Below are 72,089 nucleotides of genomic sequence, written 5' to 3' on the forward strand. Positions count from 1 at the left end.
TGTGCCCTGGGCCAGCAGGGATTGTGCTGCTGGAGCCCACCCTCAATTTCTTCTGTCAGGCAGCTTTAGGACATGGAGGAGCCAGAGCAGACCCTCAGCTTTCTGGATTCATCCAGAAGAATCCTGTGTGTGAAGCAGCCTGGGAACAGGGTTTCCATGCCAGGGTGGTCAATTCAGAGCTCTTTTCTCCCCCATGGGCTGAGGGTGTGGCACTTGCCCTTGGCAAGGGCCCTGCAGGTGCCAAAGGGGCCGTTTTCAATCTGCTGAGAACAGTCGGAACTGAGAGCCTGTCCTAAACCTGCTTTTCCTGCAAATGTACTCAAGGAATTCTCTTTTTTTGCAGTCTCAGCCCCTGTGTGTGTGCAGGTGTACTGAGTGAAGGATGGAACGGGTCTATTTGGGGGAGATGTTCTCCTTCTCTAGTGGTTTTTGGTTTTGTTTTTGTTGTTCTTGTTGGATTTGTTTGTTTTCTTGGATGGGTTTGATTATTGTGGTTTATAATTTTAAATTTTGTTTTAATTTTTTAATCATCTCCTCCTGGCAGCTGTGGGCAGAGCTCTGTAGCTGTGTGTGACACTTGTGTGTGGCACAGTGAAGGTGTCCAGGGGGGCCTTGCCCGAGCTGTGTGCAGAGGAATCCCCATCAGGCCAGGCTGGGGGTGCTCCGTGGCCGGTGCCTTGCGTTGACTGGAAGCTGCCATGGAGCGTCTCCAGGGATGGAAGGTTGGGGCTGCCAGGGCTGTGGTGTCACAGACAGGGGAACGCTGGGGCTGCCACAGCTGCCGTGTCCCAGAGAGGGGAATGTTGGGGTGCCCTGCTCCTGGCCCGGCCCCAACAGCTCTGCCTGCTCCTCTCAAGGACACAAAGGCTGAGGCAAAGGGTGAGAATTGTGGGAGGGGCTGAGCTGGGAGGGACCCGGTGGGATCATGGAGTCCAGGGCCCTGCCCTGCACAGACAGCCCAACAAGGGGAGGCTGTGCATCCCTGGGAGAGGTGTCCAAAGGCTCCTGGAGCTGTGTCAGCCTTGCAGCTGGGAGCATTTTCTGGGGATCCTGGTCAGTGATGGAGGATCATTCGGTAGGGGTAAGGAAGGAAGGGTGGAAGGAAGGGTAGAAGGGTGGAAGGGTGGAAGGGAGGAAGGGTGGAAGGAAGGGAGGGTGGAAGGAAGGAAGGAAGGGAGGGTGGAAGGAAGGAAGGAAGGAAGGAAGGAAGGAAGGAAGGAAGGAAGGAAGGAAGGAAGGAAGGAAGGAAGGAAGGAAGGAAGGAAGGAAGGAAGGAAGGAAGGAAGGAAGGAAGGAAGGAAGGAAGGAAGGAAGGAAGGAAGGAAGGAAGGAAGGAAGGAAGGAAGGAAGGAAGGGTTATGAATGTTGTTCTGTTTATCCAATTTATCAAACAACAAGATTAAATTTAGCTGCAAATTTTTGCTAGTAATGTTTATAAATTTATACAATCAAAGTATTTGAGATGAATACAATCAAAGTATAGAATACATATATTTCCGGATATGTAAAATTTAAGAGTAAGTAATTTAGTATAATTGAGGTTCGTATAAAGCATAAGCAAAACTGACCAGGGGTACAGGGAGGGGCTCACCCTTCCTCTCGTACCAAAGCATCCAGGCTAACAATCCCACTTATATACTGCAGGCTACAGAAGTTTCTAGAAAACTCCTCCTAGTTTCTATTCCTAAAAATCTACATCACTGTGTTGTTTGGTGCATGCTCTACTAATGGTTAGGGGTCTCTCTTCCTTTTGAGGGTCTTGTTTCCGATGAAGTCTCATCGTCTTCATCAGTGTCTGCTGTGTAACCTTGTAGCACAAGCACTCTAAGCTTGGGTTATATAACTAAGCATAAGTTCCCACAATAAAATTAAGTTCCATGCATGGAATCATCCCAATTTGACCTATTTCAAGGTCGAAACTTTCTTTCTAGATGCTGCTTATCAGACCTACGTCCTTCTGTTATTCCCTTCCAACATCCTTGTTCGACTCCCAACATCTGGAAGATGTCCTTTGCCCTGTCTCACTCATCTCCCCCCTCACTCTGTAACAATTGTCTTCTATTGATCTAAATACAATTTTGTTAATATAGTTACAATTTAATTACCACAAATCACATTTATCACAATTCCCCCATTTCTCTTTTTGATCATATTGATTCGTGCTCTAAAAAGCTGTTGCTTGGTATTCTCTATGTTCCTTCATACTAGCCTCCAATTTTTCTAACATTTCTCATGCTGCATTCAGCTTTTCACACTCCTTATCAAATTTTATTAACATTTAACGTGCCAGGGTATTCTCTTTGCATTAAGTCACCATTTTCTCGATCTCTCTCCCTCGAGTGTGAGTGGATTGTGCTTTTAGTACCATCAAGAAATTCAATTTCCTTTTTGCTGTTGATTCTGGATCCATGGGCATGGCTGTAAGTTGCATTCAATGAATTACTGAGTAGATTAGTCTAATTAGACAGGGTATCATGCAAGGCAGAAACAATAGTCCTAAACCAGAACATAATAGCATGAATCCCAATTTTTTCCACCACACACCTCCAAAGAGTTTATCCCACCAATCAGCTTTCAGGATAGAATTCCGTTTTTGAACTGGTACATGTGCCAATCTTTTCATTTCATCAGCAAGTTTTGTGATGGCTTCCCTGTGATCATCTATTTCCACACAGCACTCAGATTCATTAAACCTCCCACAAACTCCTCCTTCTTCTGCCAGCAGATAATCTAGGGCAATTCTCTTTTGATGTTCAAATGCTCTCATTTGTGGATGCTGTTTGGCCAACAACTTTAAAGCTTCTGCTGTGTGGTTTGAGACGACTTCCACTACTGCCTGGAGCCTTATCAACCAATTTAATAGGTAAATTGGAGTTCTATATCCCCAAGACCCATCCTGAGCCCAAGTAGCAGGTTCATAATGTGCTAATTCTTTCTGCAGGCCATTCTTCATCTTTCCATTTTTGGTTTCCTCCCGCCATCAGAAAGTCGAGATTTAATTCTCTTTTTTCTCTTTCTAAGGTTTCATAAAGTGGTGTTCCTAGTATATTGCCCTTAGACCTTGGTCTGACAAAGAAGGAGGGTCGTATAATTCCTAAGGTACAAGTTCCTTCCCATTTTTGGGGTAGTTCACTGTATGCTCATTGCCCACAAATCCAATATATTCCATCAGGGGCTTTCCATCTGTTTTCTGTGTTTTCTGGTTGTTCCCAATAAGATTTTAAATCTTTTATGGATTGGTAGGGGTTAGCTCCAGGACTGTTATGCCAGCACAAATCAGTTTGGTTATTCCACTCACAATCCATTTCTTTTGCTATTCCCCAATATCCAGTAGGACTCTTGGGTTGCCAGGTCTTTGTGTTATTGTCTGAATTTACTACTAAAGTAGATAGGCAAGGAGTATATCCCACCACTTCAGTGTATTTTCTCCCTTCCCGAGTTATACAAACTGTTCCAATGATTTGATGACTCAGGACCCAGCCTTCAGGCCGTTTTAGGGTCTTAGAAATTTGAGTATGATTCCATTTTAAAAATTGTTCTGGAGCTAAACCCTCACCTCTCCATGGCCATCTTTCAGCCATTCTAAGTCCTCCACAAAGAAAACATTTAGATAATCCCAATTCTGTGGCAATTTCTTGCATTAGATCTACAAACAAATTTTTGTTTGAAGTTGGCAAATCCCAGTTGCTATAGTGCTGTTTTAATTGTTTATACAGCTCATCCAGTTCCTCTAATTCTTGCCTTCTGATTATTTCCCTATCCTTCATTGTTTCTTTTTGTTTTCCAATTAGTTTTTTCTTTGGCCCTTTTCCTTTTTCATCCTTTTCAAAACACAAAAAATGTTCATATCTAGGACAGAGTTGATTATCATTAGGGTAAGGAGCTCGCCCCCTGAATCCCAAATTCTTTCTTACCCAATACAATTTTGAACTTTTCACACAAATTTCTAAGAAGCTGTTATGATCATAACAAGCTGCACTAATATGTGGGTGTGCCACAAAAACTGATTCCATCTTATCCTTGACCTACATGGAATGATTGCATTTGTCACAGGGATCAGGAAGGGTTCGTTTCTTTACTGCTGGCTTTTGTGCTGCTTGTTGTCCTGTAATTTGTTCCGGCATGGCTTGTTCTCTTCTGCTCCATGCTGTCTTATGGATTAAACCAGTTGCCAGGGGTATTATTGTAAGCACCATGAAAAGAATCCTCAGGAATTTTAACTTTCTACCTGTCTCAAGGCCCCTTGGGTTGCAGCCAAGGGCCGAGATGTCAATCTTCCCGGTAGCAAAGTTTTTATCCTGGGATTTGTTTCTCTTTGGTACCCTTGGCCTCATAAGGTTCGCACGATCTATTTTAACTTTTTCTGTTCCAAAGATGGCACAAAATATTTATAGTTCTGCAGCACTGCCTTATCTCTTTCCCTAGATTGATTAGCTATTTTTCCCAATCTACTAAAGCTCTGGAGATATGCCAGCCACAACAAAAATTACGCTATTTCAGTTAAATAGTTCCTCTTTTTGGTCTTCTAAACCTTCTTTTCCACCAATAAATATTCTCACGATGCCATTTTGCTGGTGAGACGTATTTACTATGTGGCACATAGACTTCTTCTCCACAGCAACTGTCAGTTATGATACTCTGGTTTATAATATTTTGGATTGCTTGTTCTTTAGCCTACACAGAAGTTAATATGGCAAGGAGTAGTTGGTCCTGATTCTCTATTAGTTGAATTGTGGCATAAAAGGTCCTGTTTTCATGTCTTAATGGTTTCCCATAGAAGTCACTAAAAAATCTTTCTGTTGTTAGCTGATCATGCATACGCCCTGAACAACTGAAACAAAGCAATTGTCTCTCTTTTTGTTTTGCCCTAGCTACTCTCCACCATGAATTAAAACAGCAAGTGCAAAGAATACGAATCCATGGGCAGCATTCTAAGCCATGAATACAACATTGCCAATATTCCAATTGTTTTTGGGCCTCCTCAATAATAGGTGTTACCAGTCTCTTTCTCTTGAGTTGCAGTTCTTCAAATAAATTGGTTAATGTTGGCGGTCGGAAAGTCCGGAGAAACTTTTCAATTTGTCTGGGATTTTCCCACTGATCAAGGAGGCATCTGATTCTTTTCCATCGGCGCTGTTCAGCTTCTGAACTTAATGGGGTTGCAGTTGGCAGCGAATCCAGGATGTCTAGACTTTAACAATATAATGTCTCAAAGCAATTTTAATTGATATTCTAAGCAATAACAACATACAATAATATCTTTCTCTTATATATATATATCTCTATCACACGTTCCCTTTTGGTCCCCAAATACAATGACTTTATGCCAGTTTCTTATCAATACTGCTTTGTGGTGTCAAGTTTTCTTTTCCGCCTAATCATGAAGTTATTACAATTAATCAGTTTTCAAATTCCCTTTTTAATTTGATTTTTAGGTCTCCTGGTGCTGAAATAATTTTCCATCCTTTGTTTTGTATTGGTCCTTTTACTCTTGAAGCATGAGTCCAGCCTTTTTCTGCCGTTCGGACTGCTGCTTCTGTGGTTAAAAGAACCAGAAATGGTCCCTCCCATCGAGGTTCTAAACTTTCTCCTTTCCAGCATTTTATCAATACATATTGTCCTGGTCTGATGGAATGTATTGGAAAATCGAGAGGAGTGGTTTGAGCTAAAATGCCTTTCTCTCTTAATTCCCTCAAATTGTTTGTGATGGTTGTAAGATACCCCTGAATGGTTTTGTCCCCAACCAGGGAGGGATCCATTGTCATGCCTTGGGGGTAAGGCAATCCATATAACATCTCATATGGTGAGATCCCAGTTTCAGAGTGGGGCTTGGTTCTTATATTTAACAGAGCTAAAGGAAGGCATCTGGTCCATGGTAATTTAGTTTCTATCACTTATTTAGTTTGTTGTTGTTTAATAGTTTGGTTCATTCTTTCAACACGTCCAGAGCTTTCAGGATGCCATGGGGTATGGTATTCCCAGGCAATTCCTAATGCTTGGCTTAAATTGTTAATTATTCTCGAGGTAAAATGAGTGCCCTGATCTGAATCAATAACTTGTACTATTCCAAATCGTGGAATAATATGCTCCAATAAAATTTTAGCTACTGTTTGAGCTGTGGCTCTAGCCGCAGGGAATGCTTCTACCCACTGAGTCAACTGATCTACTATAACCAGCAGATATTTCCACCTGCCTACTTTAGGTAATTCAGTAAAGTGAACTTGGATCTTTTTGAATGGCTGATAGGCTGTCTGAGGGCCTCCAGAGGGAGGACTCCTCAACATCTTTTTGTTCATCTTCTGACGTGTGACACATCCTTGAGTAATTTGTTTCCCAATTTCGAATATTCCCATACACCCTTAAAATTTTAAAAAGTGGTCACAATGTGCTCTTGTGCCCCAGTGAATTCTTCAATGTAAGTTGTCCAGGATCTGTCGGGCTATAGGTTTTGGGACTACTTTTCTACCATCAGGTAGAATCCATTCTCCTTCCTTCAGGGTTGGCCCTAGTTTCTTTATAGCTTCTGCCTCTGTTAAAGAAAAGTATGGTGTTTCAGTTTGTATTTCTGTCTCTTTAAAAGTCATAATTACACTGTTGTTTTCCCTTAGGGCAGCCCTTTTTGCTTCATCATGAGCCAAATTGTTTCCTCTTGTTTTAATGTCTCTCCCCCTCTGGTGTCCTTTTACATGTACTACTGCTATCTTTTTTGGACCTTTTAAAGCCTCAAGTATTTCGCTGACTAATCTTTGGTGTATTAATCCTTTCCCTTGAGTGTTTACAAATCCCCTTTCTTTCCAGATTTTTCCAAAGGTATGCACAATCCCAAAAGCATACTTTGAATCCGTGTATATGGTTCCCTCTTGATCCTTTAATAACAACAATGCACGGAGTAATGCATAAAGTCCACAGGCTTGTGCTGACCAGGACAAGCTAAGGGGACCAGATTCTTTTACTTCTATTTTTTTTCCACTAATTATAGCATACCCAGATTTTCTTTTCCCTTTTACACTTGAGATGATCCATCAATAAATAATTTTTCTCCTGTTCGCAGTTCCTGTTCCCTTAAATCTGGACGTATTTTTGTTTGTAATTCTATGACTTCTATTCAATCATGTATTAATTTTTCCCCTGGGTCCCCGTACAGAAACTGGGCTGGGCTTTGTACATTCGTCACTCTTAATTCTAATTCTGGAGAGGTTATTAAGATAGCCTCATACTTTAATATTCGACTGTCTGTTAACCATTTTTCAGCCTTTTGAGCAAGAATTCCTTTAATGTTATGGGGAGTGTATACTTCCAGTGGTGCCCCAAAAGTTATTTTTCGGGCTTCTTCTACTAACAATGTAGTTGCTACGAGAGCTTGTAAACATGTTGGCCAGCCCTTGCTAACTGGATCAAGTAACTTGGAATAATATCCCACTGGCTTTCTGCTTCCTGCCCAATCCTGAGTCAATACTCCATAAGCTGTTTGATAGATTGTATTAACAAATAATTGAAATGGCCTGTCTAAATCAGGAAGGCTTAAGACAGGAGCATGCAGAAGGGCCTCTTTAACTTGCTCAAAATTTTCTTGATCCTTTTCATTCCATTTCAAGTGATTTGTAGTCAATTTTTCATATAAGAATTTTACTTTCCCACTAAATCCCTCTATCCACTGCCTACAATAACCCAGAAGACCCCAAAACTCTCTTATTTCTCTTTTAGACTTCAGGGGTCCCATATTCAATATTCCTGAAACCCTTTTCAGGGGGTCTAGATTTTTCTTCCCTTACTGATCCAGTGACCTAAATAACGTACTTCTGACTCCACAAATTGTAACTTTGACCTGGATATTTCTAACCCATTTTCTCCCAGAAAATTTAAAAGATTTATAGTACCCTTCCTAGATTCTTCTTCAGTTTCTCCTGCTAATAACAAATCATCTACATACTGTAACAACTTAATCCCTTTTGGTAACTCAAAGGACTTCAAGAGATCTTCTAATGCTCCCCAAAAAGGTTTGGTGACTCAGTGAAACCTTGGGGTGTTACCGTCCACCTAAGCTGTTCTCTTCTGCCTGTGTCTGGGTCCTCCCACTCAAAGGCAAAATAGTCCCAGCTACTCTCATCCAGAGGGCAAGTCCAAAAAGCATCTTTTAAATCCACTGCACTATACCAAGTATAATGAGGGGCCAATTGGCTTAGTAAAGTCCATGGATTGGCCACCACTGGAAAACGAGTAATGGTGCTTTGATTGACTGCCCTGAGATCCTGAACTGGTCGGTAACTGCCATCAGGCTTCTTTACCGGCACAATGGGGCTGTTATGTGCTGACATGCAAGGAATACAGAGCCCAGCCAGAAATCCCCCCTGAGCCAGCAGCTCTGCAGTGGTGGCCACCAGGCTGGCTTGCCCAGGAGGCTTCTGGCCATGGCCTGCAGGGAGCTGCTGCTGCCAAGGTGCCTTTGGTGCCTCAGGCTCTCCCTGGCACAGGTCCCACCACGGCTCTCTGCTCTTGTGCCCGAGCCCTTCCCTGTGCTGGGGCTGGCCTGGGGCTTTTCCTGCAGCGGGACCTGGGCTGGCCATGGCACAGGAAAGGCAATTCCTGCTGGAGCAGGAGGCTCTGCCTGGAATGGGCTCAAACAACTCCAGCAAGGCCCTGATTGCAAAGCCCCAGGGGGAAATGAAGAGGGAGAATCACGATGCTTTTGGGGTGAATAATGCTGAAACAAGCCTATCTCCTCCGTCCCAAAGTTCAACATCCTGAGAGGGAGCTGGAGCTGTGGCAGAGCTGGTAAAATCCCCAGAGAAAGGAGCAACCAAGTGACACCACTGAGAACTTGTGCAGAGCTGCTGAGCTGGCACAGCCTGGGCACATCTGACTGACAGGGCAGCACTTCAGACTGGAAAAGCCCCATCCCAAATTTTAGTGGCAGCATCTCCTGACATTTCCCTTCTTGGGTGGGTGCAGAGATTCCATCCCTGCAGTGGAGATACCCCTCAGGGTCACTGCTTGAGGCTGAGCTAAAGGACCCTGAGCCCAGGGTCATTGGTCTGGGGGAGTGACATCCATCTCTACTTAGTTCTGCTTTGATACAATTGCTACAAGTGCTGCAATTTCTAGAGCACTACATTAAAATAGATGTTACAGCTCCTGTACTGTGGAGTAAAAAAAATTATTAAGATCTTTATGTCTAATCATGATCATAATCAATCATATTTCTATGTATATAAATACTTCTGGTTTTCCATTCTTAATGTTGAGGGACAAAGTTGTACAAAGGTTCAATTCCACCTGTATAATCCTTTACACATAAATCCTTGACAAAGTCTGGGGCTGGGATTGGATCCAGGCATTCCCAGGCTCCTCTCACAGAAGGAGTTTAGAAAGCCTGGGGGTCCTGGTTTGGGGGAGGTTGGGGGTGTAATTGGGGTGTTGGGGGTCCTTTCTGCACCCAACAGGAGCTTCTCTGATGAACTTTGCCTGAAGCTCCCACTGTGCCCATGACAGGAACCCTTGTGAGTGTCTGTGACATCCCAGCTCTTTGGCAGCCTGGGCACTCCTGGGGTGTCACCCTGGAACCCCTGTGAGTGTCTGTGCCCTCACTGTTCTTTAGGAGCACAGGGATGTCCCCACTGCACTCCTGCCACTGCCTGTGACAAATTGGCTCCTTGGCAGGGCAGAGACACCTCTGTTGTCACTGTGGAGCCCTGTGACTGTCACCTCATGAGCCTTAGGAAGATTAAGGAGCCCTGGGATGTCCCCATGGAGCCCCTGTGACTGAGTGTGACCAAACAGATCTTCAGGAGCCCAGAGACCCCTCAGATGTCCCCATGGAGCCCCTGTGCCTGCACGTGAGCTCACAGCTCTTGAGCAGCCTGGAAACCCCTGGAATCTGTTCATTCCTGCTCTGCTGAGGATGGATCTTCAGCAACTTGGAGGTTCTCTAATGACTTTTAGTTCTCCAGAGACTTGGTCAGCTCTTCAGTTCAGGAATTCAGTGACAAAGGCTCCTTAATATTTCAAAACACCCTAACAAAGCAAGCCCCTGGGAATAATTTCATTTTAAGTCTTTAATTCTTCTGTGGTTAATAATACAGATTTCAGAAATGTATTCAAAGAGAATATACCATGTTTTGTTTAATTCAGGGACTTTTTTTGTCACATTTAGTTTTGTTTTCCTTTTTATAGATTAATATCAGTAATCTCCAGTTGATATTGATCCTGAGAACCTCCTAATGCAGACTGAATAGATATGAAAATCAAGACCCTTTATGGCAGACAATCAATCAGACTTTGTCCCTACCCTCACCCCATCAATTCCCTCATCCAACCCCTGGCACTCAGAGCAGTCTTGTGCAAATCTGAGCTTCCTCCCCTCCAGGCTGTGCCTGCAGCTTTCAGCTCCTTGGCTCCAGCTCCCACCTGCTTTCCTTGGAGAAGGAGCTGCCCGAGACACAGAGGGATATTCATTTCTTGTCAGCAAACAAACCAAAGGCAGGCACAGCTCCATAAAAAACAGAATTCCAGCCCAAGGAGTGCTGGGCAATGGAGCCACATCCAGGGGTGTCCCCAGGGCTCAGGATTGGGGCCAGGGCAGTGAAATCTCTTTCTTGCTGATGTGGACGAGGCCATGGAGGGCACCCTGAGTCAGTGTCCAGGTGAGGCCAAGCTGGGTGGGAGTGTGGCTGTGCTGCAGGGCAGGAAGCTCTGCAGAGGGATCTGGACAGGCTGGAGCCATGGGCCCAGGACAATTGGATGAGGTTCACCAAGGCCAAGGGCTGGCTCCTGCCCTGGGCTCACAACCACCCCAAATCCCTGCCTGTGCCCTGCCCCTGATCCTCACTGCCTCATCTGGTTTCTGTGCTTTGGGGGTCAGGAACTGGTAGGACTTGAGAGGCTGGGAAAGGTTTCTCTTCATTGCTAACATAAAAATGTAAACATCATAAAATTTAATAAACATTGAAACTTTTCCCTCAACAATGAGAGACATCCCAGCAGCATCTGAGAGGTCCACCATCCATAGGGGATTTCTCTACAAAGTTGATTTTAGGCACAGATGATGCTGTGATAGATATAAAAACAATCAAGTTGTTGTATCAGGATGCTCTGCTTGGAGTGAGGTTAAAAAAGCCTGAAAAAAATCTTCTACGTGCAAAAGTTTCAAGGTTGATGGAGCAAGGGAATTAATGCTGTGTTTTGTGTTGTGGAAATACTGAAACCAGCCTGACTCATTTAAACTCCTGTCCTTGCTGGCATGAGGAGCCCCTCAGCCTTCCCTGCTCCAGGCTGGAAAAGCCCAGCTCCCTCAGCCTCTCCTCACAGCCAAAGGGCTCCAGCCCCACCTTGGAGGCCCTTCCCTCACCCTGCTCCAGCTGCCAGACATCTTTCCTGCCCTGGGCAACCCAAACCATGCCCCAGTCACCTGGATAATCCACATCCTTGATGTCCTGGTCACACAGCCCTGGCCCCTTGTCCCCGTGTCAGGCTCTGGGGTTGATTTCTGGAACATCCTTGGGGGAGGCTGTGGCTCCAGGTGGAGCAGGGGGATCCCGGGGGACAGGGGACCCTGCTGGGCATGAACAGCATTGGACTTGTCTGGGGAAACTGTGAGGGGGGGCTGGGGCAGAGTGACCAACCCAGTGACCCCACACAGCCCTGCTGGGATGTCACACAGCCCCTCCTGTGATGTCACAGCCTGCTCTGTGATGTCACACCTCTGTCCTGTGATGTCACAGTCAGCTCTGTGATGTCACAGGGACAGCCTGTGACACTCAATGACCTCGCATACCTCACTCTGTGATGTCATAGCCCACTCGGTGATGTCATAGCCCACTCTGTGACCTCATGTTACCAGATGATAAATTGCCCATCCCAGCTGAGCTAACACAATTCCTGTTCTCCAAAACCACTGGCCTCTGGAAACTTCACAATGCTCATTGTGTGAGAAAGAGAACGGGAAGTTCCCCAGCCTCAGTGTCCTGCCAGCTCAGCCATGCTGAACTGGAACATTGGGGTTCACGACCACCAGGGACCACCAGAGAGACGCCCCAGGACAGAAGAACCCATGGGTAAAGGGGAGGGAAAATATGTTCATGATTTTGGGGAAATGATTATCATATGTGTGTTTAGTCCAGGACAGTCAATGAATAAGTTTGCAAAGTACAGAATATAAACAGAAACTTTCCTGTACTTGGCTTTGGGGGGAGCTGTCCCCTGTGTATCCAGCCAAATAAAGAATGCTGCTTTTTAATGCTATATTGGTGATTGGGAGTATTTTATTTTACTGAATTTTTGGTAACACTCCCACTGCCCAGGAAAGCTCTGTCTCCTGCTGTTCACAAACAGAGAAGGGTTGGTGGGAGATGTGATGGTCAGAGGCTGTTTGGGGTACAGTGACCATGAAATTATTGAGTTTTTAAATATTCTGTGAAAGAAGGAGGGGCATCAGCAAAATTTCTACACTGCCCTTACAGAGAGCAGAATTCAGCCTATTCAGGATACAGATTTGGGCATAACTGACTTTTTTAAGGGAAACAAGAAAAGTTTTAACGACTTAAAAACAAAGCATTCCAAGAAGGATGGAGACAGTTCAAGAAAGAAATCATGAATGAGCAGGAGGAGCATGTCCCAGTGTGCCAGAGGTGAGCTAGTGAGGAAAATTACTCTCCTAGCTGGGTATGGAGATTTTTCCAGGCACTCAGGGAGAAAAGAGGATGTATCACCTTTGGACAGAGGTGCAGGCAACTCAGGAAGTGTTTAAGGATGTTGTTAGGTCATGCAGAAAGAAAATGAGAGAAGTGAGAACTCAATTAGGACTTAGCCTGGCCACTTCTGTGAAAAATAATAGAAAATATTATTATAAATATGTTATTAGCAAACCGTAGGACAAGGAGAATCTCAGCTCTTTATTGGATGCAGTGGGGAATAGAGAAACTGAAGATGAGAAAAAGACTGAGACACTTAACCCATTCTTTGCCTCAGTTTCGAAAAATAAGAAAGGATGTCCTGAGGACAAGTGTTCTCCTGAGCTGGGAGATGGGGACAGGGAGCAGAACAGACCCCTGTAATCCAGGAGGAAGCAGCTGGGGATCTGCTGAGCCACTCAGATGCTCACTGGTGTCTCTGGCACCAGATGGGATCCATCCTAGGGGGATGAGGGAGCTGCTGGATGATCTCCCCAAGGTGCTCTCCATCATTTCTCATCAGTGCTGGCTCAGCAGGGAGGTGTCAGAGGACTGGAGGTGCCAATGTGAGCCCATCCCCAAGAAGGGCTGGAAGGAGGATGTGGGGAACTGCAGGCCTGTCAGCCTGACCTGGGTGCCTGGTGAGGTGATGGAACAGATCACCTTGAGTGCCATCACAGGGCACCTACAGGATGGCTGAGGGATCAGAGCCAGCCAGCGTGGATTTCAAAATCTGCATTGATGATCTGGATGAGGGCATTGAGTGCAGCATCAGCAAATGTGCAGATGGCACCAAGCTGGGTGTGAGTGTGGATGTGCTGGAGAGCAGGAGGGCTCTGCAGAGGGACCTGGACAGGCTGGATCCAGGGCCCAAATCCAACAAGGTGAGGTTTAATAAACTAAGTGCTGGATCCTGCATTTTGGCCAGAACAACCCCTGCAGTGCTCCAGGCTGGGGACAGAATGGCTGGACAGCAGCCAGGCAGAAAGGGACCTGGGGACACTGATGGACAGCAGGCTGGACATGAGCCAGCAGTGTGCCCAGGTGGCCAAGAAGGCCAATGGCCCCTGGTCTGGATCAGGAATTGTGTGGCCAGCAGGAGCAGGGCAGTGATTCTTCCCCTGTGCTCAGCACTGGTTGGGCAGCACCTCGAGTGCTGTGTCCAGTTCTGGGCCCCCAATTTAGGAAGGGCATGGAGGGGTTGGAGCATATCCAGAGAAGGGCAACAAGGATGGTGAGGTGTTTGGAACACAAGTCCTGTGAGGAGTGGCTGAGGGAGCTGGGGTTGTTTATCCTGGAGAAAAGCAGGACTCTGGGTGACCTTATGACTACAACTCCCTGAAAAGTGGTTGTAGTCAGGTGGGGATTTGTCTTCTTCTTCAGGCAACGTCTGACAGAATGAGAGGACACAGTCTTAAGCTGTGCTAAGGGAAATATATGTTGAATATTGGGAAAGTATTTTTTACAGAAAGGGTGACGAAGTACTGGAATGATCTGCCCAGAGGGGCTGATGGAGTCACCATCTGGATGTGATTACAAACAGACTGGATATGGCACTGAGTGCCATGGTCTAGTTGAGGTGTTAAGGCAGGGATTAGCCTTTATGATCTTGAAGGATTCTTCCAATCCAGTGATTCTGTGATTCTGTGAATTCTTGGAGTCTTTCAGCTGAATTCTCTGTTCCTGTCCCTTCCCTGGATCTCTGTTGCAGATGGAAGCTGCTGGTGCCTTTCTCATTTTTTTCCCATTATCTGAATACAGACAGATGTTCCCAGGTGTGTTAAGCTGGTGTTGCTCAATGTTTATGCAAAGCTTTTGTATCCTCATGGAACCAAGGTGACCCTTGTGACACTGTGGAACCTCATGGTACCAAAAATCCATTGTGACATTGGGACTGGATGGTACCAAGGAGACCATTGGGATACTGTAGAACCAAGGAGACCATGGTGGCACTGTGGAAACTGATGGAACCCTGGGCATTGTGACCCAGCAGGGCCTCGTGGAACCAAGGAGTGAATTGTGACTCTACCAAACCTCATGGAACCAAGGGGCCTTTGTGACACTGAGGAGCTTCACAGAACCAAGAGTCTATTGTGACACAGGGTACTCATGAAACTGTGGAGAGCATTTTGAAACCAAGGCCGGCTGGAACCAAAGGGCCATTGTGGCTCTTCAGGGCCCTGTGGACCAAGAGGAGCACAGTGACACTGTGGGGCTCCATGGAACCAAGGGGCCATGGTGACACTGTTGAGCTTTATTGAACCAACAGTCCATTGTGACACTGCAGGGCAGTATGGAATCATGGAGAACGCTGGGACACTACACAGTGTCATGAAATCAAGGGGCCATTGTGACACTGTGGGGCCTTGTGGACCAAGGAGCACTTCTTGTACCATGGAAATTGAAATTGTGCCAACTGTGTCCCCATGGAGCCAAGGAGACCATTGTGACACTACAGGACCCCATGGAGATCGGGATTCATGTCACAGTGTGGAACACACGGAACTAAGGGGCCATGGTGACACTGTGGGGCCTCATGGAATTATAGAGGCCTTTGTGACCCTGCAGGGCTTCCTGGAATGAAGGGACAGTTGTGGCACTGTGGGGTCTTGTGGAACAAAAAGGCAACTGTGACACTGCAGGACTTTGTGGAACTAGAGGTTGATGTGACACTTCTTGACCTTGTGGAGCCAAGGAGAGCATTGTGATGCTCCAGAACACAAGGGACTTGCTGCAAATGATACACATTTTAATTTTTTTAATGTAACTTCACTCAGGGGTTTGTTTGCCTTTGCCCTACAGGAGGGGAATGGAAGTTTCTCTTCAATCTACAGACTGGGAGTAGTCAGAAGATACACAGGAGATAAACAAACATCAGTGAACATCACCCCCAGTGTGGTTGGTGACACCTGGTCTAGGAAAAGATTGGTAAGAGAATCAAATGAGGGCCTAATTCACAGCAAAGGCAAAGGGATCAATAACCCATAGGAGATTGAATACTAAGAACTGTGCAATTTAGGATCAATTAATTTCTTCAATGAAACATGAATTTCTTTGGGTTTTGTCTGTATAAGTATGTGAAAAGCCTAGTAAAGAACCATGTGTGATGGAATGACTTTCACTGCCCAATCCGTGCATGTGTGGATGGAATGATTTCTATTTCACATGCTGGGCACAAAAACATCCTGGCCAGAATAAAGTAATGCCTAAATTCTGTAACACTGAGAAGATGTTGTTGGGGAGTTTCTGTTTTTCATGCAGTTTCAGTGTCAGTCCCACTGAGGTCCATCATCAACACAGGCTCCTCCTGGACTCTTGGAGGAGAGAATTTGAGGCCCTGATTGCACAAAGCTCTCAGAGACTCCAAGGCAAAAGCAAAATCCCAAGTGCTCTGAAAAACCTGCAGTCCCTGGGAGCATGAAGGAGCCCCCAGGGCCATTCCTGACCAAGGCTCCCCAGGGACTCGTCCCAGCACATCCCTGAGGCCACTGGGATGTGGGGGGATGCTGAGGGCAGGACAAGGGGTGACAGTGGCCAGCCTTGCTGGGGCTGTGCCAGGAGGCCCCAGTGGCTCAGGACAAGGTGTCTCCTCCCAGCTCTTGGTGGCACAGACCCTGCTGTACCCCAGGGCACCAAGACTTGGCTTCTCCTGGGCACTGCCAGCCCTGCCAGGGCCCTTGGCCATGTCCAGCACAGCTTGTCCTGCGCTGTCCCACAGCTGCTGCTGTGTCCCTGCAGGCTGCACACTCCCATCTCGCTGCCCCTGCCTCTGCCCTGCCATTGCCAGCCCTGCCCTGACCTCTGCCCACCCTCACCCTCTGTGCCTTGGGACACACACACATGCACTGAGCTCATCCTCCTCCTCCTGGCTGCTTCTCCTGCCACAGCACTGCCCTGGGAGGGTTCACTCCTCACTGGAGCTGCTGTGTTTGTACTGCTGCATTTTATAGTTCTGCTGCTGCCTTTCTGTTAATTCTGCCTTCAAAGAGCTCTCCAAGGAAAAGATTCATTGAATGGTGGAATAACAGAGGTGGGAAGAGCCCCCTGAGCCCCCTTGGTCTAGGTGTGGCTGGGATGGAGTTCCCTTTGCCCAGAGCAGCCCCTGTCCTGCTGTGCTTGGCTCTCGTGGCTGGAGTGGGTTTGGTCTCATCCCGAGGCTTTGGCTGCTCCTGAGCAGGGCTGGCCCCACATGAGGCATCTCTGCAACCCCCCCAACCAATGTCTTGGGGGTGGGCAAGTGTTCCTGGGGACAGAGGGATGGGATGGGATGGGATGGGATGGGATGGGATGGGATGGGATGGGATGGGATGGGATGGGATGGGATGGGATGGGATGGGATGGGATGGAATGGGACAGCTGGGCTGGACTGACCCAAGGGATCTTCTATTCCATGGGATGTCCTGATCAGCAGGGAAATGAGGGGGACAAGGGGGTGTCTGGATTTTCTGTATTAATACATTTGTCTTCCAAAGCAACCACTACATGTGCTGAATTCTTGTGCTGAATTCTTGTGCTGAATTCTTCTATCCCCTTGATCTTCCTTGCTTCTGCATTTGACCTTTGTTTTTTAGTCCTCCTAACATTAATCTATTTTTAAGGTGACCCACAATTTTTTCACCATATTTTCTCCTGTTTTCTGAATAAGGAGGGACAGTGACAGAGACACTTGGCGTTCACTTGATCTCCAGAGGGATTTAACCACAGTCACCTTGCCCAACTCTGCTCTTAGGGGCACACCCAGCAATGTCAGGGCTCTGTCAGGTGCCCAGCCCTGAGCTGGGCTCATGCCCTGCTCACAGCCCCAGGGGTGTCCAGGGACACGAGTCCTTCCTTGGCACACACACACACACAGTTCATTGCAGCACGAGCAGGGGCTCCCTGGACTCTGTTGCCACTGCCAGAGCCTGGCAGGGACCTCAGCCCTGCGAGTGTCACCCTGCCCCTGCCCCTGCCCGAGGTGCCCCATGGCCGGAGGGATGGACACGGGGAGCTCTGGGCACAGGAGCTCATCCCAGCCCTGCATCCAGGGGTTCCCAGGGGATGTTACTCTCTGGAAACTCCAGGAATAGCTGCAGCTGTTTGTGCTCACTGGGTTTATGTCCCCTCACACACACACAGGATGTTCAGGGCTGTGGAATGTCCCTGCACTGCAAACACAGACTCCTGACCCTGTCACAGGTCTCAGGGGCTCATGAGTGGCTCCCAGTGCTTACTGGCTTATACTGGTCCCCTCCCACTATAAACCTGGAAGCCCTTAGACTACGCTGAGGATGGGTTTTGGTGCATGAGGCCTTACTGGTTTATACTGGGAGCTGCCGTCATGGGCCTCAGAAGCTCGGGGGTGGCTCCCAGTGCTTACTGGCTTATACTGGCGCTGTCCCACTATAAACCTGGGAGCCCTTAGATGACATTACGGATGGGTTTCGGTACATGAGGCCTTACTGGTTTATTCTGGGAGATGCCTTCACGGGCCTCCTTGTGCTCCCAGTGCTTACTGGTTTATATTGGTGCCCTCTCAGTCTATGCCTAGGAACACTAGTGGGTGCTGGCGGGCAGGCAGGACCCTGAGGCCAAGCTATCCTTTGCTGGGGCACTGCTGAGCTGCGACTTCTCCAACTTCTCGGCCTGGCACCACTGCCTGCAGCTGCCAGGGACTCCTGAAAGGGCGAGGCTGGGGCATAACCCCACAAATGGCTGAACAAATGTGAGCAATTCCCCAGAAAAATTCCCACAATTTCACAGGATCCCCAAATTTTCCAGCCCCTCCCTTGCCTAAAGTGGGAGGTGATGCGTTCTGTTGGGTTGAATGAGTACAACTGGTGTCTCTAAATCTCCTTTGACTTTAATGGGTACACCTGAACTCTGGTACACTTGAGTATTCAGATACTGGGGTGTCCCTCACTGCCCCCTAGAGATTTTGGGGTGCCCCCTTTGCCCCCACCCAGAGCTAGAGCTGGTGCAGAGCACTGTCTTCAGCAACTCCACGGATCAAAGCACCTGGATGTACCTGCACTGCATCCTCTCCTGAGGTAACTCAGGGCTCTCTCCCACCCTTGAGGCCCTCACCTGGAGTTTTGGGGTACCCCCTGAATGTTGGGGTGCCCCCCAACAGCCCCTCGGCTGCCAAGGGTCATCTGTGTCCACGTTGACTGGGACGACAGTGGCCATCATCTTCTCCTGGCTTTTAGGGTGAGTTAGGGTACTTGGATGCCCCAAAAATAACCTGGAGAGCCCCCAAAATTATCTGGGTACACCTGTATACTCTCCCAAATCACCTGGATCTCCCAAAAAATCATCTGGGTACACCAGGGTATCCCCAAAAATTACCTCCGTGTATTTCTGTGTCCCTGAAAATCACCTGGATTAACCCAAAAATTACCTGGATACAGCTGGGTACCCCTTGAACAACTAAATCACCCAAAACCCCTGAGGGCCCCCAAAACTGGTGTCCCAAAAATCTTCATTGCTTTGACTGGGTGGACCTGGTGTCCCTGAAGCCCCATTGACTTTCAAGGGTACATGTTGAATTCTGTTTATACCCATGTATCTCTATAAATCCCTCCCAGTGGTCCCACTTATGCCCCAGTGCTCCCAGTAACCCCAGTGCCCCCCCTTAGCCCTTCCCAGTGCTCCCAGTTGAACTCCTAACCCTTCCCAATCAAGCCCTATTAATGGGTAGTCCTGATATCCCTCAATCCCCTTTGACCTCAATGGGTAGACCCAACGTCTGAAAATTTTTGCTGCCAAAAATCCCAACTTTGGCCTTGGAATTCCCAGATTTGGGGCTGAAAACAACGATTTTGGGCTTAAGGGGAGGCACAGCTCCAGCACAGGCTGAAGGTGCGGGATCAAGAATTTGTGATTAGCTCTCAGGAATTATGCCAGGACTTCCAGAGTGTCAGCACCATGATCCTGAAATGGAAATTCCCAGAATTCAGCCCAGTATTTCCCCCAAATTTCCCCATTTCAGCACCAAATTTCTGCAAAATCCCCATTGACTAATGGGTAAATCTGGTTTCCCTAAATCCCTATTGATTTCAAAAGGTCGACCTGATGTTCCTAAATCCCCCTTGATTTTTTAAAATAGGTAGACTTGCTATTCCTACATTGCCATTGATTTCAAAGGGTAGACCTGATGTCCATAAGATCTCTATTGGGAGATTAATATTACAAGAGATGGAACAACTGAGAGACATTGTCAAAGATGGTTTATTGCTTTATTTCATCAGTCTCATAGAAGGGTGAGACATTCAAGGTGTTACATCCAGGGCCATAATATCAGAAGCTTCCTCATTTTTAGTTACAAATGCCTTATATTACTTTTTTAGCCAATCAAAAACTTCTATGAATTTTGCTAGTGTCTTTTTATACCAATCATTAATTGCTTTTCTTCCCATGGCTTTGGTGCAATTCATCATTTTCCAGTATATCATATAACACTGCAGAAACCTACACTGATATATCTTAACATCTAATTAACTTTACAACAACTCATTTTTGCTAAACTTTAAAATCTTTCACTATCTTACTTAACATAGTGCTTTGCTTACATAATCCATATTTCTGTTTTCTTGAAACATATTTTTACTTAAACTACAAACTTATATTCTTGCTTTATGTCTGTTTCACTTTAATGCTCTAATTCTCTAAGCCTTCTCCAAGGTCTTAGCTCAAACCCTGTATCCATCTCTATCTCTGAGCCTGTATGCCCAAGGCCCTGAGAGCTCTCTGTGCCTGCATTTCCCACACTGCAGTATCCCAAGGGACCCTTGGTTCCATGGGGACTCACAATGGCAGAAGGGTCTCCTTGGTTCCACAAGGTCCTGCAGAGCCCCTTGGTTCAACGAGGCCTCAAAGTGTCATCATGGCCTCCAGGATTCCATGAGGCCCCACAGTGTCACAATGGACCTTTGGTTCCATGGGGTCCTGCACTGTTCCATGAATCCTCAGTTCCATGGGGCCCTGTACTGTCACAATGGACTCCTTGGTTCAATGGTGCCACAAATTGTGACAATTGTCCTTTGGCCTGCCAGGACTCCATAGTGTCACAATGATTGCTTGCTTCAGTGAGGTCTTGTAGTGTCACAATGGACTCCATGATTCCATGAGGCCCTGCAGTGTCACAATGGTCCTTTGGTTCCACGTGGCCTCAAAGTGTCATCATGGCCTCCTTGGTTCCATGAGGCCCTGTAGTGTAACAATGATCTCCTTGATTCCACGGTGTCAGATTGGCCCCTTTGTCCCATGGAGCCCCACACTGTCACTGTGGTCCCCTTGATTCCATGAGGCCCTGTCGTGCTACAATGTCCCCAATGGCTACAATGGTCTCCAGTGAGACTCTCTACAACCACCTGAACAGAGGCTGTAGTCAGGTGGGGGTTGGTCTCTTCTCACAGGCAGCACCTGACAGAATGAGAGGACGTAGTCTGCAAATAAGCCAGGGGTAGGATATGTTTGACATCAGGAAAAAAGTCTTCACTGAAAGCAGGGGACAAGTGAGCCTTGCTGTGCTGGGGCCTCATTGCCTCCTTGTCCCTGCTCAGCAGCCTGGCAGGGGCCGCCCCATGGTGCTGCCCTTGGCTTTGCACATGGCCAGAGCCCTGTGGGCCGGGAAGAGCCCTGAGCAATGAGGGAGGGACAGGATCTGCCTTGCCAGGGGCTGGGGCTCAGCCCTTGGCCCTTGGCATTCCTGAAACACATCCAGGTGTGCTCAGCATCAGAGACACCTTTCCCTTGTTTGTCCCCCCCTGTCATCAGTGCCTCCAGTGTTCTGCTCTAACTGGAACCTGGGGACACTTTCTCAGTTGTGTCTCTCAGTGAGACCCATTAAAGCTTCAAGAAACTTTGGAGTTTAAATCTGACTCTGAGTTCTTGAGAAGTTTTCCTTCAGCTCCCTCTCAGGGACTGATGTCCAGGGACTCAGCACTGTTGAAAAATCCCAGCTCTACACAGACAGGGCAACTGAGAGGCATATTTTTAAAAATATTTTATTCCATTTTTAGACTCCTTGAAGGGTGAAACATAAGACATGTAAAACTCAATGCCATTCTATCCAAAGCCAAGTTATTTTGTGTTTACTATACCTTATTAATGTTTTTCAGTTTATCAGGTTTTCCTACACAATGGTGCTAATACTTCTAACACCAACCACTCATTATTGTACCCCACGTGGTTTTGCACCAATGCATCTTTCACAGTTCTAATTCTCAAAAGCATTTGGGTTTTTTGCAAGGCCATGGATTGAAACTTCTTTCTAGTTCAATCTCTGTCTCAGCAATGTCTTCTCTATTCCAGGGCCATTCTGAGTCAGCACACCTTATCTCAGAGTTTGCATCCAGATGTACAAGACTGTGTGAGCTTTCAGTCAGGCTTTGAGAATCCTTTACAAATCCATTTCTCACAAATATCAAACACATAATGCTGCAATCACCTCTGCTCTAAAGAGAATAACAATGAAATACACCCTTCAAAATAGGAATGTGTATTTCTTAGAATCTCTTGGAAATATTTCTCCATAACTAGATTTCAAAATCTTCCTAATGAATGGCACCAGACCAGAGGGAAATCAAGGCAGAGCCATGGTTTGTCAGGATGAGCTTGATCCCAATCAGCCCCGTGGTGCATTTGGTGCTGAGCCCTTGAACCTCAGAGCCTGAGATGAGATTGCACAAACCTTTCCAGGAGTCCAAGGCAAAAGAAAAACCCAAAGTGTCTCAAAGCATTAATGGGTCTCACTGAGGTCCATCCCCAACACAGGCTCCTCATGGACTCCTTGGAGGAAAGAACTGGATGCCAGGATCGCCCAAAACCCTCTCAGAGAGTCAGAGAGGAAAGGAAAATCCAAACTACCTTTAAAACGTTGAGTATCTCAATGCATTAATGAGACCCACTGAGTGTCAATATAAAGCTCTCAAGGGACTAATTAAAGTAGATAATTGGGGCCATGATTGCATAAACTACTAGAAGAGTTGTTGTCAAAAGGGAAACTCAGAGTACCTTAAAAAAACTGAGTACCTTGAAGCATTAATGAGCCCCACTGAGTGTTGTTACTGACAAAGGCTTTGAAGAGATTAATTAAAGCAGATAATTATAGGCCATGATTGCACAAAGCTCTCAGAGACTCCAAGGCAAAAGCAAAACCCAAAGTCCTCTGAAAAACCTGCAGTCTCTGGGAGCATGAAGGAGCCCCCAGGGCCATTCCTGACCAAGGCTCCCCAGGGACTCGTCCCAGCAGATCCCTGAGGCCACTGGGATGTGGGGGGATGCTGAGGGCAGGACAAGGGGTGACAGTGGCCAGCCTTGCTGGGGCTGTGCCAGGAGGCTCCAGTGGCTCAGGACAAGGTGTCTCCTCCCAGCCCTTGGTGGCACAGACCCTGCTGTGCTCCAGGGCACCAAGACTTGGCTTCACTTTGTCCCTACTTGTCATCACTGCCTCCAATTTCCTGCTCTAACTGGAACCTGGGGACACTTTCTCAGTTGTGTCCCTCAGAGGGACCCATTAAAACTTTAGAAAACTTTGGAGTTTGATTGTGACTTGGAGTTCTTGAGAGGTTTCTTCAGCTCCCACTCAGGGACTGATGCTCAGAGACTCAGCCCCAATCCCCAAGAGGGACATTAAAGTCCTTGTGCTGTATCTCTACTGCTGAGCTGGGCTGGGCTCCTGGCTCAGAAGGCAATCCTGGCAACCAAGAAGAGCTTCAAAAACACTTTCTCTTCATGAGCAGCTCTTCTCCCAGCCCAGCAGGGCTGGGGCACTGTCTGCAGCCACCCCGGGCACAGCACAGAGGCACAGAGAGCTTCAATCAGTCAGGGCTGGGAAGATCCTCGGAAGTGACTGGAGCAGAATCACTCCCAGCCCTTGACACAGGAAGCCTCTGGCTGCAGGACAATGCAGCTACAGCTCCTGCACTGATCTCCTAAAGCTGGAACATCCCAATGCCTGCAGACTGTGTGAGTACATTCTCTGATGATCTCTTGTGCAGAGCAGCCAGGGGTGCCCAGGGCTGTGGTGCAGAGCAGGGTCCTGCAGCCCAGGGCACTGTGCTGGGGCAGGGACTCTGCTGCCTGCCAGGGACAGCTCTCAGCCAGCCCAGGGAGCTGCTCCCAGCACTGGGGGACAAGGTTTGGGTGGAAGGAGACAGCTGGTGCGGCTTGGAAGGGTTGTCCCTGTGTGGTGAGGATGCTGCATAATTCAGAACTGCTCCCAGCATAACATTTAACTCCAGAATGTTTGTAGGTAGATTACACAGGGAGCACAGTAAGGCAGGGCCTGCATAAAAGGGAAAATCATGATTTTATAATCTACTGCTCTGCGTTGCGTAGAAGGGAAATTGCATATAGATATTAATCTCTAAGTTCAGTTTGGAAAAAATATAATATTTTTTTCTTGTATTTTATTAAAGCAGGCACTGACAGAAATTATCACAGGGTCCCTCACAGGCAGCTTTAGTGTCACTTTTCCAGCCTCCTCAGGATAGCTATCACATTGCCATCAGAGCCTGCAGAGGCAGAGCTGGCCCTGGGCAGTGATCTGTGCTGGGAGGGGTCTGCAGGGCAGAGCTGCGCCCCCAGGGCTGGGCTGGGCTCTGGCAGCACTGGCAGGGCCCAGCCCTGGGCACAGGGAAGCAGCTGCTGGCAGGGACAGCTCCAGGCAGCAGAGCCCTGGGCAGGCAGTGGGGGGAAAGTGACACCAAGCTGGGCTGGGATCTTTTAAATCCTCTCCAAACTGAACTATTCCATCATTACTTTTCTTACAGATCCCCACGCCAAGACACAGCAAATGTCCAACAGCAGCTCCATCAGCCACTTCCTCCTGCTGTCATTGGCAGACACGCGGCAGCTGCAGCTCCTGCACTTCTGCCTCTTCCTGGCCATCTCCCTGGCTGCCCTCCTGGCCAACGGCCTCATCATCAGCGCCGTAGCCTGCGGCCACCACCTGCACACCCCCATGTTCTTCTTCCTGCTCAACCTGGCCCTCACTGACCTGGGCTGCATCTGCACCACTGTCCCCAAAGCCATGCACAATTCCCTCTGGGACACCACGACCATCTCCTACTCAGGATGTGCTGCTCAGCTCTTTTTCTTTGTGTTCTTCATCTCAGCAGAGTATTTCCTCCTGACCATCATGTGCTACGACCGCTACGTGTCCATCTGCAAACCCCTGCACTACGGGACCCTCCTGGGCAGCAGAGCTTGTGCCCACATGGCCGCAGCTGCCTGGGCCAGTGCCTTTCTCAATGCTCTGCTGCACACGGCCAATACATTTTCCCTGCCCCTGTGCCATGGAAATGCCCTAAGCCAGTTCTTCTGTGAAATCCCCCAGATCCTCAAGCTCTCCTGCTCCAAATCCTATCTCAGAGAACTTAGGCTCCTTGCTGTTGTTGTCTGTTTATCTTCTGGATGTTTTGTGTTCACTGTTTTCTCCTATGTGCAGATCTTCAGGGCTGTGCTGAGGATCCCCTCTGAGCAGGGACGGCACAAAGCCTTTTCCACCTGCCTCCCTCACCTGGCCGTGGTCTCCCTGTTCTTCTGCACTGTCATTTTTGCCTACCTGAAACCCCCCTTCATCTCCTCCCCATCTCTGGATCTGGCGTTGTCAATTCTGTACTCGGTGGTGCCTCCAGCCCTGAATCCGCTCATCTACAGCCTGAGGAACCAGGAGCTCAAGGCTGCAGTGCGGAGATTGATGACTGGAAGATTTCAGAAACGTTAAATTACAGGCAAATTTCCGGAAATCTCTTGTAATAAAAATAATTTTTGACAGTTCTTTTGTGTTTGCTTGTAGCTTTTTCTTTATTTCAGTGTTTTAGTTTTTTAATATTGTCCACAACGATGTGCTGTTGTCCAAATGTGCTCTTTCTCATTTTGGTTATCTCCACCTCTGCTGTGGTCCTAGACTGTTTTAATGGGGATTTGTGTTCTCAGGGGCTTTAATGAACAAAAGATCTCCCAACAAACTTTTCATTGGAGATGACCCTTTTCTTTTTCCCCTTCTCTGGAGCTGCAGCAGCAATGTCAGTGTGCAAAGCTAGTGGCAGGTCAGTGCTGGCACTGCAGCTCTGCTCCTGAAGGCCACACAATTCCTGATCCAGGTCAGGTGCCATTGGCCTTCTTGGCCACCTGGGCACACTGCTGGCTCATGTCCAGCCTGATGTCCATCAGTGCCCCCAGGTCCCTTTCTGCCTGGCTGCTGTCCAGCCACTCTGTCCCCAGCCTGGAGCACTGCAGGGGTTGTTCTGGCCAAAGTGCAGGATCCAGCATTTAGTTTATTAAACCTCACCTTGTTAGATTTGGGGGGTGGATCCAGCCTGTCCAGGTCCCTCTGCAGAGCCCTCCTACCCTCCAGCACATCCACACTCACACCCAGCTTGGTGCCATCTGCACATTTGCTGATGCTGCACTCAATGCCCTCATCCAGATCATCAATGCAGATATTGAAATCCACGCTGGCTGGCTCTGATCCCTCAGCCATCCTGTAGGTGCCCTGTAATGGCACTCAAGGTGATCTGTTCCATCACCTCACCAGGCACCCAGGTCAGGCTGACAGGCCTGCAGTTCCCCACATCCTCCTTCCAGCCCTTCTTGGGGATGGGCTCCCATTGGCACCTCCAGTCCTCTGGCACCTCCCTGCTGAGCCAGCACTGATGAGAAATGATGGAGAGCAGCTTGGGGAGCTCATCCAGCAGCTCCCTCATCCCCCTAGGATGGATCCCATCTGGTGCCAGAGACACCTGTGAGCATCTGAGTGGCTCAGCAGGTCCCCAGCTGCTTCCTCCTGGATTACAGGGGTCTGTTCTGCTCCCTGTCCCCATCTACCAGCTCAGGAGAACACTTGTCCTCAGGACTTCCTGTCTAATATTTGGAAACTGTGGCAAAGAATGGGTTAAGTGTCTCAGCCTTTTTCTCATCTTTGGTAACCATATCCCCCCTAATAAACAATAGAGGTTCTCCTTTTCCCTTCTTCTGCCATTAATGTAGTTCTAAAATCATTTTTATTATCCTTCACAGAAGCAGCCAGGTTAAATCCTAATAGAGCTTTCACCTCTCTAGTTTTCTTTCTGCATGACTTAGCGACATCCTGAAATACTTCTTGAGTTGCCTGTCCCCCTCTGTCCAAAGGTGATTCACCTGCTGTTAACCCTGAGTTCCTGGAAAAGCTCCATGCCCTACTAGGCCACTCATTTTCCTTTCTATCTGACTTTTTTGCACAGAGGGACAGGCAGCTCCTACAAGACTTCTTTCTTGAATTGTCTGCATCCTTCCTGGGAAACCTTGCTTTTTAAAGGCTGTTTACCTTAAAAAAAATCAGTAACTCATTTGGTACTCTCCAAAACTGCATCCTGAATAGGCCAAATTCTATTCTCTCAAAGTCCAATGTAGAAGTTTTGTAGATGCCCCTCCTTCTTCCAGAGAATATTTAAAATCTCCTTAAGTTCATTGTCACTGTAGCCCAAACAGCCTCTCAACAACACATCTCCCACCAGCCATTCTCTCTTTGTGAACAGCAGGACACAGAGCTTTCCTTGGGAGAAGGAAGAGAAGGAAACCTCCCTAAAGTGCAGCCTGGAAGGTTCAGCCTGGAGGTGAGGGAACAGAAAAGTCCCTCCCAGGGCAGAATGTTGGTGCCCGAGGTGTCCCAGCGTGAGGCTGGGCCATGCCATGGCTCTGTGTGCCAGGAGCCGGCAGCACTGGGTGCAGGGAGCCCAGGGAGGGCACAGCAATGCTGGGCTGAGAAATGCTGGGGGGGACAGCGAGATGGGCGTGTGCAGCCGGCCAGGGCACAGGAGCAGCACGCACAGGGGGCACAGCCTGCAGGAGAGATGGCCAAGGGCTGGCAGGGCTGGCAGGGCCAGAGGCACCCAGGCCTTTGTGCCCTGGGCTCGGGCAGGGCCTCTGCAGCCCCACAGAAGGAACTTTCCTGGCAGGGGCTGCACTTTGCTTCTGCCTCGGCCCTCCCTCAGGAGCCTGGCAGGGCTTGCAGCTTGATGACATTTGTCCTTGCTGCCCCTGCCATCCCACTGCCCCAGCAACAGCCCCGAGCCACCCGTGAGGGACAGGCCCTGCTGGGCCAGGCCTGGGCTCAGGCCTTGGCCTTTCTGCTTCCTCCAGCCAGCCCAGGCCTTGCTCAGCATTGCAGTTCCCTGCTCACAGCCTTGGGCTCCTGCAATCCTGCCCTCAAGGATCTGCTCTCACCAGTCCCTGGGGAGCCTTTGGCACTCCCTGCCCTCAGTGGGGCCACTGATGCTCCAAGGGACTTGGAGTTTTGCTTCTGACTCCTTGAGCAGCTTCTTCAACCTTCTCTCAGTGCCTGAGGCTCCTGGATACAGCCCCAAATCCACCGTGGGGCTGATTAAAATACAGAAAGTCCTCAGGAGCACCTTGTCTTCTTCCAGTTGTCTTCAAGTTATCAGGGGTTGTGCAGCTGCTTGGAGTCAGTTTGGAGTTTTGTTAATGAGTAAGGATTTGATGTGCATCTCATGACTTTTGTGTTTTTAATCACATGATTAGTTTTTCATTTTCCATTTTAGAGAAGAGCTGATAGAAGAATTTCCCAAGTTATCTTGATGCTGAATGTCTTCTTAGGGGGTCTGGGCATGCAGAAGGATGAGCCCCTTGCAGGCTGACCCTGTTTGGACAACCTGCTCCTCACCCCCAGCCTCACCATGTCTGACATTGCCCACCTGGGACTGACATCCCTGTGCCCTGCAGCAGAACCTTGTCCCCTGATCTCTGCAGCTGGGTGTCCCAGCCCATTGCACCATGTCCCACCTGCTCTCCTCAGAGCTCTGCCTGCACACAGGCCCAGGAGAAATTTTCCTGTTTGTGAGGAAAGAATGGAAAAGCCTGAGCAGTTTTTGTAAACAACAAACCCCACTGAGGAACCACATGCTCAGTCCAGGCTGTCAGGAATGATGTCATCTTCCTACAAGGGACAGTGGGACCAGCAATGATCTCTGTAAGCAGAATTCTGAGTCTTTCAGCTGAATTCTCTGTCCCTGTCTTTTCCCTGGGTCAGTGTTGTAGATGGAAGCTGCTGGTGCCACCCTCACCTTTAATCTCATTTTTGAATGCAGACAGATGTTCCCAGGTGTGTTAAGTAGGATTTGCTCAATATTTATGCAAAACCTTTGTGTTCAGTTGGAGTGAAGGGGCCATTTTGACACTGAGGAGGTGACATGGAAGCAAGGAGTCAGTTGTGACACTGGGGTCCCATGGAACCAGGGGCCATTTTTGCTCTGCAGAACCAACACAGCTACTAGACCTTTCCTGATTTCTGGAATCAGGACTTGACACTGAAATTGTAGAGAGTGTTTCATTGGCAGCTGGGACACATGGGGGGATATTTCCTCCAAACCACATGTACCTGGTCAAGACAGGTTCCAGGTATAAATACACATTGATCCACAAACCCACACTTCCCTGCCCGCCCATCTCCACCTTCTCTCCCTTTGTATTATAATTAGCTGCCACCACTCCTGGTGGTTCTGTTTGGTGGTTTTTGGGATGAAGGCTGTATGTCTTCCTCAGTAATCGCTGTTTGACCTCTGCTTTTGGCCAGGTGCAGTGGAGGTTTGGCTCTTCCTCAGGTCAGCTTGTCCCACTCAAAACCACCTGTCTCGTCCTGGCTGGTTTCTGGAGTCACAAGTTTCTGTTTGTTGGGTTTGTACAATAGCCAGGTCTTGCTTTGCTGAGTTTTTACAATATTTGTTATCTTAAAGCTATTTCCTGGCAAATAACTTCCTATATGGTTTGTTACATACCGTTTCTGCCATGTGTTCCATTTCCCCTCCACCTGCTTAAGCACATCATAGACTTCTAAGGTTCTGAATTTTCAGAACCATTTTTGTTCCCCATCTCACTAGATCGCACTGGGAGTCTCTAGACCACACTGGGAGCAGTTTTGGGCGCATCAACCCTTACTGGTTTATATTGGGAGTTGCTGCCACAGGTCTCAGGGGCTCAGGAGCAGCTCCCAGTGCTTACTGGTTTATACTGGTGCCCTCTCAGTCTATGCCTAGGAACACCAGTGGGTGCTGGCGGGCAGGCAGGACCTTGACGCCAAGCCATCCTTTGCTGGGGCACTGCTGAGCTGCGACTTCTCCAACTTCTCAGCCTGGCACCACTGCCTGCAGCTGCCAGGGACTCCAGAAAGGACGAGGCTGGAGCACTGCCCCACGAAAGGCTGTAGGAATGTGAGCAATTCCCCAGATAAATTCCCACAATTTCACAGGATCCCCAAAATTTTCCAGCCCCTCCCTAACCTAAAGTGGGAGGTGATGCGTTCTGTTGGGTTGAATGAGTAGAACTGGTGTCTCTAAATCCCCTTTGACTTTAATGGGTACACCTGAACTCTGGTACACTTGAATAGTCAGATATTGGGGTGTCCCTCACGGCCCCCTAGAGATTTTGGGGTTCCCCCATTGCCCCCTCCCAGAGCTGGTGCAGAACACTGTCTTCAGCAACTCCACGGATCAAAGCACCTGGGTGTACCTGCACTGCATCCTCTCCTGAGGTAACTCAGGGCTCCCTCCCACCCTTGAGGCCCTCACCTGAAGTTTTGGGGTACCCCCTGAATGTTGGGGTGCCCCCCAACAGCCCCTCGGCTGCCAAGGGTCATCTGTGTCCACGTCGACTGGGAGGACAGTAGCCATCGTCTCCTCCTGGCCCATCAAGGTGTGTCTGGACACTTGGGTGCCCCAAAAATAACCTGGAGAGCCCCCAATATTATCTGGGTACGCCTGTGTACTCCCCCAAATTGCCTGGATCTCCCCAAAAATCACCTGGGTACACCTGGGTATCCCCAAAAATCACTGCAGTGCACTTCAGTACCCCTGAAAATCACCTGGATTACCCTAATAATCACCTGGATACACCTGGGTACCCCTTGAACACCTAGATCACCCAAAACCCCTGAGGGCCCCCAAAACTGGTGTCCCAAAAATCTTCATTGCTTTGACTGAGTGGACCTGGTGTCCCTGAATCCCCATTGACTTTAAAGGGTACATGTTGAGTCCTGTTTATACCCATTTATCTCTGTTAATCTCTCCCAGTGGTCCCACTTATGCCCCAGTGCTCCCAGTAATCCCAGTGTCCCCCCTTAGCCCTTCCCAGTGTTCCCAGTTGAACCAACCACTAACCCTTCCCAATCAAGCCCTATTAATGGGTAGTCCTGGTATCCTTCAATCCCCTTTGACTTCAATGGGTAGACCCAATGTCTGAAAATTTTTGCTGCCAAAAATCCCAACTTTGGGCTCGGAATTCCCAGATTTGGGACTGAAAACTAAGATTTTGGGCTTAAGTGGAGGCACAGCTCCAGCACAGGCTGAAGGTGTGGGATCAAGAATTTTTGATTAGCTCCCAGGAATTATGCCAGGACTTCCAGAGTGTCAGCACCATGATCCTGAAATGGAAATTCCCAGAATTCAGCCCAGTATTTCCCCCAAATTTCCCCAAATTTCCCCATTTTAGCACCAAATTTCTGCAAAATCCCCATTGACTTTAATGGGCAGACCTGGTTTCCCTAAATCCCTATTGATTTCAAAAGGTAGACCTGATGTTCCTAAATCCCCTTTGATTTTTTAAAATAGGTCGACTTGCTATTGCTACATTGCCATTGATTTCAAAGGGTAGACCTGATGTCCATAAGATCTCTATTGGGAGATTAATATTACAAGAGATGGAACAACTGAGAGACATTGTCAAAGATGGTTTATTGCTTTATTTCATCAGTCTCATAGAAGGGTGAGACATTCAAGGTGTTACATCCAGTGCCATTATATCAGAAGCTTCCTCATTCTTAGTTACAAATGCCTTATGTTAGTCTTTTAGCCAATCAAAAATTTCTATGAACTTTGCTGGTGTCTTTTTACACCAGTCATTAATTGCTTTTCTTCCCATGGCCTCAGTGCAATGCATCATTTTTCAGTATATCATATAACACTGCACAAACCTACATTGATACATCTTAACATCTAATTATAACAAGTTATTTTTGCTAAACTTTAAAATCTTTTAGTATATTACTTAACATACTGCTTTGCTTACATAATCCATATTTCTGTTTTCTTGAAACATATTTTTACTTAAACTACAAACTTATATTCTTGCTTTGTGTCTGTTTCACTTTCATGCTCTAGTTCTCTAAGCCTTCTCCAAGGTCTCAGGTCAAACCCTGTATCCATCTCTATCTCTGAGCCTTTATGCCCAAGGCCCTGAGAGCTCTCCATGCCTGCATTTCCCACACTGCAGTATCCCAAAGGACCCTTGGTTCCATGGGGACTCACAGTGGCAGAAGGGTCTCCTTGGTTGCACAAGGTCCTGCAGAGCCCCTTGATTCAATGAGGCCTCAAAGTGTCATCATGGCCTCCAGGATTCCATGAGGCCCCACAGTGTCACAATGGGCCTTTGTTTCCATGGGGTCCAGCACTGTTCCATGAATCCTCAGTTCCATGGCGCCCTGTAGTGTCACAATGGACTCCTTGGTTCAATGGTGCCACACATTGTGGCAATTGCCCGTTGGCCTGCCAGGACTCCATAGTGTCACAATGATTGCTTGCTTCAGTGAGGTCTTGTAGTGTCACAATGGACTCCATGATTCCATGAGGCCCTGCTGTGTCACAAAGGACTCTCGGCTCCATGATGCCCCATAGTGTCACAATGGTCTCCTTGGTTCTGCAGTGTCAGAATGCCCCCTCGGTCCCTTGGAGCTCACAGCGTCACTCTTGTGCCCTTGTTTCCATGAGGCCCTGCCGTGCTACAATGGCCCCAATGGCTACAATGGTCTCCAGTGAGACTCTCTACAACCACCTGAACAGAGGCTGTAGTCAGGTGGGGGTCGGTCTCTTCTCCCAGGCAACCACTGACAGAATGAGAGGACACAGTCTGAAGATGAGCCAGGGGTAGTATAGGTTTGACATCAGGAAAAAATTCTTCACTGAGAGAGTGATTGGGTACTGGAATTTTCTTCCCAGGGAGGTGGTGGAGTCACCACCCCTGATGGCATTTAAAAAAAGACTGGACGTGGCACTCAGAGCCATAGTTTAGTTGATGAAGTGATATTAGGTGATAGGGTGGACTTCATGATCTCAAAGGTCTTTTCCAACCTCATTACCTCTGTGATTCTGTTTCATAATAGTCTCCATTGTTCCATGAGGCCCTGCAATGTCACAATGGACCTTTGGTTCCATGAGGTTCCTCAGTGTCACAATGGTCTCCTTGGATCCACAGTGTCCCAATGGCCCCTTGGTCACAATGAACTTCAGGTTCCATGAGCTTTCAGACTCTCAGCAGCAGTTCTGCAGTGTCACCATGGACCCTTTGTTCCACGAGGTTCTGTGCTATAACATGGTCACCTTGGTTCTGTGAGGCCCTGCAGTGTCACAATGCACCCATGGTTGCAGGAGGTTCCACAGTGCACCTTCAGGTTCCACAGTGTCACAGCTGACTCCTTGGTTCTGTGAGGACCCTCTGTCACCAAATCTCCAAAATATCAGAATAAGACTCCTTAACACTGATTTCGTGTTCAAGAGGACATCCTTTTTTTCAGGCTTCAGGTCCAATGTGGGATGACTCCTAAACTTATGTGGATACGTGATTCTACAAGTGTCTTGCTTATATTAAGTCACTACATGTGTATTTCAATTTACCATTTCTATAAAACCCACCACAAGTTACCAGGTTGTGTCCTTGTTTTTTCTATCACTGTACCCTTGAGCCAGATGTGTTTCTCTTCTCTTCTGACAGTCTCTGCTGGGAAAGCAGCTCCTGCATGCCATGATTCTCTGCTGAAAGTTCACAGCCACAGTAAAAATTGAATGAACCCTTTTGGAATCGAGCCCAAGGCTCTGTGTGTGCAGGCAGAGGCAGGCAGGAGGCAGAGCTGTCAGCAAAGGAAGGGGCCAGCGAGGTGGGGCAGCCGGGGGATGACGACAGCCTGCAGGGACAGAGGCGCAGGGCATGGACACCGTAGGACAGCCTGGGCTGCAGAGGCCACAGGGATGGGCAGCAGCTGAAAGGCCCTGACACAGCCAACTCCTGCAGCACTTGGGCCATGCAGGCTGGCCCTGGGCCTGAGGCCAGCAGGGGACAAGTGAGCCTTGCTGTGCTGGGGCCTCATTGCCTCCTTGTCCCTGCTCAGCAGCCTGGCAGGGGCCGCCCCATGGTGCTGCCCTTGGCATTGCACATGGCCAGAGCCCAGTGGCCCGGGAAGAGCCCTGAGCAATGAGGGAGGGACAGGATCTGCCTTGCCAGGGGCTGGGGCTCAGCCCTTGGCCCTTTGCATTCCTGAAACACATCCAGGTGTGCTCAGAATCAGAAACACCTTTCCCTTGTTTGTCCCCACCTGTCATCACTGCCACCAGTGTTCTGCTCTCACTGGAACCTGGGGACACTTTCTGAGTCATATCCCTCAGTGGGAACCATTAAAACTTCAAGAAACTTTGGAGCTTGAACATGACTTTGAGTTCTTGAGAAATTTTCCTTCAGCTTTCTCTCAGGAACTGATGTCCAGGGACTCAGAACTGTTGGAAAATCCCAGCTCTACTGAAATGGGGTAATTAAGATGGGTTTTAAAAATATTTTATTCCATTATTAGACTCCTTGAAAGGTACAACCTAAGAGATGTAAAACTCAATGCCATTCTATCAAACGCCAAGTTATTTCCTGGTTTCAATATTTTATAAATGTTTTTCAGCCTATTAGCTTTTGCCACACAATGGTGCTAATAATTCTAACAACAATCACCTTGTATTTTACTCCACATAGTCTTGCCAAAATGCATCTTTCACAGTTCTAATTCTCCTAAATATATGTTCTTTTTACAAGGCCAGTGTTTGAAACTTGTTTCTAGTTCAATCTCTCTCTCAGCAATGTCTTCTCTATTCCATGGCCTTTCTAAGTCAGCACACTTTTGCATCCAGATGTACAAGAGTGTGTGAGCTTTCAGTCAGGCTTTGAGAATCCTTTACAAATCCATTTCTCACAAATATCAATCACAGAATGCTGCGATCACTTCTACTCTAAAGACAACAGTAATAAAATACAGCCTTGAAAAGTGGAATGGATATTTCTAAGAAGGTCTTTGTCATATTTCTCCATAACTGGAGTTGAAAAACTTCTGAATGAATGGCACCAGACCAGAAGGAAATCGAGGCAGAACCATTGTTTTCTAGGAAACCTCTGAAGAATTTGGACAGAATCGAACTCCAAAGTGTCTGATACTGCTCATGGGTCTCACTGAGGGACACAACTGAGAAAGTGTCCCCAGGTTCCAGTGTGAGCAGGAAATTGGAGGCAGAGATGACAGGTGGTGTGGGAAATGCAGGCACAGAGAGCTCTCAGGGCCTTGTGCAAACAGGCTCAGAGATTGAGATGGATCCAAGGTTTGACCTAAGACCTTGGAGAAATCTTGGACAATCAGAGCATTAAAGGTAAAATAGATATAAAACAAGAATGTAAGTTTGTACTTGAAGTAGAAATATGTTTTAAGCAAACAGAAATATGCATTATGTAAGCAAAGCAGTATGTTAAGTAAGATAGTAAAAGATTGTAAAGCTAAGCAATAAAACCTGTTATAAAGTTGATTAGAAGTTTAAGGTTTATCAATGTAGGTTTGTGAAGTGTTCTAGGATTGGTTGAAAAATGATGTATTGTGGCAAAGCCATGAGAAGGAAAGCAATTAATGATTGGTGTAAAAGGATGCTGGCAAACTTCACAGAAGTATTTGATTGGCTAAAAAACGAACATAAAGTGTTGTAACTAAGAATGAGGCAGGTTCTGATATTATGGTGTTGGATGTAACACCTTTAATGTCTCACCCTTCTATGACACTGACACCATGAGGCCATGAACCATCTTTTACAACGTCTCTCAGTTGCCTCATCTCTTGTAATATCAATCTCCCAATACACATTTTGTTGACATCAGACATGACTAATGAAATCAACAGGAACTTATGGACACCAGGTGTATCCCATTAAAGTCAATATGGATTTAGGAACAGCTAGTTTATCCATTAATGTCAGTGGGGATTTTTCTGAAATTTGGTCCTTAAATGGGGAAATTTGGGTCAATTTTGGGAAAATCTTAGGCTGAATTCTGGGAATTTCCACTCCAGGATTGCAGTGCCAATGCTCTGGACGTCCTGGATGATTTCCTGGAGGCCAATCTCAAATCCCTGATCCCACACCTGCGTCCATGCTAGAGCTGTGCCTCCAGGTAAGCCCAAAAATTTCCATTTTCAGCTGAAATCTGGGAATTTTGAGCCCTAAATTGGTGGTTTTAGCACCAAAAATACTGGGATATCAGCTCTGCCCACTGAAGTCAACAGGAATTGAAGGACACCAGGTCTACCCCTGTGAAGTCAATAGGGATTTAGGGACAGCAGGTCTACCCATTGATAGGGCTTGATTGGGAAGAATTACTGTTTAAACTGGGAGCACTGGGAAGGGCTAAGGAGGGACACTGGGGTGACTGGGAGCACTGAAGGAAAAGTGGGACCACTGGGAGGGATTTGTAGAGATAAATGGAGATAAACAGGACTCCAGAGCTAACCCATTGAAATGAATAGGAATTAAGGGATAGCGGGTCTAGCCTTTAAAAGCAATAAGGTTTAGGGGCACCAGGTCTACCCAGTCAAAGCAATGAGGATGTTTGAGACACTCCTTTTGTGGGGCCCCAGGGGTTTTTTGTGATACAGGTGTCCAAGGGGTACCCAGGTGTATCCAGGTGATTTTTAGGGGTACTCAGGTGATTTTTGGGGACAGCCAGGTGTACCCCGGTGATTGCTGGGGGGGATCCAGGTGATTTTGGGCAGTATCCAGGTGTACCCAGATTATTTTGAGGGATATCCAGGTCATTTTTGGGGCACCCAAGTGGCCTGACTCATCCTGACAGGCCAGGAGAAGATGATGGCCACTGTCCTCCCAGTTGATGTAGACACAGGTGACCCTTGGCAGCTGCGGGGCTGTAGAGGGGCACCCCAACATTCAGGGGTACCCCAAAACTCCAGGTGAGGACATCAGGGGTGGGAGGGAGCCCTGAGTTACCTTGGGAGAGGATGCAGCACAGGTACAGCCAGGTGCTTTGGTGCATGGGGTTGGTGAAGATGGTATTCTGCAGCAGCTCCAGCTCTGGGGTGGGCAAAGGAGACACCCCAAAATCTCAGCGGGGCAGCAGGGGAAACCCCAATATCTCGATGGGGGCACCCAGGTATCCAGGAGTTGAAGTCTACCCATTAAAGTCAGTTGGGATTTAGGGAAACCAGGTCTACCCATTCAACCCAACAGAACCCACCAGCTCACACTTTAGGCAAGGGAAGGGCTGAAAAATTTTGGGGATTCCGCAAAATTGTGGGAGATTTTTTTGGGGAATCCCTCACCTTCCTTCAGCCTTCCAGGGGGCAGTGCCCTTGCCGTAGTTCCTGGTGGGCATCAGCAGCCACAGGCAGTGTTGCCAGGCTGAGAAGTTGGAGAAGCTGTGGCTCAGCAAGGCCCTGGTGAAGGCCAGCTCGGCCTTGAGGTCCTGCCTGGCCACAAATGCCTACCAGTGTTCCCAGGTGTGGACTGGGAAGGCACCAGTATAAACCAGTAAGCATTTGAGCCATTCCCGAGCTCCTGAGATATGTGGCAGCAGCTCCCAGTATAAACCAGTAAGGCCTCATGCACCCAAACCCATTCCAAGTGTAGTCTAGGGGCTCCTTGTGTGGTCCTGGGGCTCCCAGGTTTATACTGGGAGGGCACCAGTATAAATCAGTAAGCATTGGGAGCCACCCCTGATCCCCTGAGCCCATGGCAGCAGCTCCCAGTAGAAACCAGTAAGCACAGCCTGAAGTCACTCCCAGTAGGTCCCAAGCACCATCCCAGTATAAATCAGCAAAGCCAGCATCCCCAGAAGTTGCTCCCAGTGGAGTGCCAAGCATCCCCAAGACCCCTCGCAGTATAATCCAGTACACCCCAGTTTTACCCAGTAAAATCCAGAATATTTCTGTATAACCCAGTACAAACCACTACAATCCTGTCACTCCCAGCACACCATCCCAGTACAAACCAGTATAACCCAGTATAACACACAGTCGGCCACTAGGTCCTCCCAGCCAGCAGGGGGCACTCATACAACCCTGCTCCCTTTCCCAGTGGACCCAGTACAAACCAGTAACACCCCAGCACAAACCAGTACAAACCAGTACAAGCCACTCACAGTTGCAGGGGTCGGCCACCAGGAGGTGCTCGCACAGTGCCAGGTCCTCCCGGCCAGCAGGGGGCACTGCAATGTCCATTGTGACCCTACAGAACCAAGGAAACCCCTGTGACACTGCGGGGCCCCACGGAACCAAGAGTCCATTGTGAGACACCTGGGCCACGTGGAGCCAAGCAACCATTGTGACACTGGGGAAACTCATGGGACCAAGGGTCCACTGTGACATTGTGGGGCCTCATGGAACCTGTGAGCCATTGTGACACTGCACGGCCTTGTGGAACCAAGGAGACCACGGTGACACTGTGGGGCCACCTGGAACCAAGAGTCCATTGTGACACTCTGGAACTACAGAGACCATTGTTGAGAGTATGGAACCTCGAGGAACCAAAAATCCATTGTGATAGAACATGGCCTCATGGAACCAAAAAGTGCATTGTGACACTGTGGGACACCATGGGCCCAAATCTGCATTGTGACAGTGCAGAACCAAGGGGCCTTTGTGACACTGCAAGGCCTCAGGGAACCAAGGAGTCCAAAGGACATAAATATTTCTTGGAGGGCTCTGCCTTGGGGAAGGGGAAGCTGCTTGGTGGCACCTTGGCTTTAGCACACACTAATAGAAGGTGTCTGTTTTCAATGGGGACATTAAGGAGTTGTAGATTGCTTCAAAACAGAAAAAAAAAATGGGGGGGGGAACACTCCTTTTAGTCTGTGTACAGGCAGTTCTCCAAGCAAAGCAGGTCCCAGGTGAGTGAGGACAGACAGGATGGAGTTGGGGAATGTGCAGCAAGGTTGTCCACACTGGCTCAGACCTCAAGGCACAGCTTCTGTGAGCAGGCCAGACCTGAGGAGAGACCCTGCATCAATATCCATCACAGAATGCTGGAATCACCTCTGCTCTAAAGAGAATAGCAATGAAATACACTCTTCAAAATAGGAATGTGTATTTCTTAGAATCTCTTGGAAATATTTCTCCATAACTGGATTTGAAAATCTTCCTAATGAACTGCACAGACCAGGGGGAAATTAAGGCAGAGCCATGGTTTGTCAGGATGAGCTTGATCCCAATCAGCCCCGTGGTGCATTTGGTGCTGAGCCTTGAACCTCAGGGCCTGAGAGGAGATTGCACAAACTTTCCACGAGTCCAAGTCAGAAGAAAAACCCAAAGTGTCTCAAAGCATTAATGGGTCCCACTGAGGTCCATCCCCAACACAGGCTCCTCATGGACTCCTTGGAGGAAAGAACTGGATGCCAGGATGGCCCAAAACCCTCTCAGAGAGTCAGAGAGGAAAGGAAAATCCAAACTACCTTTAAAACGTTGAGTATCTCAATGCATTAATGAGACCCACTGAGTGTCAATATAAAGCTCTCAAGGGACTAATTAAAGTAGATAATTGGGGCCATGATTGCATAAACTACTAGAAGAGTTGTTGTCAAAAGGGAAACTCAGAGTACCTTAAAAAAACTGAGTACCTTGAAGCATTAATGAGCCCCACTGAGTGTTGTTACTGACAAAGGCTTTGAAGAGATTAATTAAAGCAGATAATTATAGGCCATGATTGAACAAAGCTCTCACAGACTCCAAGGCAAAAGCAAAACCCAAAGTGCTCTGAAAAACCTGCAGTCCCTGGGAGCATGAAGGAGCCCCCAGGGCCATTCCTGACCAAGGCTCCCCAGGGACTCGTCCCAGCACATCCCTGAGGCCACTGGGATGTGGGGGAATGCTGAGGGCAGGACAAGGGGTGACAGTGGCCAGCCTTGCTGGGGCTGTGCCAGGAGGCCCCAGTGGCTCAGGACAAGGTGTCTCCTCCCAGCCCTTGGTGGCACAGACTCTGCTGTGCCCCAGGGCACCAAGACTTGGCTTCTCTTTGTCCCCACCTGTCATCACTGCCTCCAATTTCCTGCTCTAACTGGAACCTGGGGACACTTTCTCAGCTGTGTCCCTCAGAGGGACCCATTAAAACTTTAGGAAACTTTGGGGTTCAATTCTGACTGAACTCTTGAGAGGTTTCCTATCAAACCATGGCTCTGACTTGATTTCCCTCTGCTCTAGATTAGCTCATTAGGAAGGTTTCCTACTCCAGTTACTGAGAAATATTTTAAAGAGATTCTTAGAAATACACATTGCTATTTTAAAGAGCGTATTTTATTACTGTTCTCTTTAGAGCAGAGGTGATTACAGCATTCTGTGGTTGATATTGATCCAGGGTCTCTCCTCAGGAGGTCTGGCCTGCTCACAGAAGCTGTGCCTTGAGGTCTGAGCCAGTGTGGACAACCTTGCTGCACATTCCCCAACCCCATCCTGTCTGTCCTCACTCACATGGGGCCTGCTTTGCTTGGAGAACTGCCTGCACTCAGGAAAAGACGAGTTTTGTTTTGGTTTTTTTTCTCAAAACAACCTAAAACTCCTATTTTTCCCCACTGCAGACACACTCCTCAGGTGTGTGCAATGCCCAAGGTGCCACCAAGGTGGTTCAGCTCTCGGGATTGATGGTTTGGGAGCGGTGCCTGCACTCGGCGCCATCTTTCCTTTCTGCCTCTAACTCCCGTCATGCCCCGCGGTCCCATAGAGCCCCATTGGAGCCGGGACTACAAAGCCCATCATGCCCCATGCTCCACAGAACCCTGGTATCCGCTCCCCATCTGCCCCATACGTGCTCAGGGCTCATTCTAGACCCCCCCAAAACGTCCCCAGATCCCCTGAATGCTCCCTTACAGCTATTTCTGGGAATTCATCTCCTGGCATCCCCCGCGAGCTCGCAGCACCTCATAACCCAGTCCCACGCCGAAAACTCCTGCCCTGCCCCGCTCCCTAAAGAGCTCAGTTAGAGGTCCCCAGGCTCCCCCAACGTTCACCCGACCCGTATATGTTCCCTGCTGAGGACCTGAAGCCGCCACTCAGAGGGAAAACTGTCCCTTAAGTGCCTTCCTAGACTCCCAAACTCGCTGTAAGAACCACTTCCGGGACTACAGCTCCCATCATGCTCCGCTGTCCCGGTAAAACGCCATTCTAACCATGATTTCATCTCCCATAATGCCTTGCACTCCACTGAGAGACACTGAAGCTGCGCCTACAACTCCCGTGATGCTTCACGGCTCCATTAAACCTTATTATACCCGCGCCTACAACTCCCATCACACCCCGCGCCCTGCAGAGCCCCGTTAGAGCCCCCGAGTGCCCGTCCGGACCCCGAATGGCCCCAGATTCCCCTCCCTGACCGCCAAGGGCCTCCCTGAAACAGCCAGGTAACATCCGAAGCCCAGACTTTCCCTCAGCATCTCTAAGTTCTCTGTTAGTGCCCACTCGACGCTCCCAAGTGTCCTCCCGTCCTCAAGTTCCTTCTAAATTCTTTCCCCAGACCCAAAATTGCCGCGAATGTGCCCCAGAAATGTCTCCCTGGACCCGAAGTGCCCCCCTGGAGCCTGTCAGAGAAAAAGATGATAATAAAGGTGACCAAATGACTACAAATATTATAAATTATCAAATATTACCAATTATCATGAAGAGGGAGAAATAAATAACCAGGAGAGATTATTTAATTAATGAAGGGAATTGTGTTACTTAGAACCATTGGCCAATAATTATTGGTTGCTAATAATGTGTAGAGCTTTATTATAAATATAAAAAATTTGTTATAAAAATATAGAATAGTACTGTTATAAATAAGAAAAATATAATTATATTTTATTATTTAAGAACATTTTAAATTTAAATTTATGAGGTTTTTTTCTATTTTGGGTTGTCAGTCAAAGGTGGGTGATAGCATGACACAGTTATGATGGGGGTGAGGAGCAGGTTGTCCAAACAGGGCCAGCCAGCAAGGGGCTCATTCTTCTCTGTGCCCAGAGCTCCTGAGGAGACATTCAGCACCAAGATCACTCTGGAAATGCTTCTCTCTGTCATGAATGTCGTTCTATTTGAACAATTTATCAGACAACAAGGTTAAATTTTGCTGCAATTTTTTTAATAGCAACAGTTGTATATAAATGAATACAATCAAAATATATTGGATACGTATATCTGAATATATACAAAATTTGGCAGTTAGTAATTTAGTATAATTGAGGCTCCTATAAAGCATAAGCAAAACCAACCGGGGGTACGGGGAGGGGCTCGCCCTTCCTCACGTACTGAACAATCAAGCCAAAATTCCCACTTATATACTATATGCTAATACATATTCATACAGAAGTTTCTAAAAAACTCCTCCTAGTTTCTATTCCTAAAATCTACGTCACTGTGTTGTTTGGTGCATACTCTACTAATGGGTTAGGGGGTCTCTCATCCTTTTGAGGGTCTTATTTCTGATGAAGGCTCATCGTCTTCCTCAGTGACTGAGGTGTGACCTGCAGGTAGCACAGGTGCCCTGTGTAACTGAGCAGATGTTTCCCATAATAAGACTCTGATTAAATCCCATGCCTGGAATCATCCCATTTTGGCCCATTCCAAGGTCGAGTCGTTCTATTTCTAGATGCTGCTTATCAGACCTACATCCTTCTACTATTCCCTTCCAGCATCTGGAAGATTCCATCCGCTTTGTCTCACTCATATCCTTTTTTTTGGTTTTATAGCAATTATTTTCTATTGACGTGAGTACAATTTTGCTAATATAGTTACAATTTAGTTAGCACGAATCTCATTTATCACATACACACATATCTGTGAGACTTTCCTGTCCAATCATTATCCATCCCAACCCTGGCACATCCCAAGTCCAGCAATTTGCATGCACAGAAAGCCAAAACTCGGCAATTCCCTGGTTCCAGCACCAGCACTGCTCAGATCTGGTGATTTGTGGGTGCCAGCACTGCAGATCCAGCAGATTGTTGACGCTGGCAGTGCCCAGGTCTGGCGTTTGCCAGCATCGGTGCCGCCCAGAACCGTCAGTTTCCTGCTGCTGGGGCACTCGGGGGTTGTGGCTGAGCAGGAAAGGTGAGCCTGTGCCGGGAGCTTTTCTTGGCTGGAGCAAAGGCTGGGCACGCAGAGACCTTCCTGGCACTGTGCCCTGGGCCAGCAGGGATTGTGCTGCTGGAGCCCACCCTCAATTTCTTCTGTCAGGCAGCTTTAGGACATGGAGGAGCCAGAGCAGACCCTCAGCTTTCTGGATTCATCCAGAAGAATCCTGTGTGTGAAGCAGCCTGGGAACAGGGTTTCCATGCCAGGGTGGTCAATTCAGAGCCCTTTTCTCCCCCATGGGCTGAGGGTGTGGCACTTGCCATTTGCAAGGGCCGTGCAGGTGCCAAAGGGGCCGTTTTCAATCTGCTGAGAACTGTCGGAACTGAGAGCCTGTCCTAAACCTGCTTTTCCTGCAAATGTACTCAAGGAATTCTCTTTTTTTGCAGTCTCAGCCCCTGTGTGTGTGCAGGTGTACTGAGTGAAGGATGGAACGGGTCTATTTGGGGGAGATGTTCTCCTTCTCTAGTGGTTTTTGGTTTTGTTTTTGTTGTTGTTCTTGTTGGATTGTTTTCTTGGATGGGTTTGATTATTGAGGTTTATAATTTTAAATTTTGTTTTATTTTTTTAATCATCTCCTCCTGGCAGCTGTGGGCAGAGCTCTGTAGCTGTGTGTGACACTTGTGTGTGGCACAGTGAAGGTGTCCAGGGGGGCCTTGCCCGAGCTGTGTGCAGAGGAATCCCCATCAGGCCAGGCTGGGGGTGCTCCGTGGCCGGTGCCTTGCGTTGACTGGAAGCTGCCATGGAGCGTCTCCAGGGATGGAAGGTTGGGGCTGCCAGGGCTGTGGTGTCACAGACAGGGGAACGCTGGGGCTGCCACAGCTGCCGTGTCCCAGAGAGGGGAATGTTGGGGTGCCCTGCTCCTGGCCCGGCCCCAACAGCTCTGCCAGCTCCTCTCAAGGACACAAAGGCTGAGGCAAAGGGTGAGAATTGCGGGAGGGGCTGAGCTGGGAGGGACCCGGTGGGATCATGGAGTCCAGGGCCCTGCCCTGCACAGACAGCCCAACAAGGGGAGGCTGTGCATCCCTGGGAGAGGTGTCCAAAGGCTCCTGGAGCTGTGCCAGCCTTGCAGCTGGGAGCATTTTTTGGGGATCCTGGTCAGTGACGGAGGATCGTTTGTTAGAGGGAAGGAAGGAAGGAAGGGAGGAAGGGAGGAAGGGAGGGAGGGAGGGAGGGAAGGAAGGGTGAAGGATTCCACGAAGGAAGGAAGGAAGGGTTATGAATGTTATTCTATTTATCCAATTTATCAAACAACAAGATTAATTTTAGCAGCAAATTTTTGATAGAAATTTTTATAAATTTATACAATCAAAGTATTTGAGATTAATACAATCAAAGTATAGAATACATATAGTTCAGGATATGTAAAATTTAAGAGTAAGTAATTTAGTATAATTGAGGTTCATATAAAGCATAAGCAAAACCGACCAGGGGTACAGGGAGGGGCTCGCCCTTCCTCTCGTACCAAAGCATCCAGGCTAACAATCCCACTTATATACTGTAGGCTACAGAAGTTTCTAGAAAACTCCTCCTAGTTTCAATTCCTGAAAATCTACATCACTATGTTGTTTGGTGCATGCTCTCCTAATGGTTAGGGGTCTCTCATTCTTTTGAGGGTCTTATTTCCGATGAAGGCTCATCATCTTCATCCATGTCTGCTGTGTAACCTTGCAGGTAGCACAGGTGCACTAAGCTTGGGTTATATAACTAAGCATAAGTTCCCACAATAAAATTAAGTTCCATGCAGGGAATCATCCCAATTTGACGCATTCAAGGTCGAAACTTTTATTTCTAGATGCTGCTTATCAGACCTACGTCCTTCTACTATTCCCTTCCAACATCCTTCTTCAACTCCCAACATCTGGAAGATGTCCTTTGCCCTGTCTCACCCATCTCCCCCCTCACTCTGTAACAATTGTCTTCTATTGATCTAAATACAATTTTGATAATATAGTTACAATTTAATTAGCACAAATCACATTTATCACAATTCCCCCATTTCTCTTTTTGATCATATTGATTCATGCTCTAAAAAGTTGTTACTTGGTATTCTCTATGTTCCTTCATACTAACCTCCAATTTTTCTAATATTTCTCATGCTGCATTCAGCTTTTCACACTCCTTCTCAAATTTTATTAACACTTCTCGTGCCAGGGTATTCTCTTTGCGTTCAGTCACCATTTTCTCGATCTCTCTCCCTCGTGTGTGAGTGGATTGTGCTTTCAGTACCATCAAGAAATTCAGTTTCCTTTTTGCTGTTGGTTCTGGATCCATGGGCATGGCTGTAAATTGCATTCCTTGAATTACTGAGTGGATTACTCTAATTAGACAGGGTATCATGCAAAGCAGAAACAATAGTCCTAAACCAGAACATAATAGCATGAATTTTTTCCACCACACACCCCCAAAGAGTTTATCCCACCAATCAGCTTTCAGGATAGAATTCTGTTTTTGAACTGGTACATGTGCCACTCTTTTCATTTCATCAGAAAGTTTTGTGATGGCTTCCCCGTGATCATCTATTTCCACACAGCACTCAGATTCATTAAACCTCCCACAAACTCCTCCTTCTTCTGCCAGCAGATAATCCAGGGCAATTCTCTTTTGATGTACAAATGCTCACATTTGTGAATGCTGTTTGGCCAACAACTTTAAAGCATCTGCCCTATGGTTTGAGACGACTTCCACCACTGCCTGGAGCCTTATCAACCAATTTAACAGGTAAATTGGAGTTCTGTATCCCCAAGACCCATCCTGAGCCCAAGCAGCAGGTTCATAATGTGCTATAATTCTTTCTGCAGGCCATTCTTCATCTTTCCATTTTTTGTTTCCTCCTGCCATTGGTAAGTGGAGGTTTAGTTCTCCTTTCTTTCTAAGGTTTCATAAAGTGGTGTTCCTAGTATATTGCCTGTTATGGCTTTTTCCCGGCCGATACAGAGTCTCTCACCTTCCACCGGTCTAGCTCAGGTGTTGGGGTGATATTCCTCTGGGCCTTAGCCACAAAGACGTAGATAAGATATCAAAAGAGGCTCTTTCCCCTGATAAAGTTACAGGTTTATTTCTCGTGGGTAGTGAGTGAAAAGGGAAGGGAAAAGAGCGGGGGAAGAGAGAGAAAAGAGGGGGAAGAACAGGGTAAAAGCGTGGGGGGGAAAAAGAGAACGGGGGAAGAGAAAAAAGGGGGGAAAAAGAAAGAGCGGGATAAGAGATCTGGGGAAAAAAGAGATGCGGGAAAAGAGTGGGGGAAAAAATGCGGGAAAGAGTGCGGGAAAGAGAGTGCGGGAAAAGAGAGCGAGGTCAGCGGGTCCTGACCTTTTCTAGGGTCTAGAAAGGGGGGGCGGGGAGAAATTGGATCCCAGCCAGCTCTGTGTGGCCAGGAGGGGAGAGGGACCAAGATACAGGGCACAGCAGGGGTCACGGGATGTACCATTTACAATGTATCTAGGGAACGCAACATCTCCCCGTTTTTTGTTTAACAAAGTTGAAAGAAGGATATTGGTATCATTCAAATTACGATTTTGCCCACCACTTGTAGCTGGCGGGAGGGTTAGATTGTTTCAAGTCTTTCATTTCTATGTGATTGACTACTGAGGTAGAGGGAATGAGGCTATGAATAGCCTTGAAAACCAAGTGACGAAGGATCCCGAATGCCATTATTACAAGGAAAAGAATAACAAAAATTAACACAATTGTTTTGACTATAGATGTCCACCACCCTGTGAGTCCCCAGCCTTTGAACAGTCCATTGAACCAATCTTCAGATTCTTGCTTTACTTGTCCGATTAAGTTGTTCATGTTTCGGAGGGCAGCATGGATGTTAGGAGCTCTCGATGTCAGGTCCATACAGCAAAGTCCTTCAAATTCCTGGCACTCATGTCCGTGTAGTAGCAAGAGAAAATCTATTTTCTTGTTGGAGCGTCTGTGCCAGGGTCACCCAGACGTTCTGACGTGGCTGAGGGACAATCCATGCAGCTGCTAGACTGCTCAGTGTTAGCAGGAAGACAGCTTGTATGGGGTTCATCACGGGACTGAGAGAAGAGAAGGTTTTCTCTAGAAGGAAAAACAAACATTATAAAACCTATTAAAAGTCTTTATTTGCCGGAATGCCACCTTCTATGAGGATTTCTTTTCCCTTTTTTCTGCGGCGTCTTCTTTTTGAAGCCACTGCTACTTGTTCCTCGTTCTCCTCAGTTGGGGCAGGATGTTTGGGAACGAACGGTTTCACCCACTTTTGGGGAATCCACCGAGGGCCTGAGGGAGTGGATACACACGCATAGCCACGCCCCCAGGTAACAAGTTCATAGGGACCTTTGATTTCCCAGGTTTCTGGGTCCCTAATCAAAACTGGAGGATGTTGGGATAACTTGAATTGTTTGCTACTGTTAAAGTGACGTACCACAGGTGGACTCATGTTTTCAAATGAACAATTTAGGAAATTGATAGTAAACATGGCTTTGCAGAGCTTCTGCTGTGGAGACATCCACACAGTTGAACTGCTCTGTTTAGCCAAAACCTGTTTGAGTGTCTGATTGGCTCGCTCCACTATACCTTGGCCTGTGGGGGAGTGGGAGGTGCCAGTTTTATGTTCCACTCCCCACTGCTGGACGAATTCCAGGAACTCCTTGGACTTATACGCTGCGCCCTGATCAGTTTTGATTTCCTTAGGGATCCCCAACACTGAAAAGGCTTGCACTAGGTGTTGTTTAGCATGCATAGCCCTTTCTCCTGCATGGGCAGAGGCATAGACTGCACCTGAATATGTGTCGATGCTTACATGAACATATTTGAGGCGACCAAAACTAGGAATGTGTGTGATGTCTGTTTGCCATACCTCACAACTGCCAAGACCTCGGGGGTTTACCCCCATGCCTATTGAGGGCATGGTGTGCAGCTGACAGTTGGGACAGGTGGCCACAATGGCTCGAGCCTGACTCCGAGTTAGCTGGAACTGACGCATTAGACCTGGTGTATTCTGGTGATACTGCTGGTGGCTCAGCTTTGCCTGTTGGAAGATGTCAGGAAGGCGTGCTGGTTCTGCTGGGGTGGCTTGTTCTGCTGGGGTTGCAAGGGAGTCTGCCTGACGGTTCCCTTCTGCAATTTCGCCTGGCAAATCTGTGTGTGATCTCACATGCATCACATAGAACGGATGTTCTCTATGAGAAATCAAATAAATTAGTTTGGAAAGCAACCTGAAAAGCTGCTCATTTTCGATGTTTCTGAGCACTGCCTGCTCCGCCCTGGACACTATCCCCGCTACATAGGCTGAGTCTGTTACCAAGTTTATTGGCTCTGAGAACTTTTCAAAGGCTCTCACGACTGCTGCCAGTTCAGCTACCTGGGGTGACCCTTCCACAAACTCAACATCAGCTTCCCAATGCTGAGTCTGAGGATCTCTCCAAGTCATCACCGACTTGTGGGATGCCCCAGATGCATCTGTGAACACTGTGAGAGCTTTGAGTGGTCTCCTACTCCTCTTCTCACGAGGAATGAGGTGGAATTCCTCATTAAACAGCTTGTGAGACGGGGCATGGACTGATATTTGTCCTCTGTAGCTGTCCAGGGCTAATTGGAGACTGGCATTGCTCTGGAGCAAATGCTCAAACATCTCTTTAGTCAATTTTTCAGGAGAGTTCTTTCCCTCCTCAGACAGTTTAACAGGGAGGTGAATACATGTGAAGTCACAGCCAGCTAATTCATGCAGTCTGATCCTTGCTTTCCGAATCAGCTGAGCTATTAACTCTTGTGGCCTTGTGATAGTTTTGGATCTCTGGTGGGAGAGGAAGACCCACTCTATGATTAAGAGTGACTCTTTCTGCTCCTTGATCCATTGGAATATTAACCCATGAAAGTGTGGCAGTTTTCCTAGGATAATGAATTTGAAGGGCAGCTCGGGCTGGTAACGGTGAGCTTGCCTCTCTCCTAAGGTCTTTTGTACCTTTTCAATTGCAGTCTTTGCCTCCGGGGTCAGTTCCCTGGGAGAAAGCAGCTCTCTGTCCCCTTTCAATAAATTGAAAAGAGGTTCTAGGTCCTCATTAGTGAGGCCTAGCCAGGGCCTAACCCAATTCAATGACCCACACAGGGAATGGAGATCTGCTAAGGTTTTTGGATTACAATTAATTTCCAATTTCTGCGGAACAATGGTCCGTGCGGTGATTTCCAGGCCCAGGTACTTCCAAGGTGGCATCCTTTGGACTTTGTCCTCCTGCAATTCAAATCCAGCAGAGGTTAAAACTTTAACCACTAGGTCAAGTGTGTCCTGGAGTAGAGAGTTATCGGGTGCACACACTAGCACATCATCCATGTAATGCAGGATGATGGCCTCCCCTCTCTGGGCACGCACCTGGGACAGCAATGAAGCCACATACCATTGGCAGATGGAGGGACTACATTTCATTCCCTGTGGCAGAACTTTCCAGTGGTAGCGCTTCATTGGGGCCTCTCGATTGATGGTAGGAACCGAGAAGGCAAACCGTGGGGCATCCTCTGGGTGTAGGGGTATATGAAAGAAACAATCCTTGATGTCTAGAACAGCCAATTGCCAGTCTCTGGGAAGCATTGTTGGAGAAGGCATTCCAGGTTGGAGAGACCCCATGTCTTCAATTACTTTGTTTATTTCCCGGAGGTCGTGGAGCAGCCTCCACTTGTCTTTCCCTGGTTTCTTTACCACAAAAATCGGGAAATTCCATGCACTTGTGGTCTCTTCTATGTGGCCTTTAGCCAATTGTTCCTCCACAAGCTCCTCAAGCGCCCTGAGCTTTTCCTTACTCATGGGCCACTGTGCTACCCACTTTGGGGTATCATCTAGCCATTTTAACTTTTGGGTAGGGCGCCCCACAGTGGCCGCTTCTAAAAATCCCGAGGAGTTTTAGGGATAATTAATTTTACCCCCCACTGCGACATGGTGTCTCTCCCCCATAGAGGGCATTTATAATCTGTAACAAATGGACGGATGCTAGCCAATTTTCCATCCGGCCCCTCAATTTGTACGATGCTTTTTGATATTTTTGCCAATTTTACTCCTCCTACACCCTGGATTCTGCCTGCCACAGGCTGAAGTTCCCAATGTGACGGCCACATCCTTTCAGGTATGATAGTCACATCAGCACCCGTGTCCAGTACCCCCTCCACATGGAGGTGATCTGATCCACGGGTTAGGTTGCATGCCAGAGAGGGCTTGTCCTCACCCACCACTTCTGCCCAGTAGACTTCAGGTGATTTTCCATCTACTGGGACCTCCTGTGGAACAGGAATGGCCTGGGCAAGGATTTGTCCCTCAGCCAGGTAATATGGTGGTAGAGGACATCGTGCCAGGAGAATGAGGCTAGTTATGCTTCCCTTGATGGTCATGGGAACCACCTCAATCTCTAGGGGTGTGTGTGCTGTGTCACCGACAACAAAGTACTCACTGTCCAGTTTCATGTGGTTTAACGTCACGTCCTGTGTACTGTTAGGTAAGTCCACTGTTATGACTGTCCAATCAGGTGACCTGAAATGAAAACCTCTGGTAGTCACAAGCCTAAAACGGCCTAGTGGCTTCCAAACCTTATTAACTGAACATTTGATATTTTCATTGACATACATCCCCACACCCTCTATCCCATCCTCCCCCTTTTTGTTTATGAAGAGAGAGTCTTTTGCCAGTGTGGAGCCCGCAGTATTTATAGCCGAGCGCACTATGGTGTTAATAGCGGGTACGCGCTGTAAAGTTAGTTTTTTTTGTTTGTTGGTTTTCTTCTGTTTCTGGCTGTGTGGACAGTCCCTGGCGAAGTGTCCTGGCTGCTTGCACTGGAAGCAGATGATGTGCTGCAGTTGCTCTGGTGTCACTGGTTGTTTCTTGGCTTCCGGTGTTACAGCTGCCATGGTCCTTGGGTGTGCCAGTCCTGGATTTCTTTCGTGTCCACTGAACAGTTCTGCTTTTCTGGCGCAGGCTTCAATCATCTGTGCTAAGCTAGGTGCTGGCTCCAGGGGAAGGCCAAGGATAACCCTACGGCAGGTTTCATTAGCATTCCTCTGAGCCATTTCTTTAATTAATTCAGCTTGTAATATTGGATCAGACACTTGTCTTTCTACTTGCATACGAAGGCGGTCCACAAACTGTAAGAAACTCTCAGAGGTAAACTGTTTAATGTTAATATAACTGCCTTTAGTATCTATTGTTGGTAATTGATTAAAGGCTTTTTCTGCAGCATTGCATATTTTATCTAGGACAGACTTAGATAGTACTCTAGTTTGGTTTTCAGGGCAATGCCAATCTTTTTCCCCACATAGGTGTTCATATGTGATATCATTATTATCAGCATCCTTTGCATTATCTGAGCTTTTTAAAAGCTCTTGTAAAAGCACTTTTAAAGATCTTTTCCATAGGCTTTCCCATAGATCATATTCGGAAGGGGTTAACAGACACCGGAAAAGCTCTTTGATATCATGTGGAACCAGTTCGTTTGAATTAAAAGTGGCTCTCATTATGCCTTTAAAGATTTCACTATTCCTACCAAATTCTCTTTGCACTTTACAAATTTCTTTTTTATCTTGGTAGGACAAAGGCTGATAACTTCTTTTTCCGTTTCTCTTACCAAGATAAACTACAGGAGCAACTGATGGTACATACTCTTTCTCCTGGTGCTGACTTTCAGGTTTGGGCATCCCCCCCCCACCGGGCCCAGGAGGCTCCCCACCTCCCCCCACCACGGGAGCACTATCCATCCCCCAGGGGCTGTGGGCTGATCCCTCCCCACCCCCACCCCCTCCGGCACTGAACCCAGCAGGGGCTACATTGACCTCCCCCACCCTGCAGCAGCTTGGAGGGAAGGAATGTGAAACCGGAGAGGGGGAGGGGTGGTGGAATTCAGGATTGCAACACCTGTGGGCGGGGTTGACAGGTACCAGGCAGGACAGGGTCTTGGAGGGGGGAGGGGGCGGTGGAGCGGAGGGCAGGGAGGAGTTATGAGAGGGGACAGGCTTAGGGGCAGGGACCGGAGGGGGAAGGGGGTTGCGGGATGAAGGAGGAGACACGTGGCTGTCACCATATCGGCCCTCCCCCACTCCCTGAACCGCATGTCCAATGTTATCTGGGACCCCAATCCTGACCTGTCCAGATACGGCCACGTGTTCGTGGCCTGGGGGGGAAGGGAACAAGGAAGGAGAGCTGATAATTTTAGAAAAATCGTCAGAACCGGGATACTGGGGAGGATTTGGGGTTTGAGCACAGTTACAGCCGTGCTGAGCATGCTGTATTTCCAAGGGAGACCCTAGGGTGCTTTCCGGTTTATGGTTATAGGGATTTTTGGAAAGGGAAGGTGAGCTTGAATCATTTTGCTGCTGCTGTCTGTTGTTTTCTGTCTGAATTAAAACTTTCCGAATTTGTAAGAATATCGGAAGGAATACAGAGGCAGTTTTATCTCCATTTTCTACTTTTAAAGTTAATAAATTCCCTATTTCATCCCAAAATGAAATCGAATTTACATTTTGCAATTCAAGGTCCGATATTTCAACAGACAGCCAGCTGGCAAAACGGGCTAGTTTTTTATTAGATATTAAAACATTTCCTGAACTTAGTATTTCTTTGAGTTGTTTTGTTATACTCTTTTGTAAAGCAGATTGCTGTATCCCCATAGTGTTAGCAATTTGCACTATATCTAGCCCACTACCGTTAAAACACAGGAAAGGAGTTAGTTGTTAAGACGTACACCACGGTTTTCAGGCTTTACTAGATGCGGAACCGATGTTAATTTCGCCGTTTTTTGTCAGCAAAACCTATGTGTGGCGCCCGCGCCGCTATAGGGACCGCCCCCGCGCCGCAACAACCCGTAAAAACCGCAAAAACGGAAAAAAACCTCCCTGTGCCGCAGCTTTGAAACCGATCAAAGCTGCCTGCCTGCTGCGCCGCGCCTGGGGTGGCCGCGTCCAGCCCCCCCCAGCCCCCGCGCCGCACCACGTGGCCGAGGGCTTCCAAGCCCCGCGCACGCTGCAAACACGCCCGCGCCTTCTCTGCTCCCGAGAACAGCGCCGGGCCGGCAAAATGCCACCGGTGAGACGTCCCCCGCGGAGCTCCGGGAACCCCCCCCGCCGGAAAGGGACGCTTAACTCACCTTTTCTCTTGCAGGCAGACACGTCTGTGTACACGGTAGTGGATCTACGTCGTGAACCGACCTGTCTGGGACAGACAGGCTGCCGGTCCGTGCTGAAAAGTCTTCGAACTGCACAAAATGCAGCTTAAAGAAATTTTAGCTAGTTGATCAGCTCCTATGCTGGTCGAATCCCGAAATTAGGGATCACAGCGAAACGTGGGTGCTTTAAAGAAACACGCACGTGGGGCGCCAACTGTTACGGCTTTTTCCCGGCCGATACCGAGTCTCTCACCTTCCACCGGTCTAGCTCAGGTGTTGGGGTGATATTCCTCTGGGCCTTAGCCACAAAGACGTAGATAAGATATCAAAAGAGGCTCTTTCCCCTGATAAAGTTACAGGTTTATTTCTCGTGGGTAGTGAGTGAAAAGGGAAGGGAAAAGAGCGGGGGAAGAGAGAGAAAAGAGGGGGAAGAACAGGGTAAAAGCGTGGGGGGGAAAAAGAGAACGGGGGAAGAGAAAAAAGGGGGGAAAAAGAAAGAGCGGGATAAGAGATCTGGGGAAAAAAGAGATGCGGGAAAAGAGTGGGGGAAAAAATGCGGGAAAGAGTGCGGGAAAGAGAGTGCGGGAAAAGAGAGCGAGGTCAGCGGGTCCTGACCTTTTCTAGGGTCTAGAAAGGGGGGGCGGGGAGAAATTGGATCCCAGCCAGCTCTGTGTGGCCAGGAGGGGAGAGGGACCAAGATACAGGGCACAGCAGGGGTCACGGGATGTACCATTTACAATGTATCTAGGGAACGCAACAATTGCCCTTAGACCTTGGTCTGACAAAGAAGGAGGGTCGTATAATTCCTAAGGTACAAGTTCCTTCACACTTTTGGGATAGTTCACTGTATGCTCGTTGTCCACAAATCCAATATATTCCATCAGGGGCTTTCCATCTGTTTTCTGTGTTTTCTGGTGGTTCCCAATAAGATTTTAAGTCTTTTATAGATTGGTAGGGGTTAGCTCTAGAACTGCTATGCCAGCACAAATCAGTTTGGTTATTCCAGAAAGCACTGGAAGCTCACACCGTAGCCCACCAAGCCTGGCCTGGGCCATGGCATTTCCCAGCACTGAAGGAACTGATACCAGACTAAGTAAGTCAAGCTGCAACTCACAAAAAATACCTCTTTTGAATCTGTCATCTTTTTGAAACAATAAGAAGTTTTGTTGTTTAATATTGTTTATTTTTATACTGGAAAGTGTTTTGCCTGTTAAATAAATAGTTATTTTTCCTACTTTTCTTTGAGGAAATATTTTTTTTTCTAACTAATTAAAAAAAGATTGCTTAAATTTGTTTCCCAGAAAAATTTTATTCAAAAGTTTCTTTCTAAATTTACCTTAAACTAAAACAAAGTCCTTGTGTCTACTAAAAATATGATTTCTTCATTTTGAGAATTTACTTTCAGCTTTATCAAGGGGTCTTCTGGTATTTTGGTTCATATTAAATAAATGAGCCCCTGACCCCCCCTTAGTTTTCTTGAATTAATATTTTTTTTGCTGTTGTTTGGGGATTTTTTTGTGTATGTCCTTTTTTTGTGACAAGAAAAGCACATAGGTCTCGTGTCCTCAGAAGCAGGACCTGATTTTTCTTTCTTCTTTTTATTCTTTCCTGATAAATTTTTTGTGTTTGTGGCTGCTTGTATTTCTTGGATTGCTGTCATTAGAATCCTGGCTTTAATTTTCTTTTCCTTATCTCTTTGAACATACGCTTCTTGTGCTTCCTTTAACAACTCCTGAAGCTCCTATCCTGCCAATCTTCCAATTTTTCTAACTTTTTCCTGATGTCCCCCCTAAGACTTAGCTACAAATTGTGTTTTCAAAAGGACCTGCCCTGCTGGTGTATCGGGGTCTATGCTTGAGTATAACTGCAAATCCTTTTTTTTAGTCTCTTTAACCATTCTGCCAGGCACTCATCTTTCCCTTGGTGCTCACTCAGAGATTTCCCTATATTTTGTCCTCTGGGCATTGCTTCCTGAATACTTTGGATAATCATTTACCTGAAATCTTTCATATTTTGTCTATGTTCTACCTCCTGATTATTACAATTTGGATCTGCCATAGGCCATTTCTGATCTCTTTGGTTTGGCTTCTAATGATCTCTATTCTAAGCCTGTATTCCTGACTATCTAATCATTTCTTTTTTCCACTGTAAACAAGATTTCTAAAATAGACTGCAATTTCACTCAGGTGTAAATATTCAGTCCTAATAACTGATCTAGTTTCTTTGCTACCTTAATATGATCTTCTGGCATCCTGCCCATTTCTTTCTTAAATTTCCTAAAGTTCCTAGTATTCAGGGGAACACTCACGTAACCAATAGGTCCCTGTCTTGGGGCCAGATTTGCCATTGGAACCTCTCTAAGAGGGTATAATTTATCTTCCCTTCCTGTTCCCTCGTCCTCTTTGTCACTTTCTTCCTCCTGTCCCCTTCTGCCTCTAGTTCTGTGTGCTACTGGCTCGTCCTGAATAGGGGGTGCATCAGGGACCAGGGGCTGGCCAGGCTGGCCAGGCTGTCTGTATGGGGGTGGGAGGTGATCTACGGGTCCCATGGCTTTAGCCAGTCCCTTCTTGCTGCCTGTCCTTTAGTTTGCAAAGGGTATAACGAATAACCTTCTTTTTCCTGCCTTTGAACTATAAATTTACCCTCCCCTTTTGGAAGCCACAAAGCAGCATATTCACTTTCCTCCTGGTTAAAACGTTCTTTTGAACTCACATATAGATTTAGAGCCTGACAAATCCAATCCTCAAATGATCTAAACTCTGGCCAGTACAAATTATTTGCACAAATCTTTTCTTTTGTCCACTCAAACATACAGTACTGTATAATTTTCTGCTTACTTTTTTTTTTCTTTGGGATTCCCTTGTACTTTAGTATTGTAACACTATCCCCAGGGGGCTGTCTTGAGGAATCTCGCTCCCCTTTCTTGGAAACCTCCTCTCGCTTCCCAGGCACACTGGGTTCTTGTGAATTTTTCTCACACTTCACAACCCCTGGGTCGGAGATTTTACTTTTCCTCTGACCCATCTCTGGCGGCAACATCTCCCTTGCTCTCTCTCACTCGTTCTGCGGTTCAACTCCTTCGCTTAATATACCAATCTCACTTCTTTAGCCAAACACTTGTTTCCCACCTAATTCCTTCTTTTCCTTTTATTCTCTCCCCAACTTCTCTTTCTGGCCACTCTCCACAATCCTTTCTTAATCACGTACTGAAACTTCCATCTATTATCCTCCCAACAGATAGTTGAACCTGGTTCATTTACTCCCTTCTTAAATCACTTCTTTCGAGCATCAGCTCCCTTCTCAAAGACTTTTCTCGTGAGTTCTCGGGCTGGGACTTTCCCTCCCAGTCCCTCCTGGGGTATTCACTCGCTCTCCCCTTTCAGACATTCCTCACTCACACACAAGCACACAGCCGCCCCCTTTACCCAACCCCATGGTGCTCACACAGCCCCGTTTTCACACAGGGCTCTTGTGCACAAGACGTTTTACGGGCACCTTTCCCTTTCTGCCGGCGTTCTCACGGGAGCCTTCTTCTTCTGGCACAGCTCCTTGTAGCGAGCTTCTTTTGCTTGTGATTTATTTTAATTTGGAACTCCTTCTCCAAGAGAGCCTGGTCTAGCCCTGGGACCACCTTAACAACTGGTGGGGAGCTCCTTCCCAAAACCAGCCACTCTTCACTGGGACTGGAGTTCCCGGGTTTCAGCACCAAATTGTTATGAATGATGTTCTATTTTTCCAATTTATCAAGCAACAAGATTAAATGTAACAACAAATTTTTAAAAGTAACAATTATAAATGAATACACCCAAAAGTATTAAAGATGATTACAAAAATTATTGAAACTGAATACAATCAAAGTAATAAAGATAAGTAAAGTATTAAAATTGAATCATTTGGGATAGGTAAAATTTGGCAGTAAGTAATTTAGTATAATTGAGGTTCATATAAAGCATAAACAAAACTGACTGGGGAGGGCTTGCCATTCCTCACGTACCAAAGCATCCAGGCTAACAATCCCACTTATATACTGTAGGCTACAGAAGTTTCTAGAAAACTCCTCCTAGTTTCTATTCCTAAAATCTACATCACCGTGTGTACGATGCATGCTCTACTAATGGGTTAGGGGGTCTCTCATCCTTTTGAGGGTCTTATTTCCGGTGAAGGCTCGTCATCTTCATCAGTGACCGAGGTGTGACCTGCAGGTAGCGCAGGCGCCCTGTGTGACTGAGCAGATGTTTTCCATAACAAGACTCTGATTAAATCCCATGCTTGGAGTCGTCCCATTTTGGCCTATTTCAAGGTCAAAACTTTCTGTTTCTAGATGATGCTTGCCAGACCTACGTCCTTCTACTATTCTTGTTTGACTTTCTTCCAACCTCCTACTTCGACTCCCAACATCTGGAAGATGTCCTTTGCCCTGTCTCACCCATCTCCCACCTCACTCTGTTAACAATTGTCTTCTATTGATCTAAATACAATTTTGCTAATATAATTACAATTTAATTAGCACGAATCACATTTATCACAGAGTGATGATGAAATTATTGAGTTTTTAAATCTTCTGTGAAAGAAGGTGGGGCAACAAAACTTCTACACTGGCCTTACAGAGAGCAGAATTGAGACTATGGAGGATGCAGATTTGGGGATAACTGAATCGGGTACTGATTTTTTCAAAGGGAAACAGTCTTTAAAAACAAAGCATTCCAGGAAGGATGGGGAAACTTAAAGAAAGAAATCTTGAATGAGCAGGAACAGCCTGTCTCTGTGTGCCAAAATTGACGTAGTGAGGAAAAAGACTGGCCTGGTTGGGCATGGATGATTTGCCAGTAGTTCAGGGAAAAAGAGGGTGCATCACATTTGAACAGAGGGGCAGGAAACTCAGGAAATGTTTAAGGATGTTATTAGGTCATGCAGAAAGGAAATGAGAGAAGTGAAAGCTCAATTAGGATTTAACCTGGCCACTTCTGTGAAAAATAATAGAAAATATTTCTAAAAATTATTAGCGAACCAGAGGACAAGGAGAACCTCAGCTTTTTCTTGGATGCTGTGGGGAATATAATAACTAAAGATGAGGAAAAGGCTGAGATACTTAACCCATTCTTTGCCTCAGTTTCAAACAATAAGCCAGGATGTCCTGAGGACAAGTGTTCTCCTGAGCTGGGAGGTGGGGACAGGGAGCAGAACAGATCCCTGTAATCCAGGAGGAAGCAGCTGGGGACCTGCTGAGCCACTCAGATGCTCACAGGTGTCTCTGGCACCAGATGGGATCCATCCTAGGGGGATGAGGGAGCTGCTGGATGAGCTCCCCAAGCTGCTCTCCATCATTTCTCATCAGTGCTGGCTCAGCAGGGAGGTGCCAGAGGACTGGAGGTGCCAATGTGAGCCCATGCCCAAGAAGGGCTGGAAGGAGGATGTGGGGAACTGCAGGCCTGTCAGCCTGACCTGGGTGCCTGGTGAGGTGATGGAACAGATCACCTTGAGTGCCATCACAGGGCACCTACAGGATGGCTGAGGGATCAGAGCCAGCCAGCGTGGATTTCAATATCTGCATTGATGATCTGGATGAGGGCATTGAGTGCAGCATCAGCAAATGTGCAGATGGCACCAAGCTGGGTGTGAGTGTGGATGTGCTGGAGGGTAGGAGGGTTCTGCAGAGGGACCTGGACAGGCTGGATCCAAAGCCCAAATCCAACAAGGTGAGGTTTAATAAACTAAATGCTGGATCCTGCATTTTGGCCACAACAACCCCTGCAGTGCTCCAGGCTGGGGACAGAGTGGCTGGACAGCAGCCAGGCAGAAAGGGACCCGGGGGCACTGATGGACAGCAGGCTGGACATGAGCCAGCAGTGTGCCCAAGTGGCCAAGAAGGCCAATGGCTCCTGGCCTGGGTCAGGAATGGTTTGGCCAGCAGGAGCAGGGCACTGATTCTTCCCCTGTGCTCAGCACTGGTTGGGCAGCACCTCGAGTGCTGTGTCCAGTTTTGGGCCTCAATTTAGGAAGGACATGGAGGGTCTGGAGCGTGTCCAGAGAAGGGCAACAAGGCTGGTGAGGGGTCTGGAACACAAGTCCTGGGAGGAATGCTGAGGGAGCTGGGGTTGTTTATCCTGGAGGAGGCTCAGGGGAGACCTCATCAATCTCTGCAAGTCCCTGACAGGAGGGCACAGCAAGGTGGGGATCGGGCTCTTGTTCAAGGAAACAGTGACAGGGCAAGAGGACACAACCTTAAGCAGTGCCAAGGGAGGTTTAGGCTGGACATTAGGAAATATTCTTCACAAAAAGAGTGATTGAGCATTGGAATGGGCTGGCCAGGGAGGTGGGTCAGTCACCATCCCTGGAAGTGTTTCAGGAAAGACTGGATGTGGCACTGAGTGCCATGGTCTGGGTGACAAGGTGGTGTTGGGTCACAGGTTGGGCTTGATGCTCTCAGAAACTCCGTACATCCAAGGATTGGTCCCAAGTGAACGGTGCCAGGACAGACAGGTTGGGATGCCCTTGGCTCTGGGGGGCTGCCTCTCACCTGCCTTTGAATCACTGAGGCTCTGTGCTTTCCTTCCTAGGGAAAAAATGTGTCCCTTTTATCAGTGCAGATACGGCCGAAATTTGGATTCCATCTCTGAAATTCCCTATATCGAAGGATTGCTTTCAGACAAAAACTGTCAGAACAGAAAGGTCTGCCTGGCCTTGGCCTCTGATGGTCACCTTTCATCTGCCCCTGAAACACTGGTATTCTGTGCTTCCCTGCAAAAGAACTGTCCTTTTCCTCCAGATGTCCATTTCTGAAATAGGTATTCCACCTCTAAAATTCCGTATATCTGGGGATTAATCCCACAAAAAAATCTGAAAATACCATCAAGTCTGTCTGTCCTTGGCCTCTGGTGACTGCCCCACATCTGCCCCTGCAGCACTGGGGCTCGGTTGTTTTCTTCCTATGGAGACCATTGTGACACTGTGGGGCCCCTCAGAACCAAAGGGCCATTGTGACCCTGCAGGGCCTCATTGTGACACTGCAGAAGCAAGGAGAACATTGTGAGACTACAAGGTCCCATGGAACCAAGGGGACATGGAACAGATCTGGCTGGCCTTGGCCTCCTGAGGGCTGTCTCTCATCTACCACCAAACACTGGGGCTCTCTACTTGCATTACAGTGGAAAAGAACTGCCCTTCTCACCTAAATGTCAATGGCCAAAAATGGGATTCTACCTCTAAAATTCCATCCATCCAAGGATTGCGCCCAGACAAAAGTATCCAGGACAGAAAAGTCTGGCTGCCTTGTCCTCTGATGATTTTCTTAGATTATGAGAAGAATGTTTTAATTTGCCCACACCTGGGAGAGGGTCCAGATGTCTCCCAAGGTGGTGTTTGGAGGCTGCAAGAACATGACCACTACATAAAGGAGCTCTGTGCTGAGTGGGGTGGAGACAGAGGACAGCAAAGGAGAGCCCAGACTGGACACAAGGATAAAGGAATTTGTCTCCCAGGGCAGGGCTGTGGTGCAACACATCCCTCATAAGGAGTTTGGAGCAGCCCAAGGCTCTGTGTGTGCAGGCAGAGGCAGGCAGGAGGCAGAGCTGTCAGCAAAGGAAGGGGCCAGCGAGGTGGGGCAGCCGGGGGATGACGACAGCCTGCAGGGACAGAGGCGCAGGGCATGGACACCGTAGGACAGCCTGGGCTGCAGAGGCCACAGGGATGGGCAGCAGCTGAAAGGCCCTGACAGAGCCAACTCCTGCAGCACTTGGGCCATGCAGGCTGGCCCTGGGCCTGAGGCCAGCAGGGGACAAGTGAGCCTTGCTGTTGTTATGAATGGTTTTCTATTTTTCCAATTAAACAAACAACCAAGATTAAAAGTAACAACAAATTTTTAATAGTAACAATTATAAATGAATACAATCAGAAGTATTAAAGATGATTACAAAAATTATTGAAACTAAATACCATCCAAGTAAAGTATTACAGTTGTATAATTTGGGATGGATAAAATTTGAGAGTAAGTGTTTTAGTATAATTGAGGTTCATATAAAGCATAAACAAAACCGACCGGGGGTACGGGGAGGGGCCTGCCCTTCCTCTCGTACCAAAGCATTTGGGCTAACAATCCCACTTATATACTATAGGCTACAAAAGTTTCTAGAAAGCTCCTCCTAGTTTCTATTCCTAAGATCTACGTAACTATACTGCACGGCGCATGCTCTACTAATGGGTTGGGGGTCTCTTATCCTTTTAAGGGTCTTATTTCCGGTGAAGGCTCATCATCTTCATCAGTGACCGAGGTGTGACCTGCAGGTAGCGCAGGCGCCCTGTGTGACTGAGCAGATGTTTTCCATAACATGACTTTAATTAAGTCCCATGCTTGGAATCATTCCATTTTTGACAGCTTCAAGGTTGAAGCTGTATTTCTAGATGCCGCTTATCAGACCTCCGTCCTTCTACTATTCTTATCTGACTTTCTTCTAACCTCCTTCTTCGACTCCCAACATCTGGGAGATGTCTTTTATCCTGTCTCACCCATCTCCCCCCCTTTCACTCGGTAACAATAGTCTTTTATTGATCTAAATACAATTTTGTTAATATAGTTACAATTTAATTAGCACGAATCACATTTATCACACTGTGCTGGGGCCTCATTGCCTCCTTGTCCCTGCTCAGCAGCCTGGCAGGGGCCGCCCCATGGTGCTGCCCTTGGCATTGCACATGGCCAGAGCCCAGTGGCCCGGGAAGAGCCCTGAGCAATGAGGGAGGGACAGGATCTGCCTTGCCAGGGGCTGGGGCTCAGCACTTGGCCCTTGGCATTCCTGAAACACATCCAGGTGTGCTCAGCATCAGAGACACCTTTCCCTTCTTTGTCCCCCCCTGTCATCAGTGCCTCCAGTGTTCTGGTCTAACTGGAACCTGGGGACACTTTCTCAGTCATATCCTTCAGTGGAATCCATTAAAACTTCTATAAATTTTGGAGTTTGAATCTGCCTCTGAATTCTTGAGAAGTTTTCCTTCAGCTCCCTCTCAGGGACTGATGTCCAGGGACTCAGCACTGTTGGAAAATCCCAGCTCTACAGAAATGGGGCAACAGAGAGGCGCATTTTTTAAAAGATTTAATCCATTATCAGTCTTATTGAAGGGTGAAACATAAGAGATGTAAAACTCCATGACATTCTATCCAAAGCCAAGTTATTTCCTGGTTACAATATTTTATAAATGGTTTTCAGCCTATTACCTTTTGCCACACAATGGTGCTAATAATTCTAACACCAATCACCTTGTATTTTACTCCACGTAGTCTTGCCACAATGCATCTTTCGCAGTTCTAATTCTCCAAAATATCTGATCTTTTAGCAAGGCCATGGTTTGAAACTTCTTTCTAGTTCAATCTCTCTCTCAGCAATGTCTTCTCTATTCCAGGGCCATTCTGAGTCAGCACACCTTATCTCAGAGTTTGCATCCAGATGTACAAGAGTGTGTGAGCTTTCAGTCAGGCTTTGAGAATCCTTTACAAATCCATTTCTCACAAATATCAATCACAGAATGCTGCAGTCACCTCTGCTCTAAAGACAACAGTAATAAAATACATCCTTGAAAATTGGAATGGATATTTCTAAGAAGCTCTTTGTCATATTTCTCCATAACTGGAGTTGAAAAACTTCCAAATGAACTGGACTAGACCAGAAGGAAATCAAGACAGAACTGTTGTTTTCTAGGAAACCGCTGAAGAATTCAGTCATATTCGAAATCCAAAGTGTCTGATGCCATTCATGGGTCTCACTGAGGGACACAACCGAGAAAGTGTCCCCAGGTTCCAGTGTGAGCAGGAAATTGGAGGCAGAGATGACAGGTGGTGTGGGAAATGCAGGCACAGAAAGCTCTCAGGGCCTTGGGCATACAGGCTCAGAGATTGAGATGGATACAAGGCTTGACCTTAGACCTTGGAGAAATCTTGGACAATCAGAGGATTAAAAGTAAAATAGATATCAAACAATAAGGTTTTAGTTTAAGTAGAAATATGTTTTAAGCAAACAGAAATACGTATTATGTAAGCAAAGCAGTATGTTAAGTAAAATAGTAAAAGATTTTAAAGCTTAGCAATAGATCCTGTTATAAAGTTAATTAGAAGATTAAGATGTATCAATGTAGGTTGGTGAAGTGTTATAGGATTGGTTGAAAAATGATGCATTGCGGCAAAGCCATGAGAAGGAAAGCAATTAATGATTGGTGTAAAAGGATGCTGGCAAACTTCACAGAAGTATTTGATTGGATAAAAAACGAACATAAAGCATTGTAACTAAGAATGAGGCAGCTTCTGATATTATGGTGTTGGATGTAACACCTTTAATGTCTCACCCTTCTATGAGACTGACACCATGAGGCCATAAACCATCTTTTACAACATCTCTCAGTTGCCTCATCTCTTGCAATATCAATCTCCCAATACACATTTTTTGACATCAGACATGACTAATGAAATCAATAGGGACTTATGGACACCAGGGGTATCCCATTAAAGTCAGTAGGGATTTAGGGACATCTGGTTTATCCATTAAAGTAAATGGCTTTTGGTGAAGTTTGGTCTTAAAATGGGGAAATTTTGGAAAATTTGGAGGAAATCTTGGGCTGAATTCTGGGAATTTCCACTCCAGGATTGCAGGGCCGATGCTCTGGATGTCCTGGATGAATTCCTGGAGGCCTATCCCAAATCCCTGATCCCTCACCTGTGGTCCATGCTTGAGCTGGGCCTCCAGGTAAGCTCAAAATTGTCCATTTGCAGTCTGAAATCTAGGAATTCTGAGCCCAAAACTGGGATCTTTAGCACAAAAAATGTTGGGACATCAGCTCTGCCCACTGAAGTCAAAGGGGATTGAAGGACACCAGGTCTACCCCAGTGCAGTCAATAGGGATTTTAGGGACACCAGGTGCATCCATTGATAGGGCTTGATTGGGAAGAGTTACTGTTTAGACTGGGAGCACTGGGAAGGGCTGAGGGGGACACTGGGGTGACTGGGAGCACTGAAGCAAAAGTGTGGCCACTGGGAGAGATTTGTAGAGATAAATAGAGATAAACAGGACTCCAGAGCTAACCCATTGAAATCAATGAGAATTTAGGGACAGCAGGTCTACCCTTTAAAGGCAATAAGGTTTAGGGGCACCAGGTCTACCCTGTCAAAGCAATGAGGATGTTTGAGACACGAGTTTTGGGAGGCCCCAGGGGTTTTTGGTGATCCAGGTGTCCAAGGGGTACCCAGGTGTATCCAGGTGATTTTTAGGGGTTCCCAGGTGATTGTTGGGGATAGCCAGGTGTACCCAGGTGATTGTTGAGGGGGATCCAGGTGATTTTGGGCAGTATCCAGGTGTACCCAGATAATTTTCAGGGATATCGAGGTTGTTTTTGGGGCATCCAAGTGCCCTGACTCACCCTGACAGGCCAGGAGAAGATGATGGCCACTGTCCTCCCAGTCCATATGGACACAGATGACCCTTTGCAGCCGAGGGGCTGTCGGGGGACACCCCAACATTCAGGGGGTACCCAAAACTGCAGGTGAGGACATCAGGAGTGGGAGGGAGCCCTGAGTTACCTCTGGAGAGGATACAGATCACGTAAAGCCAGGTGCTTTGGTGCATGGGGTTGGTGAAGATGGTATTCTGCAGCAGCTCCAGCTCTGGGGTGGGCAAAGGAAGCACCCCAAAATCTTAGGGGGGCAGTGGGGGAAATCCCAGTATCTCAGTGGGGACACCCAGGTATCCAGGAATTCAGGTGTACCCATTAAAGTCAAAGGGGATTTAGGAACACCAGGTCTATGCATTCAACCCAACACAACCCACCAGCTCCCACTTTAGGCGAGGGAGGGGCTGGAAAATTCCGGGGATCTTGCAAAATTGTTGGAGTTTTGGGGGAATCCCTCACCCTCCTTCAGCCTTCCAGGGAGCAGTGCCCTTTTTGTAGTTCCTGGTGGGCATCAGCAGCCACAGGCAGTGTTGCCAGGCTGAGAAGTTGGAGAAGCTGCAGCTCAGCAGAGCCCTGGTGAAGGCCAGCTTGGCCTTGAGGTCCTGCCTGGCTGCAAGTGCCTACCAGTGTTCCCAGGTGTGGGCTGGGAAGGCACCAGTATAAACCAGTAAGCACTTGGAGCCACTCCCGAGCTCCTGAGGCCTGTGGCAGCAGCTCCCAGTATAAACCAGTAAGGCCTCATGCACCCAAACCCATTCCCAGTGTAGTCTAGGGGCTCCTAGTGTGGTCCCGAGGCTCCCAGGTTTATACTGGGATGGCACCAGTACAAACCAGTAAGCACTGGGAGTCACCCCTGAGGCCCTGAGCGCTTGGTGACAGCTCCCATTAGAAACCAGTAAGGCCAGTACAACGTGAGGCCACTCCCAGTACGTCCGAAGCCCCATCCCACTATAAATCAGTAAGGCCAGTATCCCCAGAAGTTGCTCCCAGTGGAGTGCAAAGCATCCCTAAGCTCCCTCCCAGTATAACCCAGGACACCCCAGTTTAACCCAGTAAAATCCAGAATATCCCAGTATAACCCAGGATAAACCACGGCAACCCAGTGACCCCCAGGACCACATCCCAGTATAAACCAGTATAACCCAGTATAACCCAGTGACCCCCAGCACACCATCTCAATATAAACCAGTATAACCCAGTATAATTCACAGTTGCCACCAGGTCCTTCCAGTCAGCAGGAAGCACTCAGACACTCCTGCTCCCTTTCCCAGTAGAGCCCAGTACAAATCAGCAACACCACAGCACCCCATCCCAGTACAAACGAGTATAACCCAGTACAACCAGTACACATTGTGTTAGGTCCTCCTGGACACTCACACGCTCACTCCCGGTATAACCCAGTACAACCCAGTAACCCCAGCCCCAACCCAGCACCCCCTGGAGCCCATCCCAGCACAAACCAGTTCAAACCACTCACAGTTGCAGGGGTCGGCCACCAGGAGGTGCTCGCACAGGGCCAGGTCCTCCCGGCCAGCAGGGGGCGCTGCAGTGTCTATTGTGACCCTACAGAACCAAGGAAACCCCTGTGACACTGCAGGGCCCCATGGAACCAAGAGTCCATTGTGAGACACCTGGGCCACGTGGAGCCAAGGAACCATTGTGACACTGGGGAAACTCATGGGACCAAGGGGCCACTGTGACATTGTGGGGCCTCATGGAACCTGTGAGCCATTGTGACACTGCACGGCCTTGTGGAACCAAGGAGACCACGGTGACACTGTGGGGCCACCTGGAACCAAGAGTCCATTGTGACACTCTGGAACTACAAGAGACCTTTGTTGAGAGTATGGAACCTCGAGGAGTCAAAAGTCCATTGTGATAGAACATGGCCTCATGGAACCCAAAAGAGCATTGTGACACTGTGGGACACCATGGACCCAAATCTCCATTGTGACAGTGCAGAATCTCATGGAACCAAGAGTGCATGGTGACCCAGCGAGGCCTTATGGAACCAAGGAGTCCAAAGGTCTCAAACATTCCTTGCAGGGTTTGGAGTTGGGAAAGGGGAACCTCTATAATGATACCTTGGGCTGGAACACACTAATAGAAGGTGTCTGTTTTCAATGAGGAAATTCAGGAGTTTTAGATTGCTTCAAAATACAAAAAAAAAGGGGGAAAAAAACTCTTGTTTGCCTGATTGCAGTCAGTTCTCCAAGTAAAGCAGGTCCCAGGTGAGTGAGGACAGACTGGATGGGGTTGGGGAATGTGGAGCAAGGTTGTCCACACTGGGTCAGCCCTCAAGGCACAGCTTCTGTGAGCAGGCCAGACCTCCTGAGGAGAGAGCCTGCATCAATATCAATCACAGAATGCTGGAATCACCTCTGCTCTAAAGAGAATAACAATGAAATACAGTCTTCGAAAAAGGAATGTGTATTTCTTAGAATCTTTTGGAAATATTTCTCCATAACTGGATTTGAAAATATTCCTAATGAATGAACTTCACCAGAGGGAAATCAAGGCAGAGCCATGGTTTGTCAGGGCAAGCTTGATCCCAGTGAGCCCCGTGGTGTATTTGGAGCTGAGCCCTTGAACCTCAGGGCCTGAGAGGAGATTGCACAAACCTTTCCAGGAGTCCAAGGCAGAAGAAAAACCCAAAGTGTCTCAAAGCATTAATGGGTCTCACTGAAGTCCATCCCCAACACAGGCTCCTCATGGACTGCTTGGAGGAAAGAACTGGATGCCAGGATGGCCCAAAACCCTCTCAGAGAGTCAGAGAGGAAAGGAAAATCCAAACTACCTTTAAAACCTGGAGTATCTCAATGTATTAATGAGATTCACTGAATGTCAATATAAAGCTCTCAAGGGACTAATTAAAGTAGATAATTGGGCCATGATTGCATAAACTACTAGAAGAGTTGGTGTCAAAAGGGAACCTCCAAGTACCTTAAAAAACTGAAGTATCTTGAAGCCTTAATCAGCCCCACTTAGTGTTGTTACTGACAAAGGCTCTCAAGAGACTAATTAAAGCAGATAATTGGAGGCCATGATTACACAAAGCTCTCAGAGACTCCAAGGCAAAAGCAAAACCCAAAGTCCTCTGAAAAACCTGCAGTCCCTGGGAGCATGAAGGAGCCCCCAGGGCCACTCCTGACCAAGGCTCCCCAGGGACTCGTCCCAGCACATCCCTGAGGCCACTGGGATGTGGGGGGATGCTGAGGGCAGGACAAGGGGTGACAGTGGCCAGCCTTGCTGGGGCTGTGCCAGGAGGCCCCAGTGGCTCAGGACAAGGTGTCTCCTCCCAGCCCTTGGTGGCACAGACCCTGCTGTGCTCCAGGGCACCAAGACTTGGCTTCTCTTTGTCCCCACCTGTCATCTCTGCCTCCAATTTCCTGCTCTAACTGGAACCTGGGGACACTTTCTCAGTCGTTCCCCTCAGTGGGACCCATTAAAATTTTAGGAAACTTTGGAGTTTGATTGTGAATTGGAGTTCTTGAGAGGTTTCTTCAGCTCCCACTCAGGGACTGATGCTCAGAGACTCAGCCCCAATCCCTGAGAGGGTCATTAAAGTCCTTGTGCTGTGTCTCTGCTACTGTGATGGGCCAGGCTCCTGGCTCAGAATGTTATCCTGGCAACCAAGAAGAGCTTCAAAAACACATTTCTCTCCATAAGCAGCTCTTCTCCCAGCCCAGCAGGGCTGGGGCACTGCCTGCAGCCACTCCGAGCACAGCACAGAGGCACAGAGAGCTTCAATCAGTCAGGGCTGGGAAGATGCTCAGAAGTGCCTGGGGCAGAATCACTCCCAGCCCTTGACACAAGAAGCCTCTGGCTGCAGAACAATGCAGCCACAGCTCCTGCAGTGATCTCCTAAAGCTGGAACATCCCAATGCCTGCAGACTGTGTGAGTACATTCTCTGATGATCTCTTGTGTAGAGCAGCCAGGGGTGCCCAGGGCTGTGGTGCAGAGCAGGGTCCTGCAGCCCAGGGTGCTGTGCTGGGGCAGGGACTCTGCTGCCTGCCAGGGACAGCTCTCAGCCAGCCCTGGGAGCTGCTCCCAGCACTGGGGGACAAGGTCTGGGTGGAAGGAGACAGCTGGTGAGGCTTGGAATGGTTGTCCTTGTGTGATGAGGATAGTGCAGGGCTGCTCTCAGCATGACATTTGACTTGAGAACATTTCCAAGGAGATTATATGGGGAGCACAGTGAAGCAGGGGCTGCATAAAAGGCAAAGTCCTGCTTTTTTAATCTGCTGCACTGGGTTGCATTGCTGGCAGATTGCACATTGATATTCATCTCTCAGTTTAGGTTGAGAAAAATTTTTAAAAATTCTCTTAGATCTCAGTAAACCAGGCAAAGAAATAAATCAGCAGAGGGTCCCATACAGGAAGCATCAGTGTTGCTTTTCCAGCCTCCTCAGGGTTTTTGTGATGTTGCCATCAGAGCCTGCAGAGGCAGAGCTGACCCTGGGCAGTGCCCTGTGCTGGGAGGGGTGTGCAGGGCAGAGCTGAGCCCCCGGGGCTGGGCTGGGCTCTGGCAGCACTGGCAGGGCCCAGCCCTGGGCACAGGGAAGCAGCTGCTGCCAGGGACAGCTCCAGGCAGCAGAGCCCTGGGCAGGCAATGGGGGGAAACTGCCACCAGCCTGGGCTGGGATATTTAAAATCCTCTCCAAACTGAACTATTCCATCGTTACTTTTTTTACAGATCCTCATGCCAAGACACAGGAAATGTCCAACAGCAGCTCCATCAGCCACTTCCTCCTGCTGCCATTGGCAGACATGCGGCAGCTGCAGCTCCTGCACTTCTGCCTCTTCCTGGCCATCTCCCTGGCTGCCCTCCTGGCCAACGGCCTCATCATCAGCGCCGTAGCCTGCGGCCACCACCTGCACAGCCCCATGTTCTTCTTCCTGCTCAACCTGGCCCTCACTGACCTGGGCTGCATCTGCACCACTGTCCCCAAAGCCATGCACAATTCCCTCTGGGACACCAGAAACATCTCTTATGCTGGATGTGCTGCTCAGCTCTTTTTCTTTTTATTCTTCATCTCAGCAGAGTATTTCCTCCTGACCATCATGTGCTACGACCGCTACGTGTCCATCTGCAAACCCCTGCACTACGGGACCCTCCTGGGCAGCAGAGCTTGTGCCCACATGGCAGCAGCTGCCTGGGCCAGTGGCTTTCTCTATTCACTGGTGCACACGGCCAATACATTTTCCCTGCCCCTGTGCCATGGAAATGCCCTGGGCCAGTTCTTCTGTGAAATCCCACAGATCCTCAAGCTCTCCTGCTCACACTCCAACATCAGGGAAATTAGGCTTCTTGCTCTTAGTGCCTGTTTAGCTTCTGGATGTTTTGTGTTCATTGTTTTCTCCTATGTGCAGATCTTCAGGGCTGTGCTGAGGATCCCCTCTGAGCAGGGACAGCACAAAGCCTTTTCCACCTGCCTCCCTCACCTGGCCGTGGTCTCCCTGTTTGTCAGCACTGCCACATTTGCCTACCTGAAGCCCCCCTCTATCACCTCCCCATCCCTGGATCTGGTAGTGTCAGTTCTGTACTCAGTGGTCCCTCCAGCCCTGAATCCCCTCATCTACAGCCTGAGGAACCAGGAGCTCAAGGATGGCCTTAAGAAAATTATCATGAATACTTTTCAGAAGCAATAAACTCATTCTCCTGTATAGCTCTTAAGATGTTACTCATTAATGCCCACACTGTGTCCTGTGTTTTTTGTGCTGGCACAGGTATTATATTTTTGAGAATTTGTTCACAGGAAAAACTTTGTGCCATTTTTAATTCAGTACTTGCATTTCTATTGTGAGCCATAGACTGTATAGCCCAGGAGTTGTACTACATATGTTTTTTCACAAAATAAAGAACTCTGTATTGCTGTGTTCCCCTGACATTTTTCCTCCTGACTTCTCTGGAGCTGCAGGGTCGGTGCCTCTGGGCAGAGCTGGAGAGAAAAGTAAACCCCAGTGCTCCTCACTGCCAGGCAGCCCCAGGGCTTCTGCTCCATAACCTCCCCTTCCTTCACTTCCACACTCCCCTTCAGAGCCCCTGGGCTGGTTTAAGGCCTCAGGGCTCTCTCAGCTCAATCCCTGTCCTGCTGTGTGACTGTCCAGGGACTGCAGGCAGGGCCAGGCCATGGGCACTGCTGGGACAGAGCTGAGCTCTGCAACAGCATTTCCGTCATTGTCCTGGTTTAGGGCAAATTTGGGGTAAAACCTCCGGAAGGAGCCCCCAGACAGCAAACCCCACAACTCCTCCCCCCCACCACCAGGTTCGGGAAGAATTTCCTCAGAGAATACTGGGAAAAAAACCTGTTTATTTAACAAGCAAAACACTCCCCAGCACAGGAAAAAAACAACACCAGCTGACAAAATAACTCTTTCACCATTCTGAAGGGATGACAAACTCAGAGAGTCTCTTTGGCGAGTGGTCGCCCAGTTATCAGTCTCCGGTGTTGGGGATGACTGCTGCAGGTGACAGAGTGTAGACTCCCGGTGTTTCTTGGGGTTTCCCAGGTCCCCGTGCAGAACAGGTTCAGATGGTATCCAGGAAAGGGAGGGGGGACGGGGTGGAAAAAAAACAGTCCAGGGAAAAAGTTGGACTGCCTAGCTGAACTAACTAATAAGCAAAAGCCAGGGCAAAGCGAAGGAAAAAAAAAAGAGGCAGAAGCGAGCAAGCAGGCAAGCAAGCAGGCAAGCAAGCAACCAAGCAAGGCAAGCTAAAACCTCTCCTAAACATAGACCATGGGGGAGGTGAGCCGGCTGATAACAAGACAAAACAAAGCTTCACTTTCAGAGTCAGTCCTGAAAGCACAGGACATAATACCAAACATAATCAGGACACACGATTGGAGATACAAACACCATAACATCACCCTAGGAAAATCATGCAGGGGCATCTCCCCAGTGCAGGGCCTGAAAGCTTCAATCTCCTTCCCAGTTTGCTCTCAAGGATGCTCCCAACACAGCACCCTGGAGAGGAGAACAGCAGTGACCAGCAGAAGTGTGGCAGTGTTCAGGGTGGGGCTGTCCCAGCAGTGCCCTGGCAAAGCCAGCACCACTCCCAGCAGTGGCCTCTCACCCCAGGGCACAGAGGTTGTTCTTCCCTCCCTGGAGAGACATCAAGTGACTGGGTCAGGAGTCTGTGTTTGCAGTGCTGTGACATTCCACAGCCCTGAACATCGTGTGTGTGTGAGGGGACATAAACCCAGTGACACAAACAGCTGCAGCTGTTCCTGGAGTTTCCAGAGAGTAACATCCCCTGGGAACCCCTGGATGCAGGGCTGGGATGAGCTCCTGTGCCCAGAGCTCCCCATGTCCATCCCTCCGGCCGTGGGGCACCTCGGGCAGGGGCAGGGTGACACCCACAGGGCTGAGGTCCCTGCCAGGCTCTGGCAGTGGCAGCAGAGCCCAGGGAGCCCCTGCCCGTGCTGCAATGAACTGTGTGTGTGTGTGTGCCAGGGAAGGACTTGTATCCCTGGACACCCCTGGGGCTGTGAGCAGGGCATGAGCCCAGCTCAGGGCTGGGCACCTGACAGAGCCCTGACATTGCTGGGTTTGCCCCTAAGAGCAGAGTTGGGCAAGGTGACTGTGGTTAAATCCCTCAGGGGATCAAGTGAACGCCAAGTGTCTCTGTCACTGTCCCTTCTTACTCAGAAAACAGGAGAAAAAATGGTGAAAAAATTGTGGGTCACCTTAAAAATAGATTAATGTTAGGAGGACTAAAAAACAAAGGTCAAATGCAGAA

This window comes from Sturnus vulgaris, unplaced genomic scaffold (assembly GCF_052056855.1).
Source record: "Sturnus vulgaris isolate bStuVul1 unplaced genomic scaffold, bStuVul1.hap1 Scaffold_192, whole genome shotgun sequence".
Classification (NCBI taxonomy): domain Eukaryota; kingdom Metazoa; phylum Chordata; class Aves; order Passeriformes; family Sturnidae; genus Sturnus; species Sturnus vulgaris.